The sequence below is a fragment of the Vipera berus genome, assembly GCF_964194415.1.
Source record: "Vipera berus genome assembly, chromosome: 1".
Classification (NCBI taxonomy): domain Eukaryota; kingdom Metazoa; phylum Chordata; class Lepidosauria; order Squamata; family Viperidae; genus Vipera; species Vipera berus.
In genome coordinates this window covers 300,354,208-300,426,296 of record NC_138202.1, presented here as the reverse complement: position 1 = coordinate 300,426,296, position 72,089 = coordinate 300,354,208, and the positions used below count along the sequence as shown (strand labels likewise).

General features: G+C 38.4%; 1 protein-coding gene across 2 annotated transcripts; it reads left to right on the top strand.

Moving 5' to 3' along the window:
- The first annotated feature begins 30,922 nt into the window (after positions 1 to 30,922).
- MOCS1 (molybdenum cofactor synthesis 1) lies at positions 30,923 to 69,695 on the top strand. 2 transcript variants are annotated; one of them, XM_081312956.1, is made up of 11 exons: positions 30,923 to 31,164; positions 38,383 to 38,512; positions 39,430 to 39,597; positions 40,726 to 40,890; positions 51,279 to 51,340; positions 51,882 to 51,993; positions 52,572 to 52,687; positions 56,809 to 56,919; positions 59,921 to 60,041; positions 61,454 to 61,501; positions 68,028 to 69,695. In XM_081312956.1, the coding sequence occupies exons 1-11, from the start codon at positions 31,000 to 31,002 to the stop codon at positions 68,900 to 68,902; spliced, it is 2,073 nt and encodes a 690-aa protein (XP_081169082.1). In that variant the 5' UTR covers positions 30,923 to 30,999; the 3' UTR covers positions 68,903 to 69,695. The 2 variants fall into 2 exon arrangements, with proteins under 2 accessions (XP_081169082.1, XP_081169083.1); XM_081312957.1 differs by having other exon boundaries at positions 61,454 to 61,516; positions 68,028 to 68,206.
- Positions 69,696 to 72,089: the final 2,394 nt, after the last annotated feature.

Below are 72,089 nucleotides of genomic sequence, written 5' to 3'. Positions count from 1 at the left end.
GAAACTTGCCATGGATCCCTGCTTCAGGCCCTCTAGTTTCAGCTCAAGTGCCAGATGTTCAGACTGCAGAACTGGGGTTCATCCATCCAACTACAGCAGCATGAAACTGAGCATACTGCCAATAAAATATTAAAGTCTTTAAAGATTGGGCTTCTTATTGCATTAATATCTTCCTCCTCCCAAAGTTCACTTAAAGTCTTAATTGCTATATGATATTATACTGGCTCTCCACCCATCTATGGTATCTGCCTCTAATCCATTACAAAACAAATTACACTAGAATCTATTTTAACATCATAAAAGCCAAACAATATCTACTATAGAATTAAGAAAAAAATCTATCAGTTTCTCCACTCTTAAATCTTTGGCAGCATTAGCTTGTAATGACAGTATTCAAAGTTTATTATATAGAGAGGATATCATCTTAAAGATCTGCTGAAATAAGTCTGACTTCTCTAGGATACTCAGTTTTAGTTTGCCTTGTTTAAACACAAGTATTTATTTATTTGTGTATTGATTGTATTTAACTTAATTTTAATTTATTCTACTGGGGCCATTAATTTAATTTCCTTTTAACTTTTGTATTATTGTATTTTATTGTTGTTAGCCGCCCTGAGTCCTTCGGGAGATAGGGCGGCATATAAGTCCCAATAATAAATAAATAAATAGATTGATTTAATAACAATAACAATAACAGAGTTGGAAGGGACCTTTGAGGTCTTCTAGTCCAACCTGCTGCCCAGGCAGAAAACCCTATACCAGGGGTGTCAAACTCAATTTCATTGAGGGCCGCATCAGCATTGCGGTTGCCCTCAGGGGGCCGGATGGGTATGGCCAGGGTGGGCGTGGCCTACTGGGTGGGCGTGGCTAGAGTGCATATGACCTGCTAGGTGGGCATGGCCAGCTCTACATCGTTCGCATCAAGAGGGCCTATGGGGCCGTGGGCAGGAGTGGGACAGATCTGAGGGTCTCTGGCAGAAGGAGGGTCTCTGGGCCAGGGCCAAGGCAGTGGGGGCCGTTCCCTCACTGTTTCCAGGATGGCTTCGCAGGCCACATGAAACTACTTCGCGGGCCGGATCTGGCCCCCGGGCCTTGTGTTTGACATTTCTGCCCTATACCATTTCAAACCAATGGTTGTCCAGTCTCTTCTTAAAAACTTCCATTGTTGGAGCATTCACAACTTCTGGAGGCAGGTTGTTCCATTGATTAATTGTTGTGACTGTCAGGAAATTTCTCCTTAGTTCTAGGTTGCTTCTCTCTTTGATTAGTTTCCATCTATTGCTTCTTGTCCTGCCTTCAGGTGCTCTGGAGAATAGCTTGAATCCCTCTTCTTTGTGACAACCCCTGAGATATTGGAACACTGCTATCATGTCCCCACTCATTTTTCTCTTCATTAAATTAGACATACCCAATTCCAGCAACCATTCCTTATATGTTTTAGCCTCCAGTCCCCTAATGATTAGTCCCCTAATCATTTTTGTTGCTCTTCTCTGTACTCTTTTCTAGAGTCTCAACATCTTTTTTACATTGTGGTGACCAAAACTGGATGCAGTATTCCAGGTGTGGCCTTACCAAAGCATTATAAAGTGGTATTAATATTCATTCATTTATTTTACTTCCCAGTGTTTATATACCTCTAAATCACAGATGTCAAACTCGATCATGTCACATGATGTATTGTGATGTTTTTTGCTTTTGTGGTGGGCATGGCCTGCTCATGACACATCCAGCCCATGGGCCACCAGTTTGACACCCCTGCTCTAAATGATAAAATTACAGGATAGTTCACTAAAACAATATAAGGGGGTAATTTACAGTAAATTCCCTAATGTAGTACTGTAGATTAAGATGAAAATTCAAATGAAAATTCAAACAGAAATATAGAAACTGATGACATTAAAAACTGCCCTTTGAGTTTATTTGTGATACAAAAACAAAATGTGAAGCATGAGGTAGAGTCTCCAAAGCCTGCTGGAAGAATCAAACCTCCACTGCTCTCCTAAAGATGAGGTTGAGGACCATCCATTTCTCAGTGTGAGATCATTTCCTGTCTACATGTATGCATATCCACAGTTTGCAAAATCTTATGTGGAAGGAGGGGGGAACCCTACATTTCATACTACAGTACTATACTTTTAATTTAACAAAGTCATAAAAATCTACATCAGAGCATTTAGCTTTCTGAATATCTAGGAAAATTGTGTTTGACAGAAAATGCACAGGTACACTTATACTGTATATGGCTGTCAGGGATGATAGAATGCACTTCCAGAGATAACTAATGTGTGTGACAGAGCATTTAAATAGAGAATCTTGAAATAAATTGAGAAAGGGGGGGGGGTATAAAATACTATCAATACTGGCTTCTCTAACGCAATCTGAGATAATCAATAGGTATTAACTTATAGAAAAAAATGCATTGTATAGAATAATGAAACACAGAAACTTTCAAACTCCGGATTTTCAGAATCAGATATAAATAAAATGAAACAGAACTGTATTCTTTGTAATGAAGTACAATAAGTAATTGGATTTCTGGAGCCTATTTCAGAAAGGCTAATAATAGAACAGGAGCTTCAGCAATAATGAAAGCTACAGCATTCCCAAATTCATATCTAGATGGTAATCCTATATACACTTATCTGGAAACAAGTCTAATGAAGTAAATTAACTTTGAATTAAGTGATTTTTATAGGATTGTGAGAAAACCTTGTCCAAAATTCATATTACAGCCAATGTATATGTTATATATAACTATATGGATTAAAATGTCAAATGCTCCTGTTTGACAAAATACTTTGGAAAGAAACTTTAACAATAAGTGTTCAATATTCCTATTTTCACCAGTTAATTCTAATTCTTTTCTTTCCTGCCAGTTTTCTGCTAATGTTCTTTCATTATGTTTTGGTTATGTTTGCAATAGAAAGGTTTTTTTGTCCCCTTTAAGAGTTTGGACATCCCCTGGGGACATTGTACAAATGACACAAGCAATGTAATGTTCATCACTGTGATTCTAACAAATATAACACGATTCACATCATTTGAGCAATGACATCATTACAATACTCACTGGATGTTTGGCTACCAACAGGCAGTCATACTGAAAAGTTGAAAAGTAATAGAACAAGCATTAGGCTGCCTCTCTTCCATTCCACATCACACAATAATTGTTCCTTCCTAAAACAACTTTAACTCAAAACAATGGCAGTTGGGAGTTTTACACCCAATGAAAGGCTTGCAACAGCTACATGGAATCCCTGGCTGCAAATGAGGACATTGGCTGTAACACCCTAAAAGATACCATCATTTCTATCCCATTGTAAGAAATTACACTGAGGCTGAGAAAGAAAGAAGAAAAAATAGCAGATGTGGGATCCTGTTACAGACTTATCTAATAAATTCTTAGTTTTTCATGAAACATTCAAAAACTTCAAAAAGTCTCCATCTTAATGAACTCACTAATATAGAAGGGCTGGAGAGTTCTTAGTTCAGTTTGCGAAATTCTGTACTTTAACCCTTAATTCCTGGATTTAAAATTAATGTTAAAAGTCTGTATGAATCCCACTTCCTTGACTGAATTCTGAGTTAAGAAGGTTGACTTGCACCCCAGGAAGAATACCAGGAATATGGCATTCCCATGGTCAACCCTCATTCCAAAAGTTGATAAAAAGGATAGATGAATTCACTTAGATTATAGTGTGATGGAATGTACACCCAGAGAAGGAATGGCGGGGGGGGGGAGATTCCAGCAGGACCACTGACGTTTCCTTCCCCAAAGGGAAAGTGCATTCTTGAGAGAAGCTCAAATTAAGAGATGGATGGAGGAGGAAGGAGAAGGTTCTGGGTAGCCATCCCGAGAACAGGGGTGTCAAACTGCCATCCTACGGGCCAGATGTGTCATCCGGAAGCCGCGCCCACCCCATTGCCAGCAATGGCAAAAAGACTCCGATACGTTGCATGACATCACATGACGTCGCAAGTTTGACATGTCTGCCCTAGAATCTCTCAATTTTACATATATTAAAGAACAGGTTTATTGCTTTAGTCTAGGAAGATTCTATCTATTAGGTATAAGCAAATAAAGAATTGGACTCTACTGGAATTTACTGTGTTGGCTTTAGGCTGACATGTAGCCTACTAGAACTAAACACTGACATGCTGTAATGAACTCATTTGTACAGCTGACATGTCAGTAGAGGCAGACACTTTGCTGGTATGCTAGCCCTATAGCTAACTGAATCATGGGAAATGCATTTAAATATGACTGCCAAGTTTACAAAGTCCAGATAGTCCTTGATTTACTACTGTAATGGAGTGTGGTGATTATGGTAATATGTCATGATGATGACAAAGAGGGTCATCACATGACTGATCTGATTTGACAAACTTTTTGTGGCAGTTAAGTAAATCACCAGGAACGTTAAGTGATTCTGCAGTTGTTAAGCAAATGCAACAGTCATTAAGCAAACCCGTATTCACTATAAGGCATTTTTGCTGAAAACTGGAAGTGAATGCTGCTTTTTGGTAAAAACACCATAAATCATATTTGACCGTGATGCTGCAGTCATAAAAGTTGCTGTTGATTGCCACATCTGTGAGGGGGGGATGGCCATCAGAATTTCAGAACTGAGTTTTAAGTACCTTTTGGAGGGGAGAGAACATCATAACTCCAAATGGTCATTAAGTGACTGGCTAAAAGCTGAGGTCTATCTGTATCTGCAATATATTCCTAAGGCTCTCAAATTACTTTGTTGATCTGTTTATTTAACAACCGTGTACAGAAAACTCTTTCCTATACTTTATTTTTCTTTTTTTTTCACCCTCCAAATAGCATGGCAGTGTCATGATAACATCTACAGGAGTTCAACCACAATAGATGCATTGAGCCCATGAGAACTATCCAATGTCAGTCATAAAATTTTAAGGCATTCTGGAGTTGTGGAAACAGATGGCCCATTGATTCTAGATTATCTTCTCTTGGCTTAAAAGAAAAAAGAGAACTGGAAATCTTCACCAATAAAATATCCCAAGGACTCCCCCTCCCTGAAGTTTGCTTATGCCTAGAGAGTAATAGAGATATATTATAGACATTTTATTGGCAGAGTGCCCCCAATGCCAATAGTTTTGAGCTCTACGGTAATTAATGTTCCCGGATTGCCCTTGGTTCAAAATAAATTTCTGCCTTACTTTCACTTGTTTTGAATAACAATCCTACAGGCAAAACAAATCCATTGACAGTCCCCTCACCTTTCAGCTGCTGATTCCAGATCCTCCATTTAATTAGTTCCATCTCTTCCAGGTGTTTAGTCAGGCCTATTTGATCATTATTCAAATATATCTTCCCAGGCTATGTTATATTGTGCCTCTATATGTATCAGCCATTTCTTCTTGTGACTGAAGAATTGGATGGATGGATAATAATAATAATAAGTTGGAAGGGACCTTGGAGGTCATCGTCCAACCCCCTGCTCAGGCAGGAAACCCTATACCATTTCAGACAAATGGCTGGCCAGTCTCTTCTTAAAAACTTCCAGTGTTGGAGCATTCACCAACACTGGAGCATGGATGGATGGATGGATGGATGGATGGATGGATGGATGGATGGATGGATGATACAGAGTTTATTTTGTCACTGTTTGGTTACTGGCCTTCTGGCTGTGATAAAGGTTTAGATCTGAAGAAGGTCTTTCCACTACATGATCCCCCAAAAAAGAGAGGAATAAGCTGCCCAGAGTTACCATGTGGCAAAATGGATGGCTAATACACTTTGCAAATAAATAAATAATATTTGGGCCAGTTACAATTTTCATATTCCTTCTCAGACCAATCCCATAGATAAGCCCAGAAATCAGAAAGGATATAATTTGCTACCATACACATACACATATATAGCATAATATATTCATATAGATTCCCGAAATAAAAGAAAACAAAACTTTCTCATCTTTTTTAACTGTTCATTCAGGTTTGTCCATAGTAACACAAAATTAAATTTCTCTCTTTCATTGCCTTCTAACTTTGTTGTTGTTGTTAGCTGCAAAGTCGTGTCCAACCCATCATGACCCTATGGACAACGTTCCTCCAGGCCTTCCTGTCCTCTACCATCTTCTGGAGTCCATTTAAGCTCACGCCTACTGCTTCAGTGACTCCATCCAGCCACCTCATTCTCTGTCGTCCCCTTCTTCTCTCGCCCTCAATCTTTCCCAGCATTAGGCTCTTCTCCAGTGAGTCCTTCCTTCTCATTAGGTGGCCAAAGTATTTGAGTTTCAGGATCTGGCCTTCTAAAGAGCAATCAGGGTTGATCTCCTCTAGGACTGACCGGTTTGAATGCCTTGCAGTCCAAGGGACTCGCAGGAGTCTTCTCCAGCACCATAGTTCAAAGGCCTCAATTCTTTGGTGCTCAGCCTTTTTTATGGTCCAGCTTTCACTGCCATACATTGCAACTGGGAAGACCATTGCCTTGACTATACACACTTTTGTTGACAGGGTGATGTCTCTGCTTTTTAGTGTGCTGTCTAGATTTGCCATGGCTTTCCTCCCGAGGAGCAAGCATCTTTTAATTTCTTAACTACAGTCCCCATCTGCAATGATCTTGGAGCCCAGGAAAATAAAATCTGTCACTACCTCCATTTCTTCCCCATCTATTTGCCAGGAATTAAGGGGGCCGGATGCCATGATCTTGGTTTTTTTAATGTTAAGTTTCAACCCAAGTTTTGTACTCTGCCTTCTAACTTAAAATGAGGCAAAGCTAATTTTTTTTTTTGAGAGCTCCAATAAGAAAGGGCTCTTTGTCATCGCTCATACAAAGTTAAGAGGGATCCCTATAAATATTCATCCCTGTCTTGATACACATCCTTTTGTGTTCTGTTTCCCTCCAGTTCTTTTGTCTTCATGTTTCCCAGAATATGAGAGTGGCTGAGCATTACAAGAACAACCCCCCCAAAAAAACACCCCCAAAACACAAGCACAAGAAAATGAATTGTGAGTTTTGATATCTACTAGAAGCCATTTTTAAATTTCCTGTCTGTGTTAGATCTGCAAGATGTCCTGCATTTTAAAGGACTTATTTGATACATTTAGTTTTTCAGGGATTTTGCTTTCAGCATTTTGATCAGATACAATCCAATGTTCAATCCAGTGAGCAAGATGCTGGTAAAATAAAAAAGAATTTATCTGCATGAACAATGTTTTTGGATTGAGGGCAGTAATTGGAAAGGAATATTAAATATTTATGAGGTTTCGCTGTAGATGCATGCAATTATTATCATTTGTTAGGCTAATATTCCAACTTTTCTCCAAGAGTTCAGTGAGGGTTATAGGACTTCCTCCTTTACTTCTTTCTCACAATTACAAGTCACTGAGGTGGGTGAGACTGGGAAACAAAAATTGGCCCAAAAGAAACCCACTGAGTTTCCATGGCTGAGGATGGACCGAAACGGTAACCACTACAGCACACTGACTCTCAAAAATGTTTTTGGTTTGTTTTTATTATTTGGTGGCTTTGACTCAGTGTTGACTTCTAGTGATTGCCTGGATTAATCCCTGCAGTCTTCTTGGCAGATTCTTTGGAAATGATTTGCCATTCCCTTCTTCCTCCAGCTGAGAAAGAGTGACTGGCCCAAGGTCACACAGCTGCCTTTAGGCTTAGGGGATGACTGGAACTCCCAGTCTTCTGGTTTCTAGCCTGGTGCTTTAATCATTTCATCAATCTGTTTCTCTCCAGAAATGTCTTATAGGCTTTATTTTATTTGTCTCAAGGTCTCTAATAATGCCAGGTCTGTCTGAAAAAACAGCACCTTCATCCACATTTTGCTAGTGGATGAAGCAGGTCAGAATCTAGATTTATCTACCTAAAGCTACAGGAGGAGAATTGGAATTGGTGCCAAAGCACAGAATTGTCTCAGCCAATCTCAATGTAGACATGGTTGTACTTTGACAGTAAAGGTTCATTCAGTGGGAAATCTTTTCTCCCCAATCCAAGTTATCCTTCCACCAATTTGTTTGTTTCAGGAGAAACAAAAATGTTGTGGCAACAACTAACAGCTTAGTTTATAAGAGGCTCTCATTGATGAAATTATAGGGACAGAGGATTAAAAGCCTTCACTTCCTATGCTGTATTTTCATATGAAATAATATCCACCTGAGCTCCCACTTTAAAAAAGATACAAATGTAAAATCATAAAGTGATATGAATTTATGCTCACTTTAAGGACGCAAAACTTAAAGATTATTCCGAATTCAGTATGATCTTGATTAAATTTAATATTATAGCCACTCAATGATGTGTTTGCCCCAAATTAGAACAATAAAGATAGATATAAAAGTGATTACATGATAATATTCATAATTTTGTGTAAAATGTGAACTGGTAGTAACAATGTAAGATGTTATTCATCTACCTAATAGAGGTTTATTCATTTCTTTCTTTAAGGAGCATAAAATGATACAACATAGTTCTTTGCCCTGTCTCACAGTTCAGCCCCAGAAGTCTCATAGGTTGGGCAAAGATAGAATAATAGAAGCCAAAACATGGTGTGAAACCAGATGTACGGCTATACTAATAGCACACTTGTTTATTTTTTCTTCTCCTTTTCTGGCAGAGCCATATTAAGGAAAATTTGCTTAATATGTTTTTTTAAAATGAATTAGTTTGTCATTACATTATGAACTAGGATAAACTGAGGCTAGTGAAAACTGGTTTGTAAATATAAGCCATTATCAAAACAAGAAATGCTCAGGTAAACCAGAAGAAGATATCAAGCTTTGTAGGCAACAAAGTGATATAATGACAGATTCACATTGAACAGGCTGGATTTGGATATTATTGGGGTAATTTAGGTTTATTGGAGATGTCCTATTTTAGCAGTTAATTTTCAGAAACTATATTGGGTGAAGATTCTTTGTTTTCCACTGCTAAGACACACAATAGCATAGAAGTTTTTTTTTTATTTATTTTATTTACTATTATTTTATTTTATATTTTATTATTTATTTTTTGACTGTCCATATTACCACAAGGTAACTCTGGGTGGGATAAATACGTGTAAAAAGTGTAAAAAGGGTGGCATAAAGGTAAAAAATGCTTTATTATAACACGTTTCATACATTGTTGCCCTCCCAAGCTTTGCAAGTTGATGTAGCCACATCAAACATCTTAAATGCTCAATCTTTAAAATAAATAAAATTCTTACAATTTGTATAATGGAATCCAACCTTTGTTTCCCTCCAAAATTTGGGATTAGGTGCTGTCTCAGTGTGGGGCTGCTCCTCTTCTGGGTGCTGTTAATTTCCAGGCCAAGTTCTAAGCTAAATTCCAGGCAGGAATCACACCATAATGGAGTGCTTACCATAGCTTGAGGTCCTGGCAATTGTCTAATAATCCTTTGCTTGCCTGTAGCATTTGTACATTTTCTGACATTGCTTTCTGCTTCCTCGTCTGCCTGTTGTCTTACTCTCTTTTTCTTCCAGACACCCACACTATTGTAGGCTAAGTGCCTGGGTTAGTTGAAGCTGCCTATGGACATCAGCACATTCTTAAAAGCTTCACAGTGTGACTCAGTTAGCCAGATACCTGGAATACCATTGTAGATGCTTGTGAGCATACTGTACAACTGTCTTCCTGTTAAGAAATATGTTCAGACCAAGAAAATGAACCAAGGTTTATAGTCCTAGGCTGACATTTTAATCAATTTACCACAGTACTTGATAGTCACCTTAATTAGGAGAAAGATTCAGTTCCTAAGAAAGTACTTCACCAAAGAAGCTCTTTGAAAAGAAAAAGTAATTACTTCAGTTTTCCAATTTTTCCTACTCACTTACTCATGAAATATACAAGTAACTGCAAGATATAAAGAAATGGATTCTGATCTTCTTCACAGCAGTTACAGGTACAATTATATTTTAACCTCTTTCTCTAAAGTTATATCATGACTCTCTTCTTCCTTATAATCTGACTTGTCTGATCATCAAAACCATAAATCACAAGTTCACTTTTTTTCTTTTTTGCTTTAAAAAGTCCATAGGAAGTCACCAATAAATGTATGTATTGCCTTTTCTCTAATCAAAAAGGTCAGTTTAGCCATTTCAGCAAGTTTATTGTTTTCACCGATTGTCCTTCCATGGTAGGTACTGCCAGATCTTTCCATCTTTGTGCAAACAATAATCTTGCTGCAGTTATCTTATTATAAAAACAGTGTTCCATGGCTCTTTTCTAACTTTGTATCCATCAGTCCCAGGAGGAAAAGTTGTGCTTTCAACTGACTGTTAATCTGAATCACTGCATGTATTTGAGCCCAACATTTTCTAGCTTTTTTACACACCTGTGAAGCATGATAAAATGGCCCTTTTTGTGCTTCATATATCCAACATAAATCTGCAGTTCATGTTCCATTTGTATAACCGTAGTTTTTAGCCCACTATTATACATTCTTATTTCTTCTTCTGTTTTAGATTTCAAGTTCAGTTTATATTTCATTTAATAAACAAATATTTTACCTTTTCTCAATCTTAAAAACAGTTTTCTTTATCAGTTTTGTTTGATCCCCTATTTTCATATTTTTGTTAACATCTTTGACATTTGGTGTCAGTAAATGATCCGGTCCAAACAGTTTTCATGCTTTAGTATTTTTATTTTTATTTTTTGCAGCTTTACAAATGTCCCTTATGTTGATAGGCCCATTCATAATCTGTTTCTGTTTCTTTGTAATTTTTGGTAAATATTGCTTCTTTAAATATTCATTCATTTTCTCAAGGGAAGTTTCTTGTTAAGATAGTATTTCAAATAAATTTTCTTAGGTAAAAATACTAGAAAATGTATTAATGTGCAATTTTTCAAGCATGTTAATTTTTCAGTAATTGTGAATATTAGAATGCATAATGGATAAATATAAAGATCTCTTGTTCCATTAAAATCAGGTGAGTTTGTTTTGCCTTTATTTCTTATGGCATCAGTAGGATTCTAATTATCCATAATATTTTCTTGAGATAAAACTATCTCTTTTGTTTTTTATTTAAATAACAACAGTGTATAATTACCACACTGACAAATTAAATAACAACCAGAACACCCAAGCAAAGTGCCAGCTTTTAGGAATCAAAGTCAGTGTCATTTTGCATTAATGTCTTGGGTTTTGTGGCTTTTTAATTTTTTTCATGAATATAAATGAGAACAACCTTACCTCTATAAGGCTAACAAGAAATATTTTATTTTATTAACACATTGCTCCTTCTGCCAGTTTCCACTTCATTTTAAAGGGACAATTTCTGTTAAATCTGGTTTTTTGATACCTCCAAAACTTTTGTATACAGAATAATATTACATAAAATATCAAATCACATGGTTATCCTATAGTACAGTAAAGGAAGGCATTTCAAAAAACTTCCTAGAGCAGAATTAAGGGAGGCATCAACAATTCTTGTCCACTAAATGGGACAAATGATAGGAGATGAACAAGAAAAAAATTAGCTGCAAACATCATCTCTTCTCAGTCCAATAGTTTTTTCCAAATTTATCTCTCTTCACTGATAAAAGATGGAAAACAATGTTTCACCAGTCACCTAGGTAATGTTTATTAGATCCATCCTGAGCTTTAAAGCATCCCAGAAACAAAGAACAATATCTTAATATCCATGGTAAGATGGTTGTTCCTCGAATTGTCCAAAGTTCAGGGTTAAAAACCCGGACACAAAAATTAATAATTAATCCCTTGAGAAATCCACTTGCTCAATCATACTATTAGGAATTTCAGCATTTCACTGATGATGTCATCTGATGACACAGCTAAGGTTTTTTGTCCCTGCAGTCCCAAGGAATATTCCAGTCAAACAACAGAGATTTATTGATTTTTCTTCTTCAGATTTTGCTACTCAACAGGTCAGGGATGAGAGGACGGGATTTGGAAGTGGCAAAGCCAGTAGTTATGCTATTTTATCCCCAACCCTGACTAGAAATTACCTGACTTCTGTTTATTTTGACCATGCTTTGTTGAAGAAGCCATAGGAAATTAGTGCACCTATAACATTAAGCCATAGATAAGAGTGAATATTTTGATGATGGGGAACATCTTGGGAGTGAAGAACAACAGTGCGTAATATCATAAACAGGATCTTGATGTTCTGTAATCTCTTTCCCTTCTGAATTTTTGAAATAATTTTGGGAGGTGGGACTTTTATTTCCCCTTAAGCCCATTTCAGACTTACACTATTGCTTTCCATGTATTTCCTTCATCAAAATGCTGGGAAAATGCACTACCAAGGTTCAACAAAATAATTGAAGAAAACTGTAGAATTACAAAAATATAGCCTGAAAACCACATAGGGCCTTGAATGTTGACTCAAGGTCATGATAAACTATGTTTAAAAGCCACAAGGCTGAGTTCACGTATCACTCTAAACCAAAATCGAAGTACATTATGTCTTAGTGCAGCTTGTGAAAATAGTTCCCTTTCTGATATTATGTGGGTTTCACAGTTTGAAGTTATATTTTAACTTCAATTTACATTGTAAGTGAGAGCAGAATTGAACTTGTAATCATGCATTTAAGGCCTTAGTAACCCCTTACTTATCTAAGAGTCGGGAGAGCCTGCTTTTCTATCCTTGCTTCCAAGCATGACATAATGACTAACATAAATTCAATTTGGGTCAAATAGGGCATATAATAGTACAAGTTAAACAATACTGCATTAAAAATGAGTCATATAATATGCTAAGACACTGAATGTTTTGTCCAAAACAGAATATGTGATAAAAAAGTGGAAATACAGATAAGTTGTTAATATCTCTCCTGTCCTTTTATTCTTTATATATTAATAGCAATCTAATGTTCCAAGAAACAACAACAAAAAGAAAGCACTGCCATGTTTGGAACAAATTATTTTTGTAAAAGTAGACCAAAAAAAAAAGAGTGAGAGAGAGCGAGAGATTGTGTATGCTCAAAGTCACTAAATACTGAAGAACTATTGGGAATTGCGAGAAAGAAAGATAAAGGGAAAAACAAAGAGAGAATCTGAAGGAAATAATGAATTCTTATATTAACCATCTCCCAATTGCTTTCACAAGTCATGCTTTAAGATGTGAGAACAGTTAATAGTAGGAATGCTAATTTAAAAATCATGTGCTCCCTTACATTAATATGCAAATTAAACAAAGTGTCAAGCACCTTTATACCAAACTCTGTGGCTAATGTTTGGCACCTCAGTTTTGAAATGTGTGCAATTCTTAGTGCTCAGATTTGAAGAAAAGCGAAATTCCGTCTTTCTTTCCAGTTTCTCAGTCTTTGTTAAAACACATTCGTGGAATTATGGGAGAAAGGGTGAAAAGTTTCATTATTTTTTTTTCATGCTTTTCCCTACAGGTTCAGTGTGTAACACAGATAATCCTTGATTTATGGCCATGTGTTTAGCATTCATTCAAAGTTACGATAATACTGAAATAATTATATTTATGACAGGTCCTCATAGTTTCGGCTGCGATAGCATCCCTGCACTTATGTGATCATGATATAGGTGCTTGGCACTCATCTCATGATTAATGAGCCACAATCATATGATCTTGATTTCTGATGTTCTCTGCCAGCTTCCCACAAACAGGAAAGCCAGCAGGAAGTCAGAAGTCACAGTCATGAGAGATCCTCTCTTAACAGCCCACAGGTTCTGTGTTTAACAACAGCAATCAAGACTGCTATCACTAAGTGACACAGGCATGTGGAATCCTGCTGTATGACCATGTTGGTTAGGGATGGAAATTCTGGTCCAAACTGACATCATACCCAAGAACTACCTATAACCCCAGCCAGTAAAATTGGGGATGGCTCTATTGCCGGTGAAACAATAGCTGTAGATATGTAGATTACAAATAAGGACCCTTATAAAAATCCCCAAGATGCTTCATTCATCCACAGAGCCAAGAAACTCTTTTATATGCCACATATACAGAAATGAAATTCATCCTTGAGCATTGCTAATCTCTCACTGCATATAGTTTTTGTTCAATTCACAACAAACATACATGTGTACAGTGAATCTCCCAACATATGCTCACTGCTCTCCGAAAGTCAGAAACAAATTTGTTTTTGATTCTAGACCAGAAAATGATTTGATTTCCCCAAATGTACCTGGGTACAGTAGCATTTGGCTGATATTTCATGGCAATAACATATCATTGTATTTGGGAGCCTTTTACACAGAACCAAGAAGAACTAAATAGGACAATAATCTATCTCTGTAGTCTTACATTCTTTTCTTTGTATAATTTTCTATTCAAAAAGAAATATTATAAAAGTCTTTATTTTTTATGTAATACAATCATTTAAAGACAGGGCTGCCTGCCCATATATATTTTTTTCTTTTTATTATTTAGTGGGGTTAGTTTATAAGTAATATGAACCTGGGTGAAGCAATTTAGTGAGTGCTGTGAATGTTTTGTTTAAGATTTTAATTTTAAAAGTTAAGTGATTGGGACTTTTTCCAATACATTTTTGATTACCAGCTGGACATTTAAAAGTGAAATTTATTATCTTCATGTTGTGGTTTCCTCAAATTTTTATTCTTTAAGAAAAATAAAAGGAAGAACAGAATATAGCCTGAAAGCATTTAAATAATAAAAATGCAAAAAATGCTGAAATACTGCACAATGCTAAGAATTAAGAATTAAATGGGCAAAGTACACTTAGAAATACTTTTGATAAACTCTCTTGACATATGCAAAAATAAAATCCCTCTGCCTGAGCTTATTTCCCCCTTTTATAAATGTTAATTCAGGCTCACTGCCTTCTACCCAGCCCACAGTGTAGTGCAGGAATCTTCAAACTTGGCCCTTTTATGACTTGTGGACTTCAACTCCCAGAATTCCTCAGCCAGGCATGCTGGCTGAGGAATTCTGGAAGTTGAAGTCCAAAAGTCATAAAAGGGCCAAGTTTGAAGACCCCTGGTGTAGTGCAAAGCCCCAGCCGCCTTCACTGTTTGCACTCCAAGGCCCCTACAACAGTGCATGCTACCACCCCAATATCATAATCTTGTTGTGTCCTCTGCTGAAACTGCCACACACAATCTTAGGAAGAAGGTCTCATACAGCCAGCAGCTGCCTCATGAAGGACAGGCCAAGCACATTTCATCAACAGCAGGAGAAGACGACAATGAAGGTCAACTGGGAGAAGTGGAGCACAGGGTGGTAACTTTGGTGATCTGTAGCAGAAGGAATAGCAGAACCTGGGGGATGGAAGGAAAAGAGAGATCAGCCTAGAATCCTTATGTAGTCACAAGCAAACCATTGATCCTTATTTGACTGACTGTTAGTTAAGAAGGTTCCTGTCCATAAGCTTTTAGCAATAAATCAGCTTAATTGAATCTTCACACGTGGACCTGGCACGATGAACCTTCAGCACTGCTGTAACTTTGAATGGTTGCTGAATGTATGGTCATTAAGGAAGAACTACCTTTAGTTTATTGTGGAAATGTTGGCTTTCAATGTAGATAACAAACCTCTACACTCAAAATTCTTGTTCTTTAGGAATTTTTTCTAGAACCAAAGGATATTTGGAGCTTATAAAGACACCAATTATTTCATTTGTTGAAATGTGGCCAATATTAAGTTTATCATTCTGAAAATATTTAAAATGATCTCTATTTAACATCCGATCCACCATAAGAGCTACAGACCCCACTTTTGTATTGTTCTTCTACATTAATGTGGAACATTTCCCAGACCAACACCAGTTTTTACTGTTGATAGTTGACCCTCAGAGATAGAAGCTATTTGTTTAAATAATTTCATTTCTAAGGCTGCTTGCTTGTACCTGTTGTCTTTAGTACACAAACATAATATACTGCTCAAAAATATAAAGGGAACACTTAAACAACACAATGTACTGTATTTAATAGTAGGATGTCTTATCTTCTGTTCCCTTTATTTTTTTGAGCAGTATATTTTTATGTAATACCTTTTTGGCTTAGAATGGTAAGAGCTCATCAAGAAATAAGACAATTAGAAACTGTGTCCTTGTGTGAACATATAGATGCATACAAGTCTCACACAAATTCTCAGTCCATCTTGATAATTGCATGTACAATGTTCCATATGTTAATCATGATTTTAACACATAACATACGGTTATATTGACATCTTATTAATCATCAGCTCATTATACTTAGAATTAATTTAGCAATATACTTTATTTTATAGGATTCTGAATCTGTCTACCTATCTATCTATCTATCTATCTATCTATCTATCTATCTATCTATCTATCTATCCATATAAAGTAATCTCTTTTATTTTAGAATGTAACTTCATTAGAACTGGAATTCTTAGATTTAAAAATAACCAAAAGAAAACTACTTATGTAGGACAGCCTGAGTTCAGTTGTACATTCTGCATTTCAACCTTTTCTAACCTGGCATTTTCCAGATGATATGGACTTCAACTCCTATAATTTTATATAGCATAGTCATTTGGAAGGCATCAGGTTGGAGAAGATTACTGTTTGATTGATATACATTTATGTGATCAAGCATTTTTAAAAGAAAATAGATACCATAATTTCTGTTCCCTAGTAATTACCTATTAGTTTTTGGCAGTAAAATAGTGAGATTGGGTTGAAGATGTGGTGATAAGACTATGCATTAGGCAGTGAAGTAACAATTTAAGGTCATAAATCTATCAGGCAAAGGCATAATTATAAATACTTTCTGAGTTGAAAGGAGGCAGATTTCCTTCCATTCACAGAGGTTTGCCTTGCCTGTGTTCATCGTTAGAGTCAAGCAAGGAACAAAGATTTTTCTCACAGACTGATGTATGGTCAGAATACAACAAAATGATGTTCCACCAAAGGAAACTTGCAGCCTGTGTCCAGACATGGTCATGATTTCCATGCTAGACTGTTTCAGTATCTGTCCACCTATGCCAGCTGCTTCTCTATGTAGCCAACTACTCCTCTACTTTTCTATTTTCCAATCCTTCTCCCCACCCATGGGGTAGAACACCCAGGTAGACAAGATACCTATGTAAGGTCAGGAGTGGTCAGACCTGATGCCACTTCTCAGTTGTGACTTGGGCCTGTAATGTCCATATATGATTCTCCAGGTGCCTCATTTTGGTCCTTGTCCTTGTCTGGAGAAGCATTACACTAGCTCTAAAATACATCAGTTACACAGAATAGCAAATGTGTTTTTAAAGTAATGAGCCGGGGATATGCTTTTAAGACTACAACAATCCAAGTACTAATGGATCAAATCTGCTTCACTCACTTATAGATGACAACGTGTTATGCGAGGGAGAGAAAAGCTTTCTTCAGTTCCTTTTTAATGAAGACAGTTGCAACCTTTGGTAAGTTTTTAACAAAACTACCTGAATAAAATTTTGATGCAGTCCATGTGATTTGATAAGCATGTTTACTTATTAATGAATTAGCTGGCTGGTCAGAGACAACACTGCTAGAGGAACCATATATGTGCAAACTAGCATTGGTGCCAATCTAGTTATACTTGCAATATTAACATTTTGCTCAGATTTTTTAAAAAAACACAATAAAATATGAATGTTAAAAAGAGGTATAGTCAGATCTAGGCCATCTAATTCCTGAAGCTCAGCATCGTTTACATGAAAATAATCTGGTATATGCTCTCAGCTTATGGCCAGTCACAATGTGATCAACAGTTTGATTTGGGACCCCGCAGTCACACTGAAAGGAGGATATTGTGCCACATTTATACTGTGGCTCCTCTCAACAGAAGCTGTATGAGGTGCAAATCCTATTCAGAATTGTCCATTGCTGATGTGGTAATTCAAAGCCTGGCACTTTTTCATGGGGTCTGCAAGGTCGCGTGGTCGCACAGAGAGACGGACACTTGAGCTGGGTAGCACTTCTTTATTTGGATCAGGAATGAAGCTGGGGCAAAGGGGTTTACCTGGCGTCTTTTATACCTGCCCAGGTGAATGGTGACCAATAGATTTGAACCTGGGCTTCCCGCCAGTGCAGGTGGCCAATGGATTTAAACCCTGGCTTCCCGCCAGAGCTGACCATGCCTGGGGCTGTCAACGACTCGCTCTATTCAGGCTTTCCCGCCAAAGCGGTTATAGCCTGGAGCTGTCCAGCCCCCTGCTGTGCTGGTATTTCCGTGTGTGCTTAACAGCATACACTACAGGGTCATTTATATGTCTTCTTATGTCTGAATGTTCAGCAAGTCATTGGGAAGCTATGTTAAAGTTGTTGAGCAGATGTTGTGTAAGTGCCAGTGGGGGTTTCCTAGGTTTGAGCCTTCCATTTGATAAATGAGGAAGGTTGGCCTGCACCAGTAGGAGTAAGTTGTTCAATCATTTTTTTTCTGTATTCTCTCACTAGTGCATCTTGCATTTATTTGTAAAGCTGGTGATGCTGTATGGTTGAGTATAGGAAGCCAGCAAGCCAGCCAAAGCAAAGGTAAGAAAAAATGAACATTCAGAGTGAAAGAAAAACCAGGGGTGAAGCAGAATCTTACAAAAACCTAAAATAATACAGCAGGAAGGTCCTCCATCTCCCCAAGTTCAAAGCAAAACTTAGGAGTATAACTGTATTCAGTGAGCCTTGAAAACCTGTTTAAAAAGGTAGATATGTGAAATGGCTAAATGTTACCAAGAAACACAATTAGACTTGTTTAAGAAAACCATAGTGATAGGCAAAGGCTGTGTCTGGCTATCTTTATTAAACATATCAAGATATGAATCTCTGCATGATCTCTTCGGTTTTGGTGGTTTACATAGGAAGAACAAAAATTATTCTCCCTTTTTTTGACTACACTGGTAAGTTTAACAACTGGGTACAATAGCATCAGAACAACATGCAAGTAATGCAGTTTCTGTTCATAAACAGAAATTACTGCAATGTGGCTATATTAATATAAAATGTCAAATTTCAAATATGATCTTTTTTCCTTAAAAAGAACACTAGCAATGTGTTTCCCTAGAAGCAGTAATATTTTGAATGAAAATATTACACACTTAGGTAGTTGTGGGACAGCAAGTGGATAAATAAATGCAACAGAATACAAATCCTATTCATATAGATAGGGAGTTTTGTCAAAGAGGGAGAAATATTTGTTCCTTGAGACAGGAAAAAAGCAATTTCTATGGATATTCTAGATGCAAAGAACATTAGTTCCCTCAGTTGGTGGAAATGAAAACCTGACCAATACAGAAAAGTTTATGGCCCTAAAATGAAACATTTTATAAAAGATTATAAAGTTGGTGATAAGTGCATGCACAGGAAAATGGAAGAATATTCAATTTGTAGGCAGATTATATGACATTTAAAAAAAACTATTCAAAAGTTGCACTTTAATTGTTCTACTTTTAAAAGAAATGTTCTATTTATGAAGAGATAGAAACAACCCTCCAACTAATGTCTGTTATCATTTTGATTTGTTAGTTACGGATATGGATAAAATTGATGCTGAGGGGTCCGATCAACTAGCCTTCCTATTTTATTTATCAGTCAAATCAAATTTAACATGATATGATTCATATTGGAGAATAGAATAGAATAGAATAGAATAGAATAGAATAGAATAGAATAGAATAGAATAGAATAGAATAGAATAGAATAGAATAGAATAGAATAGAATAGAATAGAATAGAATAGAATAGGTCTTCTAGTCCAGCCCTCTGCTCAAGTAGGAGAAGCTATTTAATTTAATAATATTTAATAATATTTATACCACCTGAGCTATACCACCTCAGACAGGTGGTTGTCTAGTGTATTCTTAAAAATCTCCAGTGATGGAGTGCCCACGATTTCTGGAGGCAAGCTGTTCCACTGGTTAATTGTCCTCACTGTCAAGAACTGTCTCCTTAAGTCCAGGTTGCTTCTCTCCTTGATCATTTTCCAGCCATTGTTTCTTGTCCTTCCCTCTGGTGCTCTGGTGAACAACCTGACCCCCTCTGCCTTGTCACAGCCCCTCAGATGCTGGAACACTGCTATCATGTCTCCCCTATTTCTTCTTTTCTTTAGACTAGCCAGACCCAAGTCCTGCAGCCGTTCTTCATATGTTTTAGTCTCCAGGTCTTTAATCGTCTTAGTTGCTCTTCTCTGAATTTTTTCCAAACTCTCAACATCTTTTTTGTGATATGTTGACCATTTGAGATTTGAGCTTCATTTGATTTAGTATCCCCTAAAGTCAAATGCAAGATATTTCTTCTTGAGATTCAATTTCAAAAATTCAAATACAGATTATAATGTACTTTTCTGCCCTGAGTATTTACTGTCCTGATTGTCAGTCATAGCATACCAACTTTAGACCTGGCAAGCAAACTCCTATATAAGGATGTTGCAGAAGGATGTCCCATAATAGGTCTCAGAATGAGGTAAACTTCCAGGATATACTTCCTGGCAGTGCCCTAATCATCCTGAAGAGAGCGCCAGATCTGCACATAAGTAGACTTGGAGGACTAGAGCTTTTGGTAGATAAGGCAAGCTCTAGTAGAGCAAAGCAGACAGAGCAGAAGAGCAGAATAAGTGGCGATTGTGGTCAACAGACTCAGCTGGGTCATCATGGCACAAAGCTGGCACCAAGAGAGAGGCCAGCTGGCTGGGTAGATCCAGTTCCTGCAGAACTCTCAGACTGGCAGAGAAGGCAGGCTGGCAAGTGGACTGACATGTGAGGAGAAAGACAAACAACTGTGCTACATGCAAAAAGGGGCAGGGTGTGATGCAGCTGGCACAGGGGGGCAAACAGCTCTTGCTTTCCTGCTTCAAAACAAGTCAACATTCTCAGAAGCTGCAAATGTTGTGACAAGGGCCTAGAATTAGCATTTTAGTTCTGTTTCCAAAGACAGCAGCAGAATAAACCTGAAGAGAGAGGCTGATTTCCAACACCTTAGAATGTTACTACCTTACTTGATCTGCTGTATAACCTCTCTCTTAGAATGCTGGTTGGTAGACACAACAAGCCACCATGATGAATGAGATCATGCTACATCTTCATGCCCATTAAACTAGGAATATCGCTCTGCCTTCCTCTAAAAAATGAGGAGTTTGTCAATCAGTGACAGTAGGGCTTCCCTTTTCACCATTGCCTGTTGCCAACTGTGAATCTCCTGGACACCCCTGACCATCTAACCATCGTTTCAGAGAGGTGTTTCTCCCATACAATGTTCCCTTTGGATGAGAGTAATTTGCCAGCTAACATGCATAGCTCTCTTCTAACAATGTTCTGATATCCCCACTCAACCACTGCAGTATTGCAGTTTCCAGACCTGGGAAACTGGCCAAAACTAAACTTTCCATCTGCCCTTCCCAAAACGGTCAGTCCTGTGAGAGGCCATCACCAGTTTCTTCCACAGCAATTTGTCATTTTTCTTGCTTTGTAGTTTTCCATGATTACTACTAGGTGGTCCACATTACCAGCAATGCCTGGTTTTATGGTAACCTTTTCCATCATCTGAGACGATCAGATAAAGCATGTGAGGAAACTAGTGAACGTACTTTACCGCATTGACCATGTTGTCAACATGGTCAAAGTGATCTTGCTTCCAAAGCCTCCTCACACTACGTGCTCTGAAGGTGTCATCATATGCAAGGTCTAATGTGTTCTTGGATTACTCTCGGGTTCATCTCATGCCACAAGGTCTCTGACACCCTGAGGTGTAACTGTTCATTATACCTTTAAACAACAGAAATATTCTGAGGGACAAGGGAAACACTTTATACATCAGTTTGGGCTTTTAATCCCCCCACACTCTCTCCCTCCCTCCCTCCATCCTTAGTAATGATATTTCTATAAAGCCTTGACAAAGGTATATACAATGTTAATATATAAGTAACAGAATAATTAAATGCTACTTAAAGCATCACTAAAATCCCATGAATTTTCTTGCATTGGAGAAACAGGAATGAAAGCTTTGTTGTGATTTACAGGTCAATGACTCCACCTAGCTGTTATGCAGCTTTTTGCTTGTTTTAAGCACTGAGAACAATAATAGTATTTGAGCACATGAAGGAAAATTATGTCTGTAGTTTTCCTGTGGCTATTCTTCCCAAAATTGTTGTGAGGTTTTATTTATTTGAATCCATGTCAAAAAAAAAAAAAAGATTTACACATAAAAATTTGCACATCAAGTAAAGATATCTAAGATTCCTATTGTGCAGACATTGAGTAAGTCAATTAGAGCTCATGTTCATGAAATCCATCAAACAGATTGTAGGCTTGAGAATGCAGATTCAAATTTTAGCAAAAAGAAAAATATTTTCAGCATTGTTCACTCCAAATGCTGGTTCAGCAGCAGCTTTTAGCAAGTTGCATTTTTTTGTCTCACTTCCACTGATATCACTAGATCAGGAAATCAACTTCATAGGAAGACTAGAACTAATTTATTCAGACAAGCTAAAAAAATGAATCTTGCAAATCTGATTGCATGACGTTTTCCCTCCTTCTTGATACAGGGGTGTCAAACTGCTGGCCCATGGGCCAGATGTGTTATGGTGAAACCGCGCCCACCCCATTGCCAGCAATGGAAAAAAAGTTGTGATACACCATGACACGTCACGTGATGTTGCAAGTTTGACACCCCTGCCCTAATGTATTAAAGAGGCATTTGCTTGAACCAATTCCATACATTATTTTGTTTCCCAGTATTTACATAATGTGTCAGCCCTTTTTGCCTAGATTACAGTTTTTGCATATTTCTATCACAATCTCTCGACATAATAGCATCAATATTGGTTAGCAGACATGGACTTAGATCACCAGATGTAACTACCTAATTCAGCTTCCTGGGTCAGTCGTTATTGTTCAGTCAATTATACCTCGTGTGGATTAAATGGGGTGGAATAACAGACAGTGTAACTGGTTTGTGCATATTTTGTAAAATATTTGGAAGAACAATTTCAGCTCTCAAGCAAATGCAACACTTCTCTGCAATTGAATAAAATAACCAAACTTTTTTCAGGCTTTCACACATGCCTGAAATCAAGGAAACTGTTCAAAATGATTCTTTCAAAATGTCTTTGAATCATGCAGACCCCTACCAGGTATTTTGTTAGGAAAGTGATATTCTGCCATTTCTAGAAAAAGGATTAGTTGGTGATCACAAAAAATATGACATGCAGGAGTAACGTTCTATTTTGGGATTATTGGGTAGCTACTGCATATTGATTATCAGTCAGGTTGGTTTAACGGCAAGTTAGAAACAAATTTTAAACATTTGTGAGGTTTATATACTGATTTTCCCCAGGAATACAAAGAGATACATATCACTTCCTCTAGGTTGTTGTTTTTTCCATAAACCCTGTGACTAAAAGAAAGTAGCTGGTCAGTTTTTATGAGTGTTTCGAGAGATTTATCCTGTTGATGGACAAAGTGGGTCCCAACCTATCTGCAGAAATTCTTTCAACCTTCAGTTGAGTTGAAAATAATAAAGAGAATCTCTTTGAAGTGAAGAAAATGATCAAGGTTAAGCTGACATAAACCTCTGACATAATTGCAGTCAATCTAAGAAAGCAACTGAACAATTTGGCATAGGGATTAAGCACCAAAAACCTGAGGGTGGGGAGAATCCCTCTGATCTCAAAAGAATATATAATTTATATAATCTCTCTCCTCTCTCTCTCTCTCTCTCTCTCTCTCTCTCTCTCTCTCTCTCTCTCTCTCTCTCTCTCTCTCTCTCTCTCTTCTCCTCCCCCCCCAGTGTGTGTGTGTGTGTGTGTGTGTGTGTGTGTGTGTTCTCACTAGAATGTATAAACAATGAAGCAAGAGTATGAAAACAAGAAGAGAATTTCCAATCCATGTGGAAACAAAGAAGGGAAGCAGAGAGAGGAGAGACATTTAGAAACATTTTTCATACCAAAGTTTCTGTCACAGCCACCAGCTATAATATTCTTATAAGCACAGAGGATTTTGAATAAATTCTCCCTTTTCCTGTCCCTTCCAAATTTGCTAAATTTAAAGACCTAACTTGCTTTATTTAATGTGAAGGAGGCCAGGTATGCAGGCTACCAGAAACTATAGTTAATAAACGGCAGTTAATAAACATCATGTATTACTTTAAGAGTTTTTCCCTGAAACACCACAGCATATTAAAAAAAACAACCTCTGTTCTCTCATAAGTCAGTCACATGATTGGGAAACTAGCAAACATTGAGTATTCCGGTCAAATTTATCACTAATGTACTGTTAAAGGCATGTGATCATCCAACTAAACTAGAAAACAGACAAGAGTGGGGTTTTTTTTAATATTGAGGAATTAAATCTCCAAAGAAATCTTGAAAAGAGAAGAAAAATGAGCCTGATAGCTCTGAATGTCCAAGCAGTCACAAAAGGTCAGAAGAATTAAAAAAAACAACAGTGAATCAGATTTTTCTTTCTTTTCCTTTCCTTTCTTTTCTTTTCATTTTCTTTCCATGTATCACATATTACTACTGAATACTATTTTTTGAGCAATAGGACTGAATTTATAAGAAAAATAACTCACTAGACTGGGTGAACATACATGCCACTGCTCTGTTATGTTCATAGCAAAAAGAAGTGAATATAAACTTGTAATTACAAAGACTCACAGCAAGACTACAAGCTAGTAGTGCCTTTAGCAATCATTGAAATTCACTTTCTACAGCCCAATTAAAAAGAGAGTTGTGAGACAGCAGAACATTCTGAGAACTGCCCATGATTGTCCACAATCTGTATTTCACAATATCTACTATGATGAAAAAATAATGCAATTTGGATATAGAAGTTGAAGAAGGAATTTAAAAATCAGAGTGAATTCATTTAAAGTGCTGGTACTTACCTTTAAAGCCCTACATGGCCTAGGCCCGGGATATTTGCAGGACCGTCTGCTGCCGGGGACGACTTCCCATCGCCCAGTGCGCTCACACAGAGAGGGCCTCCTCAGGGTGCCGTCGGCCAGACAATGTCGGCTGGCGACCCCCAGGGGGAGGGCCTTCTCTGTGGGAGCGCCAGCCCTGTGGAACCAACTCCCCCTTGAGCTCCGGATGGCCCCGGATCTCCGGTCCTTTCGACGCAACCTCAAAACTTTCCTTTTTCATCAGGCTGACCTGGATTGACGACGGGTTTTTAAAATGTTTTAATTTTTAATTGTTTAGTTAATTTATTTTGGGGCTGTTTGTTTAATTTCTTTTAACTTTTGTATTGTTGTTTTAATTGTTGTTAGCCGCCCTGAGTCCTTCGGGAGATAGGGCGGCATATAAGTCCCAAAAATAAATAAATAAATAAATAAATAAATAAATAAATAAATAAATAAATAAATAAATAAATTTCAAAGCTAATTTCTGCTGAATAAAAGTTAATAAGTGGCCCAGGACATTAATCTAGCAGTGACAAAATTGCCATTTTTATTTGTTAGCTACATGCCCTTGGCAACTCAAATAAGAGAGAAGAGGTACTCCATTTTCTTGACAGGAAGTGAAAACTAAGAGAGGTCACCATCAGGGGGTCTTCAAACTTGGTCCTTTTATGACTTGTGGACTTCAACTCCCAGAATTCCTCAGCCAATGTGATCGACATGTTATAACAACACAGAGGCACAAGGCAATGGAAAATAACTATGTCCCACAAAGTTTTGCAATATTCCTGACAGGATATGTGAAAGCATACTGAGTACCTTTACAACTGAAAGCAAACAAATATTGGCAGTTATCATGAACTAGGGCAGAGGAAAAAAATGCAAATCTACTACGGTAAATAGAATAGCTTCTGCCAAAAACCTAGACAGAATGGACGGATTTGGAAGAACAAGAAAAAATGGGTCAACAATGCTTCATGAAGACCTTGCATCAGGTCACCAAGGGCAGTGTCTGTGTGTTTGTGTGTGTGTAATCAGCTTCTTGACTGAAAGAATTGAGAATCAGAGTTTTGGAGGAATTTGATGCAAGAACCACTATGCTTTATTTGTAGTTCATTGAGGAACAGAATAATGGGTCTAATTTCTTCCATCTGTTTTATTTGCGGGATCCAGAAAAAAATCCAGTTAAGTAGGACTCTGGGCTTTGGACGTGCCTATCAGTTGGTGAACTCACAATTATAAATAGAGGTGCCCATAGCTTTTCAATTGCATGTTGCAAAAAGAGGTAAGAGGCAGATGAAGAAATGACATCGGCTTCGTTCATGAAGAAATGACAGGAGATTAGAAGCCAGTTTCAATGTGGCTAGGACAAGATTGTGTTCATTATTACTCTAAGACTTGACACTTGTTCTAATTTAGGATACTGGCTTTTCCACTGTTCATATTTCCCACACTTGTAGACAAGTGTTACAAGTTTATACTATGGTCATTGTTGCTTGTCGCTATTTTTCCTAACTGACTCTTGTTGCTCCTGGCACTGGTTATCACTTTCAACAATACGGTGGCAACCATAATTCTACTTTCAGGCTTAGTTGCAAAATAAAAAAGCTGTTCTGAGATTGCTGTAAAAAGTGGTGAACGGCTGCCATCAGCTTTGCTATTGGTTTTGTAACCTTCCTACTGGGGACAGTTTCAATTGCTTGCTAACATCAAGCAACATTTTATTAAAAAGAATGTTAGCAATTATATAGCAGCATTACTTGTTATGGTCCCAGTGTGCCTGAATATTTAACTGACATTTGTACAAATCTCTTGTAATAGTCCACAATAGTCCATCAGCTCATTGACAACACATTGATTTTATAACAATCCCATTTGACTTGATAAATGTTTTACAGCCTCTAAAGGCATGTTTTGACTAGTTAAAATCCTCAATCGGTACAAGGTGTTTCTGGCCACTCTGCCTCTTTATGTAATCAGTTGCATTGTTCAGTATACACATAACTCATTTATATTAGCCCAATAATTGATTTATATCACCCAATATAGAATTATAGGCTATATAAACAATGCAATGTCTAATTTGCTAATGAATTTCCAGGTTTCTCCAGAATTGAAGGAAAGGTGCTGGTCATATTCTGTAAATTGATGGGAGATCAAGAGACTTGTATATATTCAGTTTCTCCTGCCATATTAAGTACTTATTAGCATTTAACAAATACTTTCCTTTTTAGTGGAACCAACAACTCTGGTATAGGTTCTTCTTGCAGATCAGTCCAAAAATCAAACCACTTCGCTCCCCACCCCACCCGTCCTCAGGGCCACCCACCACTTCTACAGCCCCTGCAGATTGCCCAAGTGGCCCAACAGTCCCATGCCCCCACTCGCATCATCTGTGCATGACAGGGCACAAGGGCAGAGTCTTGTTAAACTTTGCCCGGCTGCCATGTCCTTGGCTGCACTGCTCCACATGGGCCGTGCCCAGGGGCAGCTCTCCTCTGGGGGGCTGCTGGTGAGGAGGGGCCATGGGGGGAGGTGGGGCTCGGGCGACAGCACGCGTACCCACAGAGTGGGCTCTGACTGCACCCATGCCATAGGTTCGCCACCACTGTTCTATATGTTCTTTTCTGTGATTCCTTTGAATCTCGGGACTTGGATAGCTCCTAAAGCTGTATATGGTCATCTAAAGTACAATAGCCCATGAGCTCAATTCCCAGTAGACAATATGAACCCCACAGAGTAAGATTTGGCTACATATGTCTGATGATTCCCAATAGGGCTGAATCTGGTCACATACTGTCCCCTGGTGGTCAGTGGTCAGTTCCTGTACTTTACTATGGCAGTAGAAAATGAGATAAGGAAATATCATTACACATCATTAAATCAATAGCCTCTTCCAAAAGTATCTTCTAAATGACAATATATTTGTACAGTTATAAAATTCATTGCTGAAAAGAAATACCAGAGAAATGCAACCAAAGCATATTCAGGTAGTACTCAGTTAACAGGACCAAGAACTTTGTTACTAAGTAACATGGTCATAAAGCACAAAGTCATGTGACCAGGCTGATTTATGATGGCAGTTCCAGCATTTCCAGTTGTAGGAGTTTGGAGAATCCTGTGCAGTTGTGAAGCACAAAATCCTATTACTGCCATTTGGGACCTCTTTCAGTTTCCCATTGATTTTGGTTGTCAGAAGCTGGCAGTGAAAGATGCCCAGTGGATTACAGGTCCGAAGCTTGGCAACTTCAAACCGTTTGGACTTTGGCTGGGGAGTTTTGGGAGTTCAACTCCACATATCTTAAAGTTGACATGGTTAAAAACACAGCTCAGAAGAACAGTGTGGTCAATGGTAGCAAATGCTAAAAAGGTAAAGGTAAAGGTTCCCCCGCACATGCGTGCTAGTCGTTTCCAACTCTAGGGGCCGGTGCTCATCTCCATTTCAAAGCCGAAGAGCCAGCACTTGTCCAAGGATGTCTCCGTGGTCATGTGGCCGGCATGACCAAAGGTGCACGGAATGCTGTTACCTTCCCACCGTAGTGGTCCCTATTTTTCTACTTGCATTTTTACGTGCTTTCGAACTGCTAGGTTGGCAGAAGCTGGGACAAGTAACAGGCGCTCACTCTGTTACGCGGCACTCGGGATTCGACCTGCCAAACTGCTGACCATTTGATCGACAAGCTCAGCATCCTAACCCACTGAGCCACCGCATCCCCCTTTAGCAAATGCTACTGAAGCCTCAAATGAGCAGGATAGCCTTGTGGGTTCTGATGGGGTTATCCATAAATGACAAATGTACTTTCTATTTCACATTCTGACTCCCAGTGTCTTAAAAAAAATAATTTCTCTCAAAATCCTCTGCAAGTGCAATCTGGCTTTCTCCAAAATGTTATTTTAAAAAAGAAGGTTGGAGAGTATTTGGATCCCTTTCAGTTACATGGAGGCGTAACCTCAGCAAAAAGACTTGCAGCTTTTGCTTGATTATCACTATCAAGAAAAGCCAATACCTACATTTACAGCGTTCCTTAATGTTTAATTGAAATCTGCTTCTGTGCCGTTTTCATCCATTAGCTGTATTTTTGCCTTTTAATTCAGTACAGATGAAGTCCTTTAACAATCTTCAAAAGTTGTTAAATAAAAGTTAAGACACAATGCTATCCGAATTAGTTTACAAATTGAATCCGATGCTATCTCAATTACTAATTAATGAATAATCAGATTAGATCTTGCGTTATATCAAAGCACAGGTAGTCCTCGAGTCGCGACCACAATTGAGCCCAAAATATCTGATGTTAAATGAGAAATTTGTTAAATGAGATTTGCCCCACTTTACAACCTTTCTTGCCACAGTTGTTAAGTGAATGACTGCAATTGATAAGTTAGTAACCCGGTTATTAAGTGAATCTGGCTTCCCCATTGACTTTGCTTGTCAGAAGGTTCCAAAAGGAGATCACATGACTTTGGGACGCTGCAAACGTCATAAGTGAGTCAGTTGCCAAGCATCTGAATTCTGATCACATGATCGTGGGGCTGCTACCAAGATCACAAGGGTGAAAAATGGTCATGTCACTTTTTTCAGTGCTGTTGTAACTTTGAATGGTTACTAAATGAACTGTTGTAAGTTGAGGACTGCCTGTATATCAATTTCTTTGCACTATTTCCAGTTTTATGTCCTTGACTAGCTGGTTTTCATCACATTTTTGTGATGCTCAGCATAAACCGGTTCTGCTGCAACCTGAAGCTTTTTACTTTACTTCATAAAGCATGTATTCTAAATCCCTTTCACACCTGCTCAACAAATATCCTTGAGCAACACACGGAAAAGAAAGAAATCTTCCTTAGGTTGCATATTTTTTAAATCTAATCAAGTGGAAAAGAATAGTCACAGAATTACACTGCAGAATGCCAATTGTTTATTATCAGAATAGGGTTGTGTGCACAGGAAACAGCAACACCATTTGGAAATTATTCTCAAAATATTGTGGGGGAAAACAAACTGCACAGATAAAAGTCAATGAATCACGTCAGGTTTACTGTGTTACCAGTTCCAGTCCTTTCTGCCAAGAATATAGGGGAGTCTTCCTAGCACAAGAGCATCATGATTTTAGTGTGTGTGTGTGGGGGGGTTCTTTCCTTTCAAGGGAGGAAAGGAAATTCCCTTATGTTTCCCTTTTCTGGTTTGATAACATGAAAGTAAATCCAGAAGGATCAGGCAATGGATAGCAAAATCTGAAGCACTAACAAGTGCTTCCAGAGAGGTCGATTCTAAATAAGAAAAATACTGCTTTAGTGCTGAAGGAATAATAGAAATCACTCTAAATTTAAGAGAGCAATTCATATGCACTTAAGAAAAAAAAGCTGATTTATAAACATTATTTTTACTTATTCCCCATCACTGTTAAACATCTGCTTCCACCAAAACTAATCCTGCTTCTGTCTTCTTTTCCTACACCATTTTCAATTCTTTTTAATTGCTCAATACAATTCAATTCCAACCCCTCCCCAAACTTCCCGTTTGTTTGTTATTAACCCCCCCCACACACACACATACACAAACATATATCCCTTTCTGCTAAGGAATTACGAGTGTAAGCCTTTTAGTGGCAATTAGCCACTAAATTAGACACCACTTGAATCCAAACAGGGACAGTCCCGCAGAAGGACTGGAGTTTTAACGTGTTGCAAGATTGCTTGGCTAACCCTATCCCTCTTTTCCCAAAACAGGCATCGGGGATTAAGAATGCCCACAAACGTAATCCCTGTTATCGGTCCCCATATATAAATGCCGGAAAATCCTTGTAATTTTCAAGAACGGTTCATTGTGGGGGTTTGACAAAACATGCTCTTCCGAAACTAAGAATAATGCACCCGCCCATTCCCCCCTCCTTTTCTCTCTCTCTCTTTTCCTTCTTTTGTTTCGGATAGCTGCTGCCAGAGAAAGTCGCCTGCAAACTGTTCGCCTCCCCTTATCTTTGAAGTCCTGGAAAGATAAAACTGAGGATGATCGCGCAAATTCTTACAGGTTGAGCAACCGCTAACCCAACTAGAAAATTATGCAACGACTCACGCGAAGGCCCTGAGCAGAATACAAATCCCGGCATGCCGAGCGGATTCTTCGACCACTATTGGTCGCTGGTTCCCCTCCTTCTCGGCACACGTGATTCCAGCCGGCTACTTCTGCGTTGGCCCGTGTTGGAGAGGTTGTGGGAAAGTGACTTAGCTTAGGCAAGAGGAATGGCATCCTTATCAGCTTTCAGGGTATCTCAGCGCGGGCGCCGGGGTTTGCTCCTCCATGGGGCCTTCCGAGTCCAGCTGAGCAGGAGCTGTCGGTCCGGGACACCGGTGAGACAGCAGCAGCAGCAGCAGCGGCAACACGCGTTGGAATTGCCCTCTGAACAGGTGAGGCGGGCGAGCAGAGAAGAGAAGGGACTTGTGCCTTGCACATAGTCTGGGTGAACGGCCAACGCTGCCTTTCTTAAGCCCTTGCAGTCCGATGGAAGTCTAATTGCGCCTCTTAGAAATACCTTGGGCCCTAAAGCGGGCAAATAACTTAAACCTGGAACAGCGTCTTTGACACAACCCGCGGCATATTTCGAAAGTGCATCAAGTAGGGAGGAGTTTAATTGGAATTCCCACAACATACTTGGATGGATTTGTTTCTCCCCCGGTTGTATGAACGAGGGGTATATCTGTGTTCAAGACATGAGGAGAAGCAAGAGAGATAGGAGAAGTGGTAAACTCTTTACAGTCCATGCATAGGGTGAACTGTCATTATTCAAGAAAGGAAAGTTTAAGCAAACAGTGGCATAATGTGTGAATTTGTTATAATATTAAACTTGCATGCTGCCTGACTCTCGACAACTCTGGGATAGCTCCCAACAATCGAACAAATTACAGTATCAATAAAATGGTAACAGTGGCAGGCTTGATGAAGCAAGGGATCTAATTTTCTCTTGCTGAAAGTCTGGGTCAGGGGTCTTCAAACTTGGTCCTTTTATGACTTGTGGACTTCAACTCCCAGAATTCCTCAGCCAGGCACGCTGGCTGAGGAATTCTGGGAGTTGAAGTCCACAAGTCATAAAAGGGCCAAGTCTGAAGACCCCTGGTCTGGGTAAAGAGCCAGGTTTTTAACTGCTCTTCTAAACAGCGGCAAAGTAAGAGACATCCAGTAAGAGCCATCAGTCTTGAGGGGAATGTTACTGAGGAAGTGTGCTTCTGGAGTCCTAAAAGTTGACAGTATTTAATCAAAGGATCTCTGAGCACACCAACCCTTCAGGATTGAATCACCTGAACTGATACTATGGGAGATGGGTGGTCCCTCAAGGCACTAGACCCTATGCCAGTGATGGCAAACCTTTTAGAGACCAAGTGCCCAAACTGCAACCCAAAACCCACTTACGTATCATTGGGTGCTGGGTGGGTGTGGCCCATTTTGTGGGCATGGCCCATTGGGTGGGCATGGCTGCAGTGGTAATGGCAGACTGGGTGGGACTAAAAAGTTCAAGCAATCAATTCCAACTTTGTGAGAACTTTTTTTTTCCTGTGAGAAGTTGAAATTGATCGATTGATTGAACCTTTTTTTTTTGTAGATGGCGGAGGCCTAAAGCAAAAGTTTTATAAAACCCAGCTGAAGGCCTAGGACTGGGGCAATGTCTCGCGTGCCCACAGAGAGGGCTCTGAGTGCCACCTGTGGCACCCGTGCCATAGTTCGCCACCACGGCCCTATATCATGTCTCCCAGAATTTACCATGCTTTTTTACCTAAGAAACATTACTGTAAATAGGAGTGGAGGTGAGGGTAGAGTACTTTCTGATGGGAAAAAAACCATGTGCATAGGAGTGCTTTCTTCTTACTCTTTGGGAGGCCGGTGTGCGGTGTAATTGGTTCACATGGTGTGGTAGGATGGAGGGTTTGTTGTCACTGTGTGTTGGGGGGAGAGCAGGGGGGGAGGCTCAGCTAATCTCAATGTACACATGTTGTACTTTGACAATAAAGGTTTATTATTATTATAAGACAGGTATTGGCACTCAGAATGAATTTGGAATTAAAGTCCCTGTGAATTAACAATACAGTAGCATGGAACAGAAGAATTTGAAAATTAGCAGAAGCAAGTGCTTACATGAAATCCTTACTCAGCACTTAATCCAAAAGTTCTGTATGGAACATTTCTTGAGGCGAGAGCTGCCACTCTGAATACGCTGACATTTAGAAAACAACAGAAATGAAAAACTACCCTTTGCTAATACAATTTTATCATTCTTGGGTTTGAAACTAATTCCCTTTGCAATTCTCATATAATTGTCAACTAGCTGAAGTTAGATAAGAAGTGAAACCAAATACTTCTCAAGGGTAAAGCAAGTTGAAAAAGGCTACTCAGAATAACATATTTAACTATTTGAAATTATGTTAAAATGATTTTTCAGGTTTAATAACTTCATTCTTTTTTTTCTTGATCTTCTTTGATAAGGTTTTGGGTTGATGTGATTAATGTGCTAGAATGAACTGGACTATTTGTGTCTTTTCAAGCGGGTATTAAGTTGATGTATTATCAACTTCTCGTATTTTGGTCTGAAGGTAAGATGGTATCTCTCTGACGTAATTTTACAAGGATGCTGTTGCATAATTACCTATAATCCTCCCAAAATCTTTTCCTGAATCATTCAGGGTAGAACTGTGTATACATTTCCTTTCAACAAATTGGAAGTTTGGATTTCAGCTCCCATATCCAAATAAAATAAAACTCACTTGTAAGGTAAAATAAAGACATAATAGTTTAAAATTCTTTAGCTACGTATTTCAATATGTGTGGCTTTCTCACTTATTGTAACCTTAGTCCCACATGTGGACTATGTTACTTTTGGCTTCAGCTCCACCCAATACTATAATGTAGTTTCCCCATTGCAGTTTAGAGAGCTGAGGCTGTGTAACTAGTGCCAGGTTTCAGTTTAAATGCCCACTATTTCATTGAGACAAAATGAACAAGCCAAAACAGCTGAGTCTTTTGGGGGGGCGGGGCAGATGGAGGGCCTGCTTTCCACATGCCCTAAATGGGCATTAGCACTTCATTTCTTACTAAAGAAAAAAATATACAAGTAGTCCTCATTAAGTGACCATATTTGAGATCAGCAACTCAGTTGTTAAGCAAAGCAGTCACTAAGTGAAAGTGTGACTGTGCTTATAATTTTCGGCTTTCTTTTGCTTTACAGATTTACAAAGGTTGTAAATGTAAGGTTTGGTTGTAAAGTTATTTTATGTGGAGAGACCTGGCCCATAGAATCGCCAAGAGTCAGACATGACTGAATAGCTAACACCATCAGCATCATGTTGTAACTGCAGATAGTTGCTAAAGACTCAGTGTTAACATACTTTAATGTGCTAGTATAAGTTAAGTATGTGCAAACATACTTAAAGGAGATAAAAGTTAATAGCAATAGCAATAGCACTTAGACTTATATACTGCTTCACAGTGCTTTACAGCCCTCTCTAAGCAGTTTACAAAGTCAGCATATTGCCTCCAACAATCTGGCTCCTCTTTTTACCATTTTACAGAAGGATGGAAAGCCTTTAAAACTCATAGACTGATACAGACTTATTTTTTATAATGTGCAAAATGTGGGAAATCAGATGTTCTTGAATTTCTCGTATAGGAATATTGATCAATTTCATAAGCATAAAGGAGGTTTGATGAAATGTTTCTCATGAAATGCAGTGATGGAAGGTTACAACTTATTCAGAAAAGAATTTATGCATTATATGTGAAAATCAAATCAAATAGAAATATATATATATATGGATGGATATATTTTACAAATTTTACAAATTTCTCACAATGTGCCTAACCATAATATGGTTTGCTTATTTCTGAGTTAGAGGATTGTGTGAATGAGGGCTATATGTGGGTTCCAAAAATGCAAAAAAAAGCATTAAAAATGGCAGCAAAGAGATAAGGGAAACTTTAAACTCTTCATTAGCTCTCTGGGTAGCTTGTATTAAATAGGAGTTATGTTCCCAGTGGAGCAGACCTGCATGCAACAAAAATTGCATTCATGTGTTAAAAGATATCAGGTCATTCTCTCATCCTTTGTGAAACCAATACTGTGTCAATAAGGCACTATACAATATAATGAACCCTGACAAGTTCATTCCTTGAAACATATTTTTCTTTGAAGAATAGACTGCCCCTATAATTGTAAAACTATTCTCAGAGTTTCACAGATGTAATTGTGTATTTGGAGCAAGCAGCTGGATTGGAAAACTACATATCTAAACCAATTTGGGGGGAAATTGTGCTCTGGATGTATTAGAATACCAATTCTAGAAACTGCAGGTAGCATGATCTATGGATTAAAGGTGCAAACAAGGATCAGAGAGTGGCAAATGCTTTAATTTCCTGTCTATGCCTCTCTGAGGATTCTGGTTGGCCATTATTGGTTTTGCAGTGATTTGCCTTAAGCAACCATCAGAATTTTTCCGAAGTTGCTTTTTAATATAGCAGACTAGAACAATTATTAAACAAGGGTGATCAAATTAGCTGTACTTCAGCTGAATTTAAATTCAGTTTTTTCTCCTGGTTCTATCCTACTCAGCTTTTAGAGTGCAGGCATCTAAATGTTATTCTAACACCATATATCTATGCCTAACATAGATTTCTGAGACTAGAATATCTTCAAGAGGTGCAACAACATAACTGTAATATTCATCTGTATAATAATGAAGTTATTGTAAGTCTTCCTGAATTATAAACTCCAGTGAATTAACTTTAAAACTGTATTTGTGAGGAGTAAATATCTGGACTTAAATCTTGACGGAAATTCTTTCTAAGGTTTGGGGTTTGGTTGGGGGGAGTAGGGCAGAGGAGTGATTCTCATACAAAATCTCATATTGATTGGAGCAGAACGGATCAGGGTAGAAGGCCATTCTAAAGATCCCAGCTCCACCTGAACAAGGAATTCCAGTGGTGTCTGATTCTGTTTGGTATGGTTCAGGGGTAGGCAACCTTGGCTCTTTTATGACTTGTGTACTTCAATACCCAGAATTCCTGAACCAGCCATGCTGACTCGGGAATTCTAGGAGTTGAAGTCCACAAGTCATAAAAGGGCCGAGTTTGAAGGTTCCTTAGCCAAGGTTCCTTATCCCTGTTAGATAGCCTAACTTTCTCTCTTCCTCCATACATTAGCCAGTTTGGTCTAATGGTTAAGGCACTAGGCTTGAAACTGGGAGATAGTGAGTTGTAATCCCTCCTTAGCCATGAAGCCAGCTAGGTGATCTTGGGCAAATCACACTCTTTCAACCTAACTTACACAGGGTTGTTGTTGTGAGGAAAATAAGAGGAAGATGTGTTGGATATGTTCATCACCTTGAGTTATTTATAAAAATTATAAAGGCAGGATAGATAAATAGATACACATTCATACTTTGGATGAACAAATAGTTGTATATTATAGGTATATTTAGTCCCTTTACCTTAGGGCAAAACAATTGATTTATTTCCCCCCCACACACACAACACAATTTCTTTGATTATTTTTCTCTGTGGTATTTATCTGCATTTAGTGTTGATAAAAAGATGAAGTTACTCAGTGGAGAACAGACAATAGTCCAGCAGGACATTATGTAAAGGTTATCTCAGGCTTTTTACATTTGTTTTTGAAAAATGCTGCAATAATAGCTGCCAACAAATCAAATATTTGACTTTCTCTTCTGTGCTCTGAAAAGTACTGTTTAGCGGGGCAAGAACAATATGCTTCTGAGATGAGCTTTCAGTATGAACATTTCAATATTAGCATTTCCTTTCTGCGCACGTTGTTTTGACCCTCGATACATGATAAGCAAAAAAATCAGCATTCTTTTGGAAATAATGTTAGAATTGCTGTCTCAACAATTTTTTCATGTTTGTATAACATCATAATAGTGATCTTTATTTGTTGCTGAGATGCTATAACTTGGCAGGACAGTGAAATGGAGCTTTAGGAAAACCTAATTAAAGGTTTCTGGGAACCCAAGAGGCTTCCCAGTAAGCACATTTCTTTTACATATATAGTAAATAGAGAAGGGTATCTATTGAAACAGAATGTCTGCTTAATTGCAAATAGGATTTTTTTTTCAAATCCAAAAGCTTAATTTGCACAGGAGAAAGCTCTACTTTATTGATAACAGTGAGCATTCATTGTCCAGAAAAGTAGCAAAAATTATCTAGACTTATTTGTCAAATAACAGAATAACCGAGTTGGGAGGGACATTGGAGGTCTTCTAGTCCAACCCCCTGCTGAAGCAGGAAATCCTATACTATTGTAGACAAATGGCTGTCCAGTCTCTTCTTAACAACCTCCAGTGTTGGGAGCACCCACAACTTCTGGAGGCAAGCCATTCCACTGATAAATTGTTCTCACTGTCAGGAAATTTCTCCTTCTAGGTTGGTTCTCTCCATGACTAGTTTCAATCCATTACTTCTTGTCCTGCCTTCAGGTGCTTTGATTGATGTTTTGATTGAATAGATCAGACATGTCAAACACAAGGCCCGGGGGCCGGATCCGGCCCGCAAAGTGGTTTCATGTGGCCCGCAAAGCCATCCTGGAAACAGTGAGGGAATGGCCCCCACTGCTTTGGCCCTGGCCCAGAGACCCTCCTTCTGCCAGAGACCCTCAGATCTGTCCCACTCCTGCCCAGGCCCCCATAGGCACCCTTGATGCGAACGATGTAGAGCTCGCCATGCCCACCCAGTAGGCCATACGCACTCTAGCCATGCCCACCCAGTAGGCCATGCCCACCCTGGCCATACCCACCCGGCCCCCTGAGGGCAACCGCAGTGCTGATGCGGCCCTCAATGAAATTGAGTTTGACACCCCTGGAATAGATTAATGTTCTTTTCTTTGTGACAGCCCTTTAAATATTAGAACAATGCTATAATGTCACCCGGAGTCCTTCTTTTCCCTACACAATTCCTGCAACTGTTCTTTGTATGTTTTAGTTTTTAGGCCCCTAATCATTTTTGTTGATCTTCTCTGCACTTTTTCTAGAATCTCAACATCTGTTTTGTAACGTGCCAACCAAAACTGGATGCAGTAGGCTAAGTGAGGTCTTAATAAAGTGTTATAAAGTGGTATTAGCACTTCACGTGATCTTGATAATAAATAACCGTGAAAAGAAGGGAACAAAATCCATTATTGTGTTATCCATTAACTTTACTCCTAAATGTAATTAAGATATGAAATATCCCATAACTCCAGCAGGCAAAGTTCTTCCTGAAAAAAAAATGTCTGAGAGCAGAGAGTGATCTAGTCTGATTGGAGCAACTGGCAACAAGATCCTCTCTGGCATTTTTACCAGATACATCTCCTAAAGATTTCAATACCGTCCTAGATAATAAAGATATATTGATTATATTCATGACCACCTTCACTCTACCAGTTCTTATGTTGGTACTGACACTCTATTATCATGTAAGAATGCCATGCTTTTAAAATGCAAAGAAGCATGCAAATATTGGGTACTCTGGGCTGAGTTCTTTGCCTTTGCTTAATTTTATTCACTACTTCCTCCCATTCCTACTTTTGACAGAATCAACACATGTTCCATGAACTCTCAAAAAAGAGTAAAATTTATTTATTTATAACACAGGCAATTGCAGTCCCAAGAAGAACACGGTTCTTATCTGATGCTGCCCCTTTTTCTGATTTCCTGACTGATAGCTTTGGACGCCAGCATAACTACTTGAGAATCTCCCTAACTGAGAAATGCAACCTCAGATGTAAGTCTTTCTATTCTGAATATAAGCCAAGTTATAAAATGCAAAGTTTTGTTCTCATAACATTTCACTAGTGGACCTATGTTTAATGACTTATTTGCAGAATGCCACACACTGCAGTCCCAAAACTGTATTTGTTTCATTGATGCTGTTTCTCGTGCTGATGGAAGCTGTTTGGGCCAACAACTTATAGAACATTCTTTTCCTGCAGATTTAATTAGATTGTGAAATTAGAAGCAAAACTGTTGGATGAAACAAAAGAGCAGATGTGTTAAAACATATTCTAGTCCAACTTGTTTGGATAACATATCTTCTTTCCCTTGGAGCAGTTGGGAACCTGAAATGGTAAACCCTTATCACTTTCATTACCAAAGGAAAATACAGCAAGTTGGATTTGAATAAGTGCTGGCACTTTCTGGAATTGTCTCCTGTTCATCTGTTTTGGTTATGGAACACAGAAAAATATATAGATAACAAGAAGAAGACCTTAAAAGGCTATTTTTAATGACATAAACTTCTTGGAACTGTAGTCTAATTTGTCAGATGTATGTAATGAAGTGAATTTCTAATTCACAAAAATTACTGCAGTGTTCTACCTGGGAGCCCTACAAAAGTGCTAAATTTAAGGTGCCAGAATTCTCAGCCGTGGCCGTGTTTCCTGTAGAATTCCCATACAGCTGAAGTCTTCACATCTCAAGATCCCCAGGAGCTAGTTTCTTCCTGGGGTTGTAGCATATAAGGTGGCTATCTATAGGATATTGTGATGTGTAGGGTTTTTTTTTCATTCATTCACTCTGTGGGGTTTTTTGCAGATCATGGGAGAAAAAGAGAAAGCAAAATATTGTAACCTTATGCGGAAATAGTTTGCTTCTTATATTAGGAAACAAGCATGTCTTAACACTCTTGACTGCATGTTTCAGGTCAGTATTGTATGCCAGAGGAAGGAGTTCAGCTAACTCCCAAATCCGAATTGTTGAGCACCCAGGAAATCATCTCTCTTGCCAAACTCTTTGTGAAGGAAGGTGTGGACAAGATCCGTTTGACCGGAGGAGAGCCTCTTATCCGGCCTGATGTGGTGGCCATCATAGGTACACTTGTTATAGATACTGTATGTCACAATGCTGGCCTGTACTTTGAGAATTCAAGCAGATCTGTAAGTTTGCTCTGCTGTACAAAAATACTAGAGAGCCAATATCTTGTGATCCACATATATACCTGTGGATAATGCAAGACTTCTAGGTGACAAAGTGCACCTAAAAAAATCACATTCTGATTATCCATGGATGGGCTTATCCATCAATAGCAGTAGCACTTAGACTTATATGCCACTCCATAGTGCTTTATTAGCACTCTCTGAGTGTTTTACTATGTCAGCATTTTGCCCCCAACAATCTTGATACTCATTTTACCAACCTCAGAAAGATGGAAAGCTGAGTCAAGCTTGAGCTGGTCAGAATCGAACTCCTGGCTGTGGGCACATTAGCCTGCATATCGCATTCTAACCAATGCGCCCTCACAGCTATTATGTACAATAAGGAGTTCTGGTATATACTTGCAGATAGGCAGACCCTCTCATTTTTAACCAAAACACCATTAAGAATGCAAGTCAGGTGATGGACAACAGTGAAAAGGTAATTTCCTGGAAAGGAGGAAGCACATTCCAAACACAAGAGATAACACAGCCAGGAACTGGATAGAAGGAAGACGAGATTTAAGATAGCCATTCCCTGGAATTTCCCATGATATTTCTGTAACTCTACTCAGTAGAGTGGTATAGCTGTAAACAGACAAGATTCTGTCTGTCTAGTGTAAATAAATAAATAAATAAACTGTGGCTGGATGGTTCTATGTTCTTCTTGGTCTGGGTCCGATAGCTTTAGGTGCTATATTTTTCATGGTGTTTTGGTAAAAAAAAATTGAGGGTTGGCTTATCCTCAGATGGGTTTATATGTGAATATGTACAGTATATTGATATTTTTATCTTGATTATGAGTGATGGTGCCAAGTAAGGAGTTTTTTAACTAAAAATTTGCAGATCACCAAATTTAGAGAAATAGATATAGATTTCCATAAACAAATTTAGGAAACCCCAGGTGTGATGCTCAAAATCCTATATTATTATATATAATAACATTGTCATCATGCTGTTTTTTTTATCTTCCTGTTGTTCAGTTTAATATAGTTGCTAATCTTTTGTCACCACTGTATTTTCTCAGCTCAGCTACGCAAATTAGAAGGGTTGAAAAACATCTCTGTCACAACCAATGGGATCAATTTAGCCAGACTGTTACCCCGGCTAAAAGAGGCTGGTCTAGATGCTCTTAATATCAGCTTGGACACCCTGGTGCCAGCTAAATTCGAATTCATTGTCCGTCGAAAAGGTATTTTGAAATCTTCTACAATAATATGTTTCATATTTTTATTAGTCTGCCCTGTATAGAACTTACCTTATGATAGGGAATAAAGAGCTCAAGTTTTTTTTTAATTACTGCTCAGCATATATGTGTGTGTTGTGTGTGTGTGTGTGTGTGTGTGTAAATTTTAGATTGCTAACAAAGAATTAAAATTTACACAAATATGAGCTGTCACTGTTGTGACTACTGCCTGTCGATGGCCTTCGGTTAGGCCGAAACAGGAAATAAAGATTTGTCCCATATATATATATATATATATATATATATATATATATATATATATATATATATATATATATATATATATATATATATATATATATATATATATATATATATATATATATATATATATATATATATATATATATATATATATATATATATATATATATATATATATATATATATATTTTCTGAGGTTTTTGCGGGTGTTTGTATGTGGATCTTTGCTCATTCGGGTTTTTCCCCGCATAGAACTAAAGGTGTAGGAGCAACGTTTCGACGGAATCCCATCCGTCATCATATATATATATGGAACACAAGATAAGACATCCTACTATGTACTATACAGTACATTGTGTTGTTTAAGTGTTCCTTTTATTTTTTTGAGCAGTGTGTGTGTATATATATATATATATATATATATATATATATATATATATATATATATATATATATATATATATATATATATATATATATATATATATATATATTTGTGTAAATTACTAACAAAGAATTAAGGGAGACTGAAATGCATTTCTAACTCATTAGTTAGAAATACATTTCAGTCTCCCTTAATTCTTTGTTAGTAATTTACACAAATATATGAACTGTCCGGTGTGACTACAGCCTGTTCGATGGCCTTCAAGATAGGCTGAAAACAGGAAATAAAGATTTGCCCCATGTTTGGGGCCTAGCAAGGTAATCTAAATAGTTAACATTTGACATATATATATATATATATATATATATATATATATATATATATATATATATATATATATATATATATATATATATATTCCTTGATAAGATTAAAAATACGAATCCCAGGCATGTTAAAATTAACAAACAAAGGAACACTGGGATAGAATTAAAAACTAAAACAGTTTTTATTGCTGAAAAATCAAGCTTTCATTGGCCAACTGCCAACGTCATCAGGATGGAGATGCTGGGGTGGGAAGATTCCGTTTATACTGTTGGTGTCTGCACTCTGCTCATGGAGCATGCTCAGATCTGTTTGTTGAGGTCTGCCGTATTTCTTTGAGTTGTCGCGCATCCGTTTTTGGGATGTATTTGTCTCTAGGTATCTGTTGTTAAAAGTGAATTGTTTATAGCTCCATGTGTTGTAGCCATAACCCTGGTCATTGTCCGTGTTCTCATGCCAGGGATCTTAAATGGTTGTTGCTCTTCTTCCTTGTGTTCGACATTGCAGAGTGGTTGTGTGCTGGTGCAACCTTGGATTTGATGCAATGAGGTAATTTGTGAATTCTTGCGCTGTTTGTCTTCATGTCGCGCACGTCGTTGCTCTTCCCAATTTTTTAGTGCCTGGTATGCAGGGGGGAGGTCTATATGCCGGTTGATGGAGGAATGGTTTGAAAACCAGGCTTCCTTAAACAAGCGGCCGCCTTTAGTGTTGTCACTGGCAATTGCCTCAGTCCCTGCTAGATTAAAGGCATAGTTGTGTGTAGCCATGTGTGTCCACACCTGTGAACGTTGTTCTTGTCTTCTAATAGCAAGCTTGTGTTCATGCACCCTAGTCCTCAGTCGTTTTGCTGTCTCCCCAATGTAATTGCAATTGCAATTCTGGCATGATATCTTGTATACGACCGAGGCTTTTTCTTCATTGGGGAGTGGATCTTTAGGGCGCATGACGCAAGCTCGTAAGGTCCGATCAGGTCTGTGGGCAACACCGACTTTGTGAGGGGTTAGTATGCGCGCTGTGGCCTCGGATACACCGTGGATATAAGGCAGTGTTATCCGTGATGTTAAGGCGTTGTTACATTCATGGCGGGTAGGTTCACTTGGCCTGCTGTACTGTCTGATGAAGTTAGACGGGTACCCGTTGTTTTTGCAGACACGATAAAGGTGGCGTCTTTCTTCCCTTTTTGCCTTATTCGTGCTGCAATGCGTATCTATACGTCTAAAGAGGGTTCTGATACAGCTGGCCTTATGGGTTGTGGGGTGATTACTTTCGTAATGAAGTATCCTGTCCGTATGGGTGGATTTACGGTAGACCGATGTGTGTAACGAGCCATCAGGTTGACGCCTAACTAACACATCTAAGAAGGGCAAAGCCCCATTGGTCTCTTCTTCTGCAGTGAAGCGGATATCAGGATAGATGGAATTGAGCTTCCTCATCAGCCTGTCCTTGTTCTGCTTTTTGACAATCACAAAGGTGTCATCCACGTATCTCACCCAAAACCTGGGCCGACACGTGGACATCACGCGGGTCTCTAGCTGTTGCAGGACTGCTTCTGCAATGACACCAGAGATGGGGGACCCCATAGGGGTGCCCTTCACCTGTTCATAAATGGTGCCTTGAAATGTAAAAAACGTTTTCAGGCATAGGGACGTAAGCTGAAGCAGATCTTCGTTGCTAAGTGAATCTTGATGTTGCCCCACTCCCTGCTGTTGCAAGCAGTCCCCAATTACAGCAAGTGCTAAGTTTTGTGGAATTGAGGTGAATAGGGAGGTGACATCATAGGAAATCATGATCTCCCCCTCCTCTATGCTGACGGATCTAATTTTCTCTAAAAATTCACTAGAGGAGTTCACAGTGGTATCATTGTTCATTACTAGATATCTTAATCTGCCATATAGCCATTTGGCCAGCCCTGAGGTTGGAGTTCCCCTAAAAGACACAATGGGTCTTAGGGGAGCTCCTTCCTTATGGATCTTGGGGAGTCCATAAAATCTGGCAGTGGGTGCATCTTTGGGGCGCATAGTTCTTAAAGCCTCCTCCCCAATTTTCCCTTGCCGTTTTAATCTATCCAGTACCTTGGAAATTTGGTTCTTGAGGGTTGTCATGGGGTCTTTTTTGACAGTCCGGTAAGCACTAGTGTCATTGAGCAGTGTGAGGGCTTTGTGGATGTAGTCAGGTCGGTCCATTACAACAGTTGCTCTGCCTTTGTCAGCTGGGAGGATGACGATGGATGTGTCCTCTTGTAATTGCTTTAGGGCTTCTCTTTCAGTAACTGATAATGTTTGGCAGCGTCTATGAGTCATAAGTAGGCTTGTGATGCGGTGCCTGATATACACACACACACATACATACACACATACACATACTGTATGGCATCATCTGTAAGTATTTAATATGTTGGTATGTAATTTTTTTTAATAAACTACGCAATACTTTTGATTTGCTTCTGAAAAGATTTCAGGAAAAGGTATACAAGCGCACAACCACAGAACCTATCTGCAAGCATATACGAGAACCGATATGCAGAACCTATCTGTAACAGCTACACCTTTTCCCATTTTCAGCTGCTTGTGGAATATAGACATTTACAGTAGTGGCCAAAATTGTGGAAACCTTTTGGGAAAAGTGTACTGGAGAAATGCCACATTTGGTTAAGTTTCCACCAATTTTTCTTCTAATTACTTTATAACTGTAGCCTTGTTCACTTAATAATACTATTTTACATCACTTTCTGGGCAACCAGTCAACTCTCTGCACCATTACTTTAATTTTATTATGTTATACAAGCTCACTAAATGAAAGAACACAAAAAAAACCCCAACCAACTTGACAGCGATCACATAACACTGACAAATGTTCTCCTCTCAGCTTCAATACATGACATCAATAACTGAATCCTACTGTGATCTGATTGGCTCATTGCCAAAACAAGATGACATCTGATTGGCTCTCTAAACATTCATGCTCATTGGCTACAATCAGATGAAGGAAAGCTACCTGATATCAACCTAAGAAACTTGTGTTTCCTTTTTCTGGTTACTTGGCTATACCTTTTCATAGAATACAGTACAGATAATTGAACAAACTATGTTGCATTACATTCTTGATTAAATTTTCTTTCCATTGATATATAATTTTATCGTACTACTCCAAAAAAAGTGGTGGTATTAGCCATCAAACCTTGAAAATACACTTTTCCCAATTTTGGTTTCCACAATTTTGGTTTCCACAATTTTGGTTTCCACAATTTTGGTTTCCACAATTTTGGCCACTACTACATTTCTGAGCAGCACTATATAGAACACAGCATCTCAAAGGCCCTGATTTCATGACCGCCTAAAAATAAATGAATTTGCACAATATCCTCCATGAATTATTTTTTGGGGGACTAGATTGGACAAAAATGTAAGTGACATTTTTAATATGTACATTTTAATCTATATAAAAAAATAAAACAGCAATAGAACCTTAAAACATTATAAAATAAATCAATTTCATTGGATATACACTGAAAATATAAAACATTTTAATGGGAAGAAAGAGTTTACTTTTGCATAATTCCTGAAATCTGAATTTTATCTTCAAGTCAGGACTCTTGTATTTTGTTCTGTATTTATTTTTGCTCAATATTTGTTCTTTATAGCAACAACTGCAGAAAGCCATAACTTAACACGAACGGGATGTTCCATATTGAACCACTGTTTCCAAAATCTTCTTGGTTAAGTCTTAGTAATACATTTTGCACACTAATCCAAATTTCAGAAAGTCATTGTGAGGAATCTTTTTTTTTCCAAAGAAGCATCAGAAGAAGTATCAGCAAATGTATTCCTAGCTATATTGGTTTAGCACTCATTAAAATAAAAATTATTAATACTGAACTGCATTAACATATATGCTTCTATAGATACCCAAGGAGCACAGGTACACCACTACAGTGCTATGTTGGTAGAAACACAGAAATATTTCTGAGAGAAATTTAACCCAACTATTCTGTTATATGATAAAAAATGTCAAAAAAGTATCTTTATGAACAAAAGTTAATCACAGAGTTTAACTTTTGTTAAACCGCTCTCCATTATAATGGAGAGCCAGTTTGGTGTAAGGGTTGAGGCATCAGGAGACATGAATTCTAGTTCCATTTTAGGCATGAAGTCAGCTGGGTGATCTTGGGCCAGTCATTCACTCTCAACCCTAGGAAGCAGGCAATGTCAAACGAATTCTGAAAATCTTGCCCTGAAGACTACAGGAACCTTTCTAGTCAGTTGTCAGGAGCCAAAATTCACTCAGAGGGACATACACTGCAGTAGTAGTCATAATTCAGGTGAAATATTAGAAAAATTAATACAATTGTATCAACTATTAATGATTAGGACCAATGTTGAACTGTAACCTTCCTTTAAAAGGCAAATGACTTTATTTTTTGTCACGTAATAACAATAGCACTGAATATATTGAAAGTTTTGGCTTAGCGTAATAAACTATAATTAAAAATTTGGCAGTGCTGTCTAAAACATATTAGAAATCTAGAGCTCCTCAGAAAATAGAAGATTTACACTTCCATAATTTCTAACTGTTGGTCATGCTAGATAAGATTAATAAGGAATATCAAGAACTGTTTCAAACTTTAGGTCAGATTCAGCAATAACCCATTACTGTTACTGGCTATTCTTTTCCCAGGCTCTTGCCCATCCTTACAGTAGTTCTGTCTGGTCTAAACAGTGTGCTTGAATTTTCCATCTCAACCCTTACAGTCTACAAGTGTGACTCCACTGCACCAATGAAAGTATCTAAATTTAAATCATTTATATGAACTCTCAATAGTGCAGTGAGCTCTTGCTGAAATTTCAGTAGCTTGAGAATTGTTTTCAACTTGGAACTAAATTTTCATAATTGAGTATCAGGTAGGGTTTTATTATTACATTAAGATAAAATCATATGTCTCAGTTGGTTTTAAATTCTAATTTAGAAATAGTTATTGTAGAAACTACTTAAAACTACTTGTGGAAAAGCCATATATTTAGATATTAAGACCATTTACTTGGGCCGATGAGTCATTTAAGGCAGTTACATTATTCTTGAAAATACATTATACCATTTTGAAATCTTTCTTCAGCCACATACATGAATTTCAGCTGGCAGTGAAATAAATCAGGTAGATTCTAACTGTGTGGAACTCTGTGTTTCACTTCTTGTTAATACTAAAGGTGTACATTTTAGGAACAAAAATTGCTTTGTTTTGGGGATGATGCTAGATCAGTAAACCATAAAAAAACTCCCCTACAAATACAGTTACAGTTTCAGTTCTTTAATTTTAAGAATGAGCAAATTTGATCAACTCCATAACATCATCAGAATTTCACTGCATTAGAATAATCTGTTTTATAGAAAAATAAAGAGCCCCAAAGTAGCTTTACTATCACCACTTTTCCCAGAAAATGGGTACTTTCCTCCAGAATATCAAGAAGCACTTATTATTATTATTTATTATTTATTATTAATTTAATTTGTATACCGCCCTTCTCCCGAAGGACTCAGGGCGGTGAACAGGGCAATACATAATAAAAAACAAGATACAAAAATTAAAAAGTAATTAAACAGCAATGCCCGTAATAAATTAATACAGATTAAAAAGTTAAGATCAATTTATAAAAATTTTATAAACAATTTATAAAATTAATATTTAAATACATTATTTGTGGCAACATCTACTCCAACAGAACCAGGTTTATAATGAAGAGTTTCTTCATTAATCTTTCTGTTATGCTTGTTAATCTAGCAGCCAGAGCTACAACTCATCTGGATGATGCTTGCTTGTGGCAGCTGGATCAAATCTTGACTTTGAGGTCTCTTCTCTGTTGGAACTCTTCTCCCTGGAAATACTAACTACTGTTCCATGTAGATAATTTATGAGCAACTTTTTTGGCATATTTCAAGGGGCCCTGGAGTATTTATTCCAAAGAAAGTATATTTTATATACTTCCTTTAGAATAATGTGATTGGTTGCTTCACTTTCCTTTTATGGCTAATCACATATGCTACAGCAGCCATTCAGCCAGGTGAAGAACAGATCTGACACGGGTAAGGAAGAGTTCAGATTTTCAAAACAGGTAACATTATTGTATTAGTGCATCTAGTAAAATAAAGATATCCATACATAAGGCATTTAAAGATTAAACTGAACTGTTGGTGGTGGTTGTGATTACAGGGTGGGGTGACTTCATAATTTGTAAACGTTTCGATTAAAAGCAACCAAGAAATTAATATGTAAAATGCAACACTAAATGTAAATTGATATCTTAAGACACAAATTGGCTTGGGAGATTGATCAGAAACTAGAGATTTCAGCAGCTTCAATGTGCCATGAGACCATGCACAGAGATTTCTCATGGTAAATAAGAAAAAAAAAGAACTGCTACTCTTAGAAAAGAAACATGTTTTTCTCACTTATACATTCCTAATTTCTTACATCCCATATCATTATGAGACACTGATGTTACAAATATACAGGTCCTTTTCCCCTCCATGCCTTTACATTTATTTTTTTAATGTAAAAGTGATAAAAGTAAAAGAAAAAATTTAAATTCTTTCAGTTCCCAATGACTTCACCCATAGCATTTTCTCAGCACCATTAAGGAACCTTTTGATATTGTCTGCTAGTTTGTTTGTTTGTACTGGTATTGTGTTGTATGGTATTGTATGGTATGGTAAAATTTTCAATTTCCAAGTTATTTCCCATGAAATCACTGTTACGCTTATATAACATGCTGGAAAATGCCTTCCCTCCCACTTTTGTAAGAATACAAATGGTGCTGCCAAAGTGTGGGAATGGAGATGAGTCTGGAATAATTAGTTGTGAATTAATATGCATAATGTGTACAGTGTATGTGGAAGATAGTTAACTGAGAGCTATGTTCCGTTTCCAAGTACAAGTTTCAAATGTTTTCAGATGTTGCATGTTTCCCTTTGTGAAAGCATCCTTTGCTTTTTACTAACAATCTTAGTGGTGATGATAGAGACAAGATAAATATTGCTTAACAGAATCACTTAAATGGACTCCAAAATTGAAAGCACACATTTGAAACCATGTTAATTTGTTTGGAATGGCTGTAATCTGTTCATTGCAGGGGAAATGCCCATATGGAGCCACTAGATGGTGATACAGTGTCAGTTAAAACTAATGGAGGCATAGTAGGGAAAAACAGCCAATAAAAGTGACTTTAATCAGCTCAAGATGTTTGCACATTTCCCTCTGTGTTTCATTTAATTGTTTCTAAATATGGATTGTGCTACATAGACGAATCTCTGAATACACTGAGAAATCTTACCTTGTGCGCTTGCACATTTAAATATTAAAATATTTTTGATCATATATCAAATTTTAGAAAACTTTATTGCAGAGAGATAAAGTTTGAACGAATCCAGCAGGAACATCTCCAATTCCACCACAGTGCAGTCAGTTCGTAGTGATGCCTGGGGATGTGTAACTAATGTTTCAGACTATTCATTGTTGCTAGTCAAGTAATTAGATCTGCTCCTGTAAAATGAGAATGTATTAAGTAGGTTGATTCCAAACTATTAATATTGTTTTAGCAGGCCCAGTGCTCACCCAACAAAATAATGAACATGATCTTAAAAATAGAATTAAATAAATTAATGAAAGCAAAAACAAATCCATTAGCGGCTACTTCCAGAATGCCATAGCTCTAAAATGTATGTATCCCATGCTTAGTTATTTACTTCTCAAATTTGTGTGCCCCCCAAGACCCAATGAATGTTTGTTTATTGCCAAGGCTTCTTGGCCACTTCAGTCATAACCAACTCATAAGTAGCAAATACTCCACTTTTCTAACAAAGCTTAACACAACATAAAGGTACAGGTTCCCCCGCACATGCGTGCTAGTCGTTTCCAACTCTAGGGGCTGGTGCTCATCTCCGTTTCAAAGCCGAAGAGCCAGCGCTTGTCCGAGGACGTCTCCGTGGTCATGTGACCAGCATGACTAGATGCCAAAGGCACACAACGCTGTTACCTTCCCACCATAGTGGTCCCTATTTTTCTACTTGCATTTTTACGTGCTTTCGAACTTCTAGGTTGGCAGAAGCTGGGACAAGTAACAGGCTCTCACTCTGTTACACGGCACTCGGGATTCGACCCACCAAACTGCTGACCATCTGATCTACAAGCTCAGCATCCTAACCCACTGAGCTACCATGTCCCTTAACACAACATACAATAGCATTAATAATCAACATCCTAATGCATGACTGAAATGATCACCTGTATGTGCAGGAGGTCATTTACATATGAATCCCTATAGGCTTTCTTGATAATATTCCTGAATTACAAAAAAAGTTGCAGCCACTCTGCCCTCAAGGCAAATTCTGTTCCATAGGAGAAGGGAGGACCAAAGAGGGCCTGGGTTCAAGCCTGCTGAGAGTGACTTTTTCTCAGGGTAGGCAGTTAGATGGACAGATACTGCTTGGGGCAGGAAAACCTAAAGCAGGCAGGTTTAATGTTCCCTATGTATTGCTGCTATAGAAACATCACATTGGATGTCTTATGTCAGCAATTTTTTATAGCTACTCAGTCCTTTATAGGTGCTTGATGCCTTTATCCTAAAAAAAGAAAATATTGATGCTTCTTTGGGACTAGTCACTAGTGTTTCCTTGATTGCTTGATATTCCTAAAGTTGCATGGAAGTTCTCTTCTTTTTGATTTCCTTCCAAGCCTTTCTGCAAGCAGGACTGATTCCTGAATATAGTAACTCGAAGTGTTTTCATTGTATGCTGTGCTCCCCGATGTCATGTTTAGTCTGCAAGCTTATTTTATTAGAGTAAACCTTTGCAACTGAAGTCAGAGGTTTTCAGGGTAGCAGAATAAAGAAATAACAAACACGTTTTGACATCAAACAATTATGGTAGTCCATGTTATTTAATCCTCATGACTGCCCATCCCACTCCTCTTCTTTCATGGAATAACAATGTATTTTTCTTTTCCAAATATTTGGGATTATATAAAGAACTTTATATTCCTTTTGAATAAACATCTCTTGTGTCAACACGATTGGAGAGATGGTGAAAATGTGTGGAAAGTCTTGATTTGAGTTTCTCTGTACATATGAAAACACACTCAACATAATGTTACGCATGTCTAAAGCCCGTTGTAACTACTACTATATAAAAATACTTAGAATTGTTACTTAAACACAATCCATTATTATATTTCATTTGTTCTATATAGCAAGGTAAGCTCTTACTTAAATGTGTCTGATAGAGTCATGAATAAATCTTTAAAAGAATACAAGAATAAACGTATACATTTATTATAAATTTTATAAATTTATATATTAATATTGGATTCAGTTTATGTGTATTTATAAAATGTTTTGCTCAACTTTTTCTAAATAATCATATTCTGGTATTTTAGGATTCCACAAGGTAATGGAAGGAATACATAAAGCTCTTGATCTTGGCTATAATCCTGTTAAGGTGAGAATATTCTATATTAATAATCTTGAACTACATAGTATTCATCCTGTTACACAAAAGTACAAACTCCAGGCTATGGATAGAGTTTGCCTGCAATACTGCATTCTAATCACTCCGCCACCACTGTGCAAATGTAGTTTTGGCATACTTATGTCACATCCCATATGTTATTTTCAAGTATTTATTATTTAAACAAATTCAGTACTATCGCTTATTTGTTCTTATCCCAGACTAAAAATGGTAAAGACTAGAAGCCTAAAGGTTCTGCTGATTAGGAGTTATGGGAAATGACTTGCTGCCCAAGGCAATTGGAGATCCTCAAATTGGGAAGGCTGGTGTAGTGCCTTAATCCTAATAATTAGTTTTGGGAATAATTTCCCGATACACTTTTTTTTTTAAAAAAAAATTCCTACAAAGGAAGCATAGGGAATAATTGTCTGTTCAGTAATAGAAAGCACATTATCTAGATTGTGCCAATTATCTGTTGTGCCTATGAAATGACCTTGGATCATTTATTGGGACCATTCACTCTTTCTTTTAGGTGAACTGTGTGGTTATGAGAGGACTCAACGAAGATGAGCTGCTGGATTTTGTTTCTCTTACAGAAAAGCAGCCCCTGGATGTCCGCTTTATAGAATACATGCCTTTTGATGGTGAGTTCTTCAGATTACACTTGGCTTCAAAGTCTAAAGTAAATGGAGTGGGCAAATTCCCATTCCTGCAAAAGATGGTGATGGAATGTTAGCTTAGAGGTGCCTTCAGCCTCTGTGGCCTACAGAGGAATCTATTTGGAAAGGGACAATGCCAAAGTATTGGCATTGCTGCTATTTTTTATTATTGATGTTGTATGTCTCTGACCTTACAGTTTCATGGCAGCAAAACACAACTACTGTATTCCAGATATTCCTACGTTTGTACCTTAGGTTTTACTAATAACACTGCTATTATTACATTAGGAATTGCACTGGGATGGTTTTTTCCACAGACTTCTGCTCCACCCACTTCGGCCACTAATTTTTTTAATACCTACCATTGCATCTCAACCATTGTCTAGTCCAGGGGTAGGCAACCTCGGCTCTTTTATGACTCATGGACTTCAACTCCTGGTCTAGTCACATAGCGCCCTGGATGACAACATGCTATAATTAAAAACATGCCTTTTGTATTATAAACTCCCACAGTCAATATCGGTCTTATTTGATCAGTAACATTTCTTTCCTTCTTACTCTAGGCAACAAGTGGAACTTCAAGAAAATGGTGAGCTACAAGGAAATGCTGGATACAATTAAACAAAAATGGCCGGACTTGAAAAAGTTGCCCTGTGAAGAAGCTTCTAGCACTGCCAAGGTGAATATTAGTACAATCAAAGGGTCAGTATTTAGAGAGAGCTTTTTGGTCCACTACCTCAGTGCTAGTTGATTAGCTATCAGGGAAGGAGAGAGATGATGCAGATTTTATTGCCCTGCTAGAGCTTCCTTGTGTATTTTGACAATTATGCTATTTGTCTTATTGGCTCAAAACTGTGCCTATTTATTATTCATTTTTTTAAAACTATGCCACCCATCTCACCTAAGTGTGACTCTAGAGAGCTTGCCACAAAATAAAAACAACAATAGGTAAAGGTAAAGGTTCCCCCGCACATGCGTGCTAGTCATTTCCGACTCTAGGGGCCGGTGCTCATCTCCGTTTCAAAGCCAAACAGCCAGCGCTTGTCCGAGGACGTCTCCGTGGTCATGTGGCCGGCATGACTAGACGCCAAAGGCGCACGGAACGCTGTTACCTTCCCACCGTCGTCCCTATTTTTCTACTTGCGTTTTTACGTGCTTTCGAACTGCTAGGTGGGCAGAAGCTGGGACGAGTAACAGGCACTCACTTTGTTACACGGCAGTCGGGATTCGACCCGCCAAACTGCCGACCTTCTGATCGACAAGTTTAGTGTCCTAACCCACTGAGCCACCACGTCCCTTTTTAAAACAACAATGTAAAACATTAAAATATTAAGATAATAAATATTTGCATTCATATTTAAAAAGATAGCTGCAGAAGGGAGCAAGATAAAACAGGGTGGCAGCATTATCTGGTTGTCCGTTAACCACCTCCACCAGTATGACAGGCCCCCATTGGGGGTCCCAGGTAAATTGGCAGAGCCAGGTTTTAAGAACCTGCAGAAAACCGAGAGGTTTGGTACAGATCTCACCTTGACAGGACATGGCCAGAGCCACAGCAGAAAAGGCTCTTCTCCTAGGCCCCACCAGGCAGAATTCCTTGACCAACAGCATCCACAGCATGCACACACACTTGAGCAATGGGGTCCTCAGCATGCACCTTGAATTGGACTCTAGGGTGGCAACCAGTGCAGCTTGCCTAACAGCAGTGTTATATGGGCCACCCTAGGGGCCCCAAGAATTGTCTGTGTGGCTGCATTCCTTGACAGTGCAGCTTCCAAATACTGTATTCTTCAAGAGTAGCCCCATGTAGAAAGTGTTGCAGTAGTTATGAGATGAGATGTGTGTGTGTGTGTGTGTGTATGTGAGAGACAGAGAGAGAGAGAAAGAGTGCCAAACTTATTCTGACTAGAAAAAATGCTTTGTAAGCTGTAGTTATTTAAGTATTGCTTCAGCTTTCAGAGTAAATTTATTACCATTACCTTCATAATTGTCCCATGATAAGTTTCTGGTATTACCTACTACACATAAAGTATTCTGTGCTTGCTTTTTATGTAAACTATACATGAGGTATTATGTCTGGGAATTTTGGTCATTTTACAGTTATATCCATGACAACTGCTGTTGTGTTTATAATATAAATGCGCTCCATAATACATGTGATTTGTACATGATTTACATAATGTTTCTAACAGAGAAGTATGCACCACATAAGAATTTTAAAATAGCCTTCATCTAAACACATATCATTAAAATGTTGTCATGGATTTTTCCATCTAGCATGTAAGATCTTTTTAGAAATAAGTTTAACAGGAAATTGTTGGTAAGAAGATAAGACTTCTTAGAATGCTAGCGTCTGCTCTTTATAATAAAGATAATATGTATCCCTACATATTGAAGGAATAATATAATATAATCCCAGATTCGATAATTGATTTCCAGTATAGTATTGTTACATGAATACTTCTGGTGACTTTTAACCTCATGGTAAAATTTTATTCTGTAAAACCATTTACAGAATTTCGTGTCAGTGTCCTACACTTTCTCCATAATCTATCTACTTCACAGTTATTAGGAGTGTACAAAATGAGTTGAATTTGAACTGTACTTTATTAGAAATGCGCTGCTTTCAAGGGTAACAGCTACTTTGAGTGTAAAATGGGTTGAGCTAAGATACTTCTATAAAACTCAGAATTAGCCCATGTCATTAATCTCTGATTGACTTTAGTCATGCTGGGGTTACCCTTGGATGCCACAGGTGAATACAGCTATTTGATTAGTCCACCCTATAGGGTTTCAGGGGGAGATTGAGGTCTTTCTTGAGGATCTGATGGGTGGCTTCATAGAGCCATTGGTCACTTCCTGAAATGGATAACTGTCAAAGGAGTTGGATTGAATTGTTCCTGTGTGACTTCTTACTGAGAGTCAATCTCAGAGAATTCTTTGGTTCTCTGAGAAGGTGAAATGCCAGAAGAGATACTAAAAGTGCCATTAGAAAGGAGACAAAGAATGAATCCAACTGAACATGAATAAAAATACTGTACATATTAGAGATTGCATTGTGGTGATAATGTTGGCACTTTTATCTCAGCAGTAGACAACTGTTCAGAGAATTTCTTTTAAGGTGACTTGTTCCTAGCTAGGTAGAGAGGAAGTTATAGGGTAATCTGGAGAGCTGCATCTGGTGGATAAAGCTGCACAGAATTGCTTGGGACTGTCCTCCAGCTGTTCAGATTCTATTGAATTGACAAAAGCAAGGTCTTGTAGAGTTACCTGGAATGCTTTTGAGCCAGTAACTGCTGAGGATCCTCAAATCCACTAAACCAATTGCCTATTCATTGGGAGTCACTCCTGGCTGGTTAAAAACCACTTAAAGGTAAAGGTTCCCCCGCACCTGCATACCAGTTGTTTCCGACTCTAGGGGCCGGTGCTCATCTCCGTTTCAAAGCCGAAGAGCCAGCGCTTGTCTGAGGATGTCTCCATGGTCATGTGGCCAACATGACTAGACGCCAAAGGCACACGGAATGCTGTTACCTTCCCACCATACTGGTCCCTATTTTTCTACTTGCATTTTTACGTGCTTTCGAACTGCTAGGTTGGCAGAAGCTGGGACAAGTAAAAGGCGCTCACTCTGTTACACGGCACTCGGGATTCGACCCGCCAAACTGCCGACCTTCAGATCGACAAGCTCAGCATCCTAACCCACTGAGCCACCGCATCCCTAAAAACCACTTGGGGGATACTGTATGGTTGGATCTATGCAATAATATGTGTTTTGCTGAAAGAGCGGGTGGTACAGCTTGCCTTGAAGAAAGTGATGCTTCACCCTCTTCTTAAGAAGCCTTTGCTGAAGTGGATAGTCTTGGACAATTTTCATCTACTCTCTGACTTTCACTTCTTGGGGAAGATTATTGAAAATGTGGTCATGCTGTAGCTTTAGAGAGCAAGCTGGAAATGAATAATCTGGAAAATAGAGGTTATCTAGAACCTTTTATGCTGGGTTTTACATTGGGACATAATATTGAGATAGTATGATTCATACTTCTCTCTAATTTCTGGCAGAGCTAGGACATGAATAGTGTAGCTATCATGATTCTCTTTGATATCTCAGCATTTTCAAAAGTACTGTCAACCATGATATTCTTTGGGGCCATCTATAGGGATTTGGAGTGGTAGATACAGTGTTCTAGTAGGTTATCCTTCTTTTTTGTGTGTAGTTGGATCCAGTCTGCCTATCGTATACATTCCAGCATATTTGGTGTGTTCTGGATCCCACTGACTAAATAGTGTCATCTGATGGGATCTGAAAGAGGGCCTTTTTAAATCATAGTATCACCTTCTAGAATTATATCCCCTGAGAAATTTGCTTATTTGACCTTATTCAGGTGAACCCTTAAAATCTGACTTTTTCCCCAGGATTTGAGCTAGAGTGGAGGGCAGATGTCTTATAGTGATAATTAGTTTATCAGAATTGGGGTTATTTTTCTGGACATCTGCTTTTTGTATTGTTTGCAGTTTGTTGTTTTAAATGGATACTATATGTTTTCCAGAGTCATGATGGAGTCAGGCAGCCTATAAATCTAATTAATGCATTTAATAAATACATTTTACATTGGAGACAGCTGCTTTATGCTTGAAGCAGGGTGTTTTGAATTTGAAAAAGTTTGAATTCAAAACATTTTGCACATCCCTAACTTCTTTCACAAACTAGAAGAAATTTTAGGAATGAAGTAGAAATGATGTTTTGATTATTATTTTTTCCTTTTTTTCCCCAATTTTTCTCCCACATTTTGCTTTTAACAGGCGTATAAGGTACCACATTTTCAGGGGCAAGTCAGCTTCATCACTTCCATGTCTGAGCAATTCTGTGGATCCTGCAATCGTCTAAGGATCACAGCTGATGGAAATTTGAAGGTAGTCTTATTGCTTTGTCTTTTGGACCATGGAACCAATTATTTAGGGAAATTGTAGCCTTCACTGGATGTTTTCAAGCAAAGGCTAACACCAATCTGTCTGGAATGCTTTTAATTTGGACTCCTATGTTAAGGGGGTACAACTTGGTGAATGATTATGATGATAAATATGATCATTTATTTGATGTAGACAGAGTTCATAAAAATGGGCACTGCATTCAGAACAGATTTAAACACTTTTGGATAAATACTCTAAACAGAAGTAATAAACTATATAACAATTCCTGTTCAGTTTATTACTTGAAGCAAAAAGTATTTTTGCTGTTCCTGAAATTTTTTTCTTTTCTAATACAGTATATTCAAATATGAAAACTAATGGGAAGTAAATATATAAACATAATCTTTTGTTTGAAATTGTCTTGTAAGTGGCAATTGGCAACCACTATTAAATCCGACATGTGGGGTACAGACCAAGTAGTGAGATGGGAGGAGATGCAAGGAGAGAATGATCAATTTTCCTGTCACATTGAAAGTTGTTATTTGTAATTAGTTCAGACTTGGTGCTTAAAAGTTCCAATTTCCACAATTGGTGGCAGCAAGCATTGCATTAATATCTGTTGACACTAAGTTAGAGCAAGTTCATTAGCTGAAATGACTTACAGAGCTGGATTTTAATATCCTTGAAATATTCAAGGCAGTACTTTGAGTCATGCTAGGAGAAGCTTGAACTTCTTTGCTGATCTCAAAAGGACTAAGGCAACATTGGATATAGTAGTTGGACAGAAGACCACTAGGAAACCTTGGTGCTGTAGGCTGTACTAAGATGTTTATAACAACAAAACAACAAAAACAGAAGTAGCAGCAAACCATTTCTGTTTTATTGCCAAGAAAACCACAAGAATGTGTTGATATAGTTGTAAGGAGTCAAGAGCATTCAGAAGCTACAGCTGCTACAGAGTGCAGCAGTGCAGACAGTTCTTGGGGCCCCGAGAATGGCCTTTGTGACACCATTGCTCCACGAGCTGCATTAGCAGTGGGTCTGCTTCTGGATGCAAATTAAGTTGTTGGTAATCACCTTTTAAGCCCTTCATGGCATGGGTCCAGGCTACTTGAGTGACCATCTCATCTCACTGGGATTGACCTGCCCCACCCGTGCCAGCAGAGAAGGCAGCCTATAGGCCCCATCAGTTTGATTATTCCAGCTGGCAGGATCTAGGGGAAGGGCCTTCTCTGACATTGCACCTGCCCTCTCAGCCCTTGGAAGGAGGCAATAACAAACCGCTTCTGAAAACCTTTCCAAGAAAACTGCAAGGACTTGTCCATGTATTCTTTGAAAAAGGGACACAGTTGAACAGAGGGGGGGGGGAATAACATTAAATTATCTCCAGATCATAGCATTTAAACCTGTTGCCTTCCCAAACCCTGCTCACCATTTAAATTATTGTACTGTAATATTCAACATGCTGGTGGAACATGATGAAGATTGGGAAAGATTAACAATTACCCAAGCCACATTATGTGGAATGATATTCTTCCATTTAAAGAAGGTATGGGATGGAGAGAGGTTTCCTCCACAGTAGATGCAATTATCAGGTGCATCTCAGTTGCAAAGAACTGGAAAATATAATCTGATTGGAATTTGGGAAATCATTCTGTAGCCGATATATATACAACTTCTGTCCTAGAGGCTGCAAAGCTTGAGTCCTTCCAAAGGAAGGGGCACTTTTTAATTTAAAGGAAATATTAAATGCCTACTTAAGTGCATTTAATTTATGTTAAAATAAATCTAGTTTTTGTCCTGGCTCCATCCACTTAATTGTCCAGATCGCACTCCATTTTCTAGATGGCAACCTTTGGGATATCAACCAAAAGGCAAGTGCACTCCTCAACCCAGACAAAATCAGTATCTTTGATAGAATGTTAGGAGCAAGTCAAACATTTTAAATTCAAAATGTCCTGACTCCTGAATGCCATTTTGACACTAAACTTTCTAACTGCAATTGGAGGTTGGAATGGTCTGTTTCAAAGTTTGACCTCAAAATGTTTGCATTGCAGTAGAACATGCTATGACTTCCAAAGCAAATATTGCATAGGAGATATGCCCAACTTGTGGCATGTTAGCCTCCAGCCTGTACCGACTTCTAAGTCCTCATACTTGGAAGAACTTCATAGAACTGAATAAGCAAGCCCGCATTAGTGCACACCCTTGTTGGGTTCCTGCAGTTCTCAGAGATGGTCCTGGGACTGCTGTCCTACTATAATGGTGTGTGAGAATGAACTTGGGAGACGGGAAGAGACACAGCCAGAGAATGGTTAGAGAAGAGCAGCTTGACCCATAAAAGGAATGTGGGTATAGCTAAACATCTCAGAATGGACCCTCCCTAGATTTTTGGGCGCTAAAGGTGATGGGGGAGAAATGTACTTTCCGACTTACAAAATTCTGTCAATGTAATCTTGCCATAAAGTAGACCTAGTTCATCTGAATGTGCTTCTTCTCTTGACTACCTTCCAAACTGACACTTGTTATTATTGCTGGTAGTCTGGAATGGAAGACTTACCTAAAATTGGCCTCTTGTCTCTAGTGAGAAGTACTGTTTTATGGCTGCTTTCCATCTTCAGATAGTGTAGGGCAGGGGTCTTCAAACTCGGCCCTTTTACGACTCATGGACTTCAACTCCCAGAATTCCTCAGCCAGGCACACTGGCTGAGGAATTCTTAGAGTTGAAGTCCATGAGTCATAAAAGGGCTGAATTTGAAGACCCCTGGTCTAGGGATTGCCTGCTTGCCTTTTCAAGATAAGGATGTTGCCAGCTGGCGTTTTGAACAGCCATTGCCATTGCAAAACTGATTCATTGTGGGAACAAGCAATGTTTTCTTTTGAAAGATAATCTGGAACTAAAATGTTTCGAAGATTTAATGAACTTTTCTCTAGTGCTACGCCCACATAACCTGATGCAGAGTGGTTCTGTGTCACCTCAGCTCATCTTCTACTCTTGTTTCAGGTCTGCCTTTTTGGAAATTCAGAAGTGTCCTTACGGGATCACTTACGAGGTAATGCCTCTGAGGAGGAGTTGATCCAGATCATTGGGGCAGCTGTTGGCAGAAAAAAGAAACAACATGCAGGTATGCCATTTTGTGGAGCGTTTTTTTTTCCTCTCCAAGATGCGTAACCAGAGCTTGACTATTAAGAGTAAGCACAATACGGTGCAAAAGTCTTAAAGTGAAATCAAAAGTTATGATTTAAGGATTTATAAAATGCTTCCAAATCAAAATTGACCAAGACTACAACATCTCAGCTCTTGAATTTAAAACAGATTATTCTAATCATACTGGCAAGTGTTCCTGTTCCATCTCATCCAAAAAAGAGCTCTAGGTTCAAAATAGCATTATTTTGATCTCAAAAGACTGAGATCAAAGCTGAGACACTCGTTACTAAGAGAAAAGCTGTTTTGTTCTTGAAACATTTTATTTATTTATTTATTTATTTATTTATTTATTTATTTATTTATTTTATTTTATTTGACTTATATACCGCCCTATTCCCATAGGACTCAGGGAGGTTTACAGGGCAATTAAAACCATACAATACCAAAGTTAAAATAAATTTAAAACAATTAATTAAATTTAAGGCCCCAAAGTTAAAAATTAAAACTTTAAAACCCAATTAAAAACCCCTCAGTCTAGGCCAGACAGCTCAAAGAGCCAGGTTTTTAGGTCCCGGCAAAATGAGCGGAGGTCGGAGGCAGTCCTGAGTTCCATAGGAAGTTGGTTCCAAAGGGCAGGCGCACCCACAGAGAAGGCCCTCCCTCTGGGAATCACCCGCCGGCAATCCTTCACCGGCAGTACCCTAAGAAGGCCCCCCCTGTGGGAGCACACAGGACGATGGGGAGTTGATGCCGGCAGCAGGTGTTCCCTCAGATAATCCGGCCCCAAGCCATTTAGGGCTTTATAGGTCATCATTCATTTTAAATTAAAAAGAATTTGCACACTACTATAGTTCTGTACTTTATGCTGACAGGAATCAGGAAGTATTGATTTCCATTTCTTGCAGTCTTCTCATGTTATCCAAATATATTGCCCTGTTTGTTCAGAGTTCACTTTAGGCTTGTGTATGGGACAGAAGGGAGGAAAGGAATCACAAACACTTGCTCCTGCCAGCTGTGACATGATGTTACTGCATTCCTAGGCTGTCTAAAAAATCTAAATAAAATTTTGCCCCTATCCGCTGAAAAATTTCCTGCCATTGTTTCATAGCATATACAATCCTTTGACTAAGGATCATAATTGGTATTTTATTTGGGGAGTAAGTCCTTCAAATTATGTTATACGCTGCTGTTTTTCATTTCTCATGTGAATTGTTTTCATAGTCTGGTTTTGCTTTCTGTTTCCCCATTCAAGAGATGATTGCTTAATTCTTAGAGTGCTAACTTCCATACCATCACCAACATTTTTATTTTGTATGTTTTGCAATATTTCCACTGATATAAAATCTGGGAGCATTAATAATTTTTGCATGTTCATTATTTTCTTCTCAGGCATGTTCAACATTTCCCAAATGAAGAACAGGCCAATGATCCTCATTGGTGGGTGACCAATCAGTACGTAAGAAGTACTTCAGTTATGCAAAAAGGTTCAGAAACTGTAAACAGAGACTAAACATTTTCTAAATAAGAAATAGAAATATGCACACATTTTCTTTTTAAAAAGCATTATTTGGGGCATCACCTTTGGGGCATGCACATAAAACTACAGTAATGCTGGGTGTGCATTTTGCTCATCCAGCAATGTGGAAGTTTCTGACCTTCCATTCTCCAGGCTATAAGTGAGAATTTTATTATGTAGCTGTTCCTCGGGGCTCTGTACTTAAACCCACTTTAAGATCTGGTATATTGCTAGAATTAGAAGGATGGGATATAGATAATTTGGGAAATGGGAACAATTAACTACTAGCGTTTCCACAGCATGGGAGAACCATGTGGTAAACCATACATTTGGAGGTTTGCCTGTAATTGAATAAGACATTTGTGGGGGAGAGCAAAGGAAGCTGGATGTAAAGACAGACTCCTTCCAGCTGGTTTTGGAATGGGAAGTTGGCTGCCTAAACACAGCTATGTATCTGGGACTTAAATTATATCTGGTAAGGCCATGCATTCTGCACCTCGGGAAAAGCGACCACTGGCTTTCTTTCTGCAAATAGCATAATCTTTGAGACTGGGGTAGAACCAACTTTGTTATGATTTACAGACTAGTGCAGGAATATACAGAGCAACTCAGGCAGCTTCCCAATTTAATTTGAAATGGATTACAAAGTTCCATGAAGGTAGCTCCTGTGTGATTCAATAGGAAATTAATAGAAGGTCCAAAGTCCAAAAGAGGACTGTAGCGAATGCTATGGAAAGAATAAATTGTCCTGTTCTCCCTCTTATTTTTCTTGAATGCTTCAACAGGTTTTTTTTTTCTTAAAATGCACTTTAATCTTAGTGTTTTCTTTTGACATGCTCCTTCACATAGACTCATTAGTAGTGTGGAAGGTTTGATGAATTGCAAAAATGAAAAGGTTGCGCTTAAGACTTCTGTAAAACAAGATACCAGTGCAAAATTATTGTAAAAGCTAACTGAAAACTGAACATCGTCTGAAACTCTATATTGACTTACTCTAGTTGCCATTTGCCATCTTCCTTTGCTTTCATGAAGTCATAAGCATGTAGTCTGTTTATGGGAACAGTTTCTCCTACCAATCTTGGTGTGGATTTTCTCTGCTTCTCATACACCATACAATACCCTTAGATTTATATACTGCTTCACAGTGCTTTACAGCCCTCTTTTAAGTGTTTTACAGAATCAGCATACAGTATTGTCCCCAACAATCTGGGTCCTCATTTTACTGACCTCAAAAGGATGGAAGGCTGAGTTAACCCATGCTATGAAAGTTTGAGTTTTTGAGTATAGTTTTCTCTCTAGTTATATAATAGTTGAAAATCAAAGCATAGGGACCCATTTGACAATGGTGTGCTGTTGGGATTACAACACTGCAATTTTCACTTAAAGGCCGTGTTGGCCAGGAATTTGAGGAAATGGAGTCCCAACATTTTGGGAGAATGCCCAGTTTTGTGTAACCTAAAGTTTACTCCCAGATCTGCAAAGATAGACAGACTTTTACGTAATGTGTTACAAAATGTCTGTGGCAAGTATCAAATGTCTCTGTGGTCTCTAATGGAAGAGGTGGGGAACCTTGGGTGTGCAAAAAGAAGCCGATAGAGAGGGAGTATTTCATAAATTGACTTCAGCAGTCAGAAATGCTAAGCAGGAATTCTGTGTTGCTCTTCAAATTACCCCTCTATGAATGCAACTGAAAACTACACAGGATCTTAGGGGTGAGTAGAGTCAATTAAAAACATATTCTGATATAAAGTAATAGGGATGAATAACCTCAGAACAACCTGACATCTATAAAACTTCAAAATTAAATATACTTTTTGAATTAAATTAAAATGATTAAAATCTGACAAGCTTTCCAAATCTCATGATAATTCATGTTCTCACTTGAAAACATGGAGATGAGATTACCCAAACATGAAAATCAGAGAGAGAGAGAGAGAAAAGAGAGAGAGAGAGAGATCAAGACCCAGTCTTATCCCCCCACTGCATAGCAATAATGTGATTTTGTACAACTGTCATAATGATTGTTAACTCCCTATTGTATAAGGATCAGAAAATTCAGTTCTAAGCAGATACTGAAATATAAGAACTTTTTCCTATTACACATCTCTTCTTCTCTCCACCCATTGATATCACTTGTATGAATTTTTCTTAAAAGATTTGAATGTGTGCATGAATGATTTGTGTGTACTGGTGCACTCTCACTTCTAACATTAACGTTGCCTAGTTAAGAACTAATATGGAAGTTAAAGTTGTAGCTTTCAAGATTAATTTAGGGTTTGTTCCTTTCAATTGATATTAGGACTGTGAGCGGAAGAAGTCCCCAAAGTTTACATGGGATTTTTGCCCAGTGCCTCTGTAACAGCTAGCTACATACATTCACAGTGTAGAGATAACGATGAGAAAGTAGACTTGCTGAATTCTAATCTGTCAAAGAATATAATATTCTCAGATGGGCACCACATTGTTCAGCTAGGCCAGGGGTAGGCAACCTCGGCTCTTTTATGACTCATGGACTTCAACTCCCAGAATTCCTGAGTCAGCATAGCTGACTCAGGAATTCTGGGAGTTGAAGTCCATGAGTCATAAAAGAGCCGAGGTTGCCTACCCCTGAGCTAGGCAGAAGAAGTTAGGGAGAGCTAGGGAACAAAAGTGACATGCATGGCTTAGTAGTGCAATATTGGAAGAAAGAGGAACTGCCTACTATAGAAGAGTGGACTTTGAAAGTTTCAAACCTGGCAGAAATGGCAAAGATTTCAGCATATTTGAAAGAACAATCGCAACAGAGATATATTATGGAATGGAGAAGATGGATCGAGTTTATTCAGAATAAATATGGGACTAAAAAGTTTCATTTGGCATATGAATAAGTATTAGTTTTATATGATGTATTATTAGGTATTCATTATTAGTTATTTAGTTATGTTTAAGGGGAGTTAAAGTGTGATAGAATTTAATGTGTTTTTTTTAGTTAGCATATTTTAGCTTAAGTTTGTAAAAGTTAATACCCTGTATTCAGCTCTGGGAAGTCGAGGGGGGGAGGGCGAGGGAGGGTAAGTGGGGGGAGGGGGAGGGAGGGAGTTTATGTTTTTAAAATGTATTCTAAAACTTTTCAATAAAAAAAAGTGACACGCATGGCACATACTTGATAGGCTGCAATAATTTCAGTGATGATCTTAGCTGTCTTTGGTCAGAGTAGGCTAATGTCCCCCCCCCCCCTGCTGCCTTAGTTCCAGCAATTGAAAGTTGTAAGAAAGGCTCTTGCATCCCCAAAAGGAAACTAGAGCCATGAACAGATGAGAGATAGACAGACCATGCTTATGTTTCTGGGGGAGAAAGGCATTCTGCTGCATCATAAACAAGCCTTGACACCCTTAAGAAATCCTCTGAAAAATACGGTGTATTGAGCCGCATTATTTCTTTCTTAGTCTCTTAGCTATTGGAAATAAAATAGAATTGCTATCCTCCCCAACCCAGAAAAAGTCTCATTGGAAAACAAAAGAGAGGTGGGGGGGGCACCAAAACTTCATAAAGATACAAATCATTAAAGAGAGTTTTGGCTACTTCATCACATCTCACTTTCCTTTTTCCTCTCTTTTATCTAAAAAGCGTGCTTTCCATTATGTTTAATGGTCGCCTTTTAACTTGGTCCTTGGCACTAGGCCCTAGCGTGGCCATAGCCAAAATATTAATGAGTGAAGGCTGATTCCCAGTAGACTTGGAACTGAAACTGACCCAGATAAAGATAACACAGACCAAGGAAGGAATACGAGCTTCTGGCAGCACCATGCCAAGCGTGACTTGCCTTTTGTTAATATGGCCAGAGCTGGCAGTTGCAGAGAACTGCTTTAGCTTCAGGGTATGAGAATGGAAAGTAGTACATTCTCTGAAAATTTTGGCTGTACCTTACAACCAGGAAGCCACATCTTGGAGTAGGTGTGATGTAAAGTTTTACAGCGTCAAGGTAAACATTACTCTACTTATTTCAGATGCAATTTAATGAAATACAGTTTTGTGGTAGATGATACAACCCACTCTTACATTTCCAAAGAGGGTCAGGGATGGAGGTGTGTGTTTATGTGGACCTCAATGAAGGGGATAAATGGAAGAAAAACATCCCTGAACCGATTACTATTTTAAGCTTTTGTTTATGGAAGGCAAATCTGTTCAACTGTTGAGTAACTCCTTACTATTAGCAAGTGTCTTAATATTTAGCTAAATAACTGTCAAAGAAGTTGGATTGAATTGTTCCTGTGTGGCTTCTTACTGAGAGTCAATCTCTCTGAGAAGGTGAAATGCCAGAAGAGATACTAAAAGTGCCATTAGAAAGGAGACAAAGAATGAATCCAACTGAACATGAATAAAAATACATATTAGAGATTGCATTGTGGTGATAATGTTGGCACTTTTATCTCAGCGGTAGAAAACTCTTCAGAGAATTTCTTTTACGGTGACTTGTTCCTAGCTAGGTAGAGAGGAAGTTATAGGGTAATCTGGAGAGCTGCATCTGGTGGATAAAGCTGCACAGAATTGCTTGGGACTGTCCTCCAGCTGTTCAGATTCTATTGAATTGACAAAAGCAAGGTCTTGTAGAGTTACTTGGAATGCTTTTGAGCCAGTAACTGCTGAGGATCCTCAAATCCACTAAACCAATTGCCTATTCATTGGGAGTCACTCCTGGCTGGTTAAACACCGCTTGGGGGATACTGTATGGTTGGATCTATGCAATAATATGTGTTTTGCTGAAAGAGCGGGTGGTACAGCTTGCCTTGAAGGAAGTGATGCTTCCTTACAACCTTACAACCAGGAAGCCACATCTTGGAGTAGGTGTGATGTAAAGTTTTACAGTGTCAAGGTAAACATTACTTATTTCAGATGCAATTTAATGAAATACAGTTTTGTGGTAGATGATACAACCCACTCTTACATTTCCAAAGAGGGTCAGGGATGGAGGTGTGTGTTTATGTGGACCTCAATGAAGGGGATAAATGTAAGAAAAACATCCCTGAACCGATCACTATTTTAAGCTTTTGTTTAGCAAGTGTCTTGATATTTAGCTAAATCTTCTTTTTAAACTCCCATTATTCATAGTACTGCCCTCAGGAACAGTATGGTAGTACATATTTGCCATAATTTCAGCTATTTAAAAGCTTTTCTCATGTTTCCCTTAATTTTCTGTTCTCCAAGCTAAACATATCTGCACTTTTCAGCCATTCTTTATTTGTCATTTCCTGTTGGATAATATCTGGGTACACTTTTAGAATCTCTATAATCTATAGCTTTAAAATTCTAGGCTTTTTGTGCAAGGGATTTTTAATTGGGGAGGGATTGTGTGGTCATTAATGACTCTGAAGTTGCCTTCTAGGGGTGTACAGAAATGTTTCAAATTAGAAATACTCCATTGTTTTGACTTCAAAATGACTTTTTCCAACTATCTAGGACTCAACACACTTCCAAAATGGATGGAATAATCTATCTTGAATTTGGAACAGGATGTTTTAAATTGAAATATTATTATGCACACCCTCTACTTTCTAATTTATCTAATACATCTGAGACAGATAGATTTTCCTACTTCCATTTTAAAGGACAAGTTAAGACTGCTCATGATTATAGAGGAAAGAATTTTGCGGGATAGTATTTGACTTATATTCTACATCAACAAGAGATCCCATTTGGGTTTTTCATGGAGAAATTAGAAAACACTTGTCACTCAAATTTTGGTGGGATGTTTTTTTATGGTTTATGATTTTATAGTTAGTAGTTTTATTGTTGTGAGTCCCGTAGAGTTGTATTTAAGGTAGGCAGCCATACAAATTTTTGAAATAAATAAAATCTCACCACTACAGTATGTATGAATGATGTTTCTATCTACTGCTTTTCAATTGGAGCAGAAAATTAGCTGCAAACTTTAGAATGGCTTCAGAAAGCCTAATTCCATCAAGAAATACAGCAGTATCTGAGGAAGTCCTATACCTAATTGGTTATATGGTTTGAGTTTCTGTATAGGTGGAATTCTGGAACAGGATCTCTGCCACCTTTGGCGGTTATCATTGGTTTTCTAAACACGGTTCTGGGCACATCCATTGCCAACTTGGCCTTTCATTTTCCTTGGATTATTCCCATGCTGCGTATGCAAATTGCATTTGAAGTACCTAAGATTTTTTAAATACAGATTGTCATGTAACATGGGGAGTTGTTATTCAAAAATCAGTGCCAAGTCCTATCCAAGCACAGAATTAACATAGTCCTTTGAGTTGTGGGCAGCTACTTTGATAAGAATCCTGGGAAATTTAAGAAAAGATTCCTTGTTCAGAAGGCTATTTTTTTAGAAGGTTTATTTTTCTCTCTGTGCTTTAGAGGATTTTGTTTAACTCTGCGTAAAATCAACAGTAGTTTTTCTCTTCTGGCAAGCTAAACATCGAACTTTTATTGCTTTTTTTTCCCCAGAGGCTACATCAAGGTTATTTCCACTGCTCCAAGATGCCCTGCAAGACCAAGCAAATTTGAAGGAGTGGAGCCTCATCCAAGGCCATTGCCTGACTCTGAAAGAAAGTTTATTCAAACATATGGGGGAAAAGTTTAAAACAAATATGTTTACAGGACACCATGCCTTGCCAGGATCTTTCTCAGCACGACAGCTTGCATCAAGGATTCCACAGGCTCAGCTCGGTAGCAATTGCTTTCTTCAGAAGACTTTGAGCTGCAGCTTGAATGAAAAGTGCCTTTGGACGGGGACTCCTCTTTCCAAACAGGCTTCCCATGTGACTAGAGACATTTGTTCCAGGATGGTAAGCCAAGCAGAGAATTGTTGGAGATCTCTTTCAAGTGCCAAATGTCTGGGTGCCTCTGACTGTTTAACCCACGTTAACCGAGAAGGTCGGGTATCAATGGTAGATGTTGGAGGAAAGCCAGACTCAGAAAGGATTGCAGTGGCTTGTGCTGTGGTCCGTCTGGGTGCAAAGGTATTTAACTTGGTGCAGCAGAACCAAATTAAAAAAGGCGACGTGCTGGCAGTGGCCCAGATAGCTGGAATCCAGGGAGCCAAGCTAACAAGCCAGCTCATTCCACTGTGCCATAACGTCCCACTGAGTCTGGTTGAGGTTACTCTTAGTCTGGATGCAGAAAAACATACCATAGCCATTCAGGCTCTGTGCCGCACCCACGGAAAAACTGGGGTGGAGATGGAAGCTTTGATGGCTGCCAGTCTTGCTGCTTTGACCGTGTATGATATGTGCAAAGCGGTGAGTCATGACATAGTCATTGAAGAAGTAAAACTCCTCAGCAAGCAAGGAGGCCAGAGGGGTAACTTTAAGCGAGACTGATTAAAAGTTTTTATTCAAGAGATCGACATACCTTATCCTCGGAGTGCAATTTTAGCAGCAGCATCTCCAATACTAATAACCAAAATTCTGATCATTAAGCTGACTAAATCCTAACCTGTGGTTTCTCTTGTTCTGGCTAATAACATAGGCTTTGGTCTACTCATTTGCCTGTCTTCATGTATCAACTGACCTTTTTGCCTGTGAGTTCTAAGCTCTCTCACTGCTTTGATTTGCACGTGTTTAGCCCTTTATTCTGATTTTGCGCAAGGTTTCAGCCTTCCATCTCCTTTTAATTGTCCTAAAATATACACACAGCAGGATTTCAGTAAGAATCTTCTGTTTGAGAATATTCAGATCCAGAATTCTCAGATGAATTATGATTTTAATATCATAGCATATCCAAACCCTGGAAAATATAAACTGATTCACCTGGATCACTCCCAACTAGACCAAATATGATTTGGAATAGTAATTTAATTTCAATTTGTCTTTAAAAATGGAAGGTAAATATTTGTTGGTTAGGAATAGTTGCAAACTAGTCTGTATACACTCAAAAAATACAGGTTCCCAATAGTGCTAAGCACAATTCCTTGCACAATTAACCTTGTTTTCCAGCAGCAAATTTACAGTTTTGTGTTGTTGTTTTTTGTCTTCAAAAAAAAAAAGACTACTCGCATGCTGTTTTCTAGGCAACATTTTGGAAGAGGCTTGTCATTGCTTTCTTTCTAGGGGTAACTATTATTTAATTTTCTTCTAATATTCTAGTCTCCCTGATGATTAAAAATCATTTTCTGTCATCAATCTTAGACATCTTTCTCTTCTCTAAGGTGAGAAATGACATGTTTTCTGTAAAGACAATAACTCACCACAATAACTTTCTACAAAAAATATATATATCCTATCCTATCCGTAGTAGCACAGTAGGCCCCCTTGGATGGAGGGATGGTGATCTGAAATCTCCTATGTGTCTTTGTACCCTGACCTTATTGTTGTTGCTACCATCTTCAGTATCTTTTAGCAAAAAAACCTGGCATCTTCCTACCTAAACCCAATGTGTAGGAGAGTTAAGGTTTTTATATATTGTTATTTTCTGGCAATTATTATGCAAAAGTGAGGGGAAAAATTACAGGTAATCCTCAAATTACAACCATAACCTTTCTTGCCCCAGTTGTTAAGTGAATCGCTGCACTTAAGTTAGTAATACAATTGTTAAGTGAATCTGGCTTCCCATTGACTTTGCTTCTCAGAAGGTTGCAAAAGGGGATCACGTGATCCCAGGATCCTGCAACCGTCATAAGCTAGCTGCCAAATGTCTGAATTTTGATCATGGGAATGCTGCAATTGTCCTTAGGGTGAAAAACGGTCATAAGTCACTTTTTTCAGCGCCGTTGTAACTTTGAACGGTCACTAAACAAATAGTTGTAAGTCAAGGGCTACCTGCACTTTACTGCCCACTCCTGACGATATGCCGTAGAAATACGGAATTAAGAGTATTGGCTCTCCTCTGGAGATAAACCGATTTTACAAGGTATAGACAAACATTTTTTTTTAAAAAAGGCAAATATTGAATCCAGGTAATCTATGTTAAAAAAGATAAATTTCAGCATTCTAATACAAAGATCCAGCAACTGCAAAAGAATGGGGTAAGGAAAGGATCCAATGGGACATACCATAATAAATGTATAGATTCCAGTAGATCAGTGCTTTTCAACCTTTTCACCCATTGTACCACTTTTAGGATATGGCAACATCCGAATACCACCTATCTCCCGCTTAGGCTTGTGCAGTGCTGCCACCAGTTCAGCTCATTCCCCTCCCCCGCTACCACTTTTCTAGGATGGTCGCGTACCACCTGCCAGGTGCCAATGTACCACAGGTGGTACCCGTACCACTGGTTGAAAAGCCCTGCAGTAGATCATAGATGTCAAACTCGCCACATCGTGTGACGTGTCGTGATGTATCACGATGTCATTTGCATTACCAGAGCTGGGGTAGGCGTGGTCTGTGTATGATGCAACCTGCCCGCGAGCTGGCAGTTAGACGCCCCTGCAGCAGATAGTAAGATGGCCTGCTGAAATAAGCTTATACTAGTTTTAAATGGTTTCTTGAATGATTGGTTTGAAGTGAGAAAAATACAATATCCTTAAATTATGCAGAGGCGTAAAAAGGATTACAACACACATGAAATAGTTCTTCGCATAGTTCTAACTAAACATTTATTAAACTTTTCTAGAGAATAGACTTTAATCAGGGGCTGGATGAAAAAGTTGGTAGTTCTATCACTTCCACCTGAGCACAACACTGTCTTCCTTTTTTTCTCCTGAGGTTCTACCTACAGTTTCCTCAAAATACAAAGCTGCCACCATCTCCTGGAGAGAGACGTGGTCTAGGGCACAGGTCTGCAACCTGCGGCTCCGAAGCCGCATGCAGCTCTTTCAGCCATCTCCTGCGGCTCCCAGTCCTCTGCCATGTGCAGTCCAAAAAAAAAAGTGGGACTAAAAAAGTTCAACCAATCAATTCAAATATGCAGGGTAGGTGCATATCTCGCCTTGGCTCTACTCTTCAGTTAAACCCTGTTCTGCGCATGTGCGCATGTACTGTACGTGCATGCGCACATATTTTTTGCGGCTTCCAGTTTTTCCTTTTGTGAGGGAACCAGTTCCGAGTGGCTCTTTCACTGTTTGAGGTTGCTGACCCCTGGTCTAGGGTAAATCCCTCTTCTGCATATGTGCAGAAGCCCATGCCCAAGAGAAGAAAAATGTGCCCTGGGTATGTCTAAGCCTGACTGGCATGAAAGGCTGGAAAACTGAATGTTAGATTAATTACAAAATCGGTCAGTCAGTGAGTAAAAAAGCAAACAAACAACTCTAAATCCCTAGATGCTCAACGCCATTATAGTCTTCATATTAACATTGAAGTGGATGTAATTGCAAGTAAGGCACTGGGATTGAAACAAATAGGACAAAATATCCTACGTTTCTGGCCACAGATGCATTTTTATTATTTATTTATTAAATTTTCTAGTCCATTTTTTTCCTGCCTAGGAAACTTTCAGATGCAAGAGCCTTTAGACACAAACCAGACTATTTTAGTTCTGAACATTATTGCTTTAAAACTCATTAATAGCATTTTACAGGAAAGTAGTATCTTTTTCTGCTCTCCTACAGGATTTGGAGGCTGCAGCTTG

Bases quoted from the DNA above. Each gene is read 5' to 3' on its own strand.
- MOCS1 (XM_081312956.1), top strand. From the start codon at position 31,000: ATGGCATCCTTATCAGCTTTCAGGGTATCTCAGCGCGGGCGCCGGGGT. The intron at 52,688-56,808 runs GTGAATATTAGT...TGCTTTTAACAG, and splicing joins AAGCTTCTAGCACTGCCAAG to GCGTATAAGGTACCACATTT. The intron at 61,502-68,027 runs GTGGGTGACCAA...TTTTTTCCCCAG, and splicing joins CAGGCCAATGATCCTCATTG to AGGCTACATCAAGGTTATTT.